The sequence below is a fragment of the Acinonyx jubatus genome, chromosome C1 (assembly GCF_027475565.1).
Source record: "Acinonyx jubatus isolate Ajub_Pintada_27869175 chromosome C1, VMU_Ajub_asm_v1.0, whole genome shotgun sequence".
NCBI classification, from domain to species: domain Eukaryota; kingdom Metazoa; phylum Chordata; class Mammalia; order Carnivora; family Felidae; genus Acinonyx; species Acinonyx jubatus.
Window position 1 is genome coordinate 20,052,481 of NC_069381.1, and position 70,904 is coordinate 20,123,384.

General features: G+C 50.2%; 2 protein-coding genes across 2 annotated transcripts; one reads left to right on the top strand and one right to left on the bottom strand.

The window, feature by feature from the left end:
* Positions 1-2,857: 2,857 nt before the first annotated feature.
* SLC9A1 (solute carrier family 9 member A1) lies at positions 2,858-50,686 on the bottom strand. The gene is made up of 12 exons (XM_015075071.3): positions 49,511-50,686; positions 15,765-16,225; positions 12,261-12,511; positions 11,149-11,366; positions 9,734-9,936; positions 8,127-8,216; positions 7,575-7,645; positions 7,282-7,455; positions 6,931-7,045; positions 6,694-6,795; positions 5,417-5,489; positions 2,858-4,755 (listed from the first exon to the last, which is right to left on the bottom strand). The coding sequence occupies exons 1-12, from the start codon at positions 49,863-49,865 to the stop codon at positions 4,418-4,420; spliced, it is 2,451 nt and encodes an 816-aa protein (XP_014930557.2). The 5' UTR covers positions 49,866-50,686; the 3' UTR covers positions 2,858-4,417.
* A 2,964-nt stretch (positions 50,687-53,650) lies between these two features.
* On the top strand, positions 53,651-54,309 carry LOC106977573 (60S ribosomal protein L12-like). Its single transcript, XM_053204190.1, has one exon. The coding sequence runs from the start codon at positions 53,703-53,705 to the stop codon at positions 54,192-54,194; it is 492 nt and encodes a 163-aa protein (XP_053060165.1). The 5' UTR covers positions 53,651-53,702; the 3' UTR covers positions 54,195-54,309.
* Positions 54,310-70,904: the final 16,595 nt, after the last annotated feature.

The window sequence follows — 70,904 nt, forward strand, 5'->3', positions numbered from 1 at the left end:
GTTTTGAAAAAGTTTTCATTCAAAATTTTATATTAACGTACTAGATTTATTCATTTTAAATGAGTATTTTAAAGCTTAATTTTTAATCCAGGAAAATAAATATACCCCCCCCACAAGAATCCCTTTTTAATTTTTAAGAGTATAATTTTTCAGTAATTTTTAAGAATGTAAAGGATTTCTGAGACCAAACCTTTGAGAACTACTGTTCTAGGGTTACCAGCTAGCTAGCTTCCCATTGGCAGGTTGATTACGCTAACTCCTTCTTTTGTGAAGGGAACAGTTATCAGCTCACGGTAATAAATATGTATTTGTGGTACCGACTTGCCTTCCCTGCCTGCAAGGATTCCGCCAGCACCATCATCTCTGGACTTTCAGAATGCCTTACTCATCACTAGGCCATGTCACACATTGCCTAACTTCATTTTATGGTGAGGGGCAAACAGCCGTGGTCTTAATGCACTGTACTTACAACGTACCCTGTCACTCATAAATAGCTGAATGGATAGAATAGTGTTAAAGCACCAGTTGGGAGGTACTCTGCAAGGTTAGGTTGACAAGTAGAAAGCAGTATGTGCTTTAAATCAGTGGCCAATATCCGGCTCCACCTCTCATAGCCAGAAGGCAGAAGGAGGTAGGTAGCAATGGGAGTGGCTCCTCTCAATATTATTCCAAATAACCCACTGGAGGAATTTTTGCTTTCCATCCCCTCAACTTTGTGTTCGGTGGGTCTACAGTCCTTAGTGCCCAAAGGAGGACTACTTCCTCCAGGGAACACATAAATGGTTCCTTTAGATTGGAAGTAGAGTTTTCCCTTGGCTCAATTGGAGCTCTGTATGTTATCTAATCAAAAGGCAGAGAGGGGATCAACTGTACCAGATAGTGTGATTGATCTAGGTTACCAGAAGGAAAATGGGGGATGGGCAGGAAGGCTATGTTTGGAATCCAGAGTACTGGGTGCCTCTTGGATCTCCCATGTCCAATAACAACCGTCAACGGGAAACTTGGCAACCCTTCAAACCTAAGACCAAGAAGAACCTGAACTGTACGGCTCTTACCCACCAGGTAAAGAACCAAACCAGCTAGAGAGCTAGCAGCTGGTAAGAGGGACAGAGAAGGGGGTGGAAGAGGGTTGCCATTGAGTGCAAAATTACGTCTTGTGACCAGCGAGCGGCAGAAGGGGCTGCTGTAGTGGGTTTCTGGGTTTCTGTTGTTGGTTTTCTGCACCCACCCCATCTTACTGGAAGAGCCCTGGTGATGGGTGACGTTTTAAGTTAAAGGGTATGACCAGAGGATGACAAGAGTATGGTTAAGTATGAGAAGGAGGTGGTGGTTGATGAGACTGTGTTTCTCCTATTGAAGATGAGCTTTCCTTCCATTTTTAGAAAATTGAGGTGAAGTTTACATGAAATGAGCCATTTTAAAGTAAATGATCAGTGGCACTTTGTACCTTCACAGTACATGCAAGGTAGCAACCAGCATCATAATCTATTTCCAAAACTTGCCATCACCCCAAACAGAAATTATGTAATCATTAAGCAACAGAGACATGAGTTTTTCATCTGAAGGATCAGTGGATGGTGGGGGCAAAAGGCATGGCTGTTTGGATGTCCTGTCCCCTAAATCCACTCTCTCCTTGCTCCCTTTACTGCAAGGCTGACCCTTGTGGACTGAACTCTGTGAAGTTACTCAGGTGCCTTCCCTTCTGGCTCCCTAATGGATTTGGCTAAGGGGAGGCACCAGCAGGATCAAAAGCAGAATATTTATCCCCTGCTTCCCCGTCTGGCAGGGGCTTTGCTCTGCTCCCTATGGCTGTGGCTCCAGCAGGGTGGCCCCCTCCTCTAGGAACAGCTCCTTCTTCTTGTCCTAGGGGGAGGGAGTCTAGGGGTTGTAATGGCTTTCTGAAGTGTGAGTCCCCTGGGCCCCATTCCTGGTAGGTTCCCTTAACCCTTCCCACACCTCTGTAAAGAATCCTTTAGTTGAAGGCTCTTCAGTATCCCTTTGGGTGTATCGTCTGTTTCTTGTTGAGACATCGATTGACACAGGAACGGATGGCATGGTCCTTCCCTACAGTCCCTTTGCACTGACCACTCCTGACTCCCAGTCGAAGCAAACAAGATGATTTCCTGGACAGCCCACCTTCCAAGGGTGCCTGGGGTGTGTGCCAAGGCCCCACTGCCCTCTGGTGGTCAGCTCCTGGAAATGCACCTCAGGGATCCAACCTCCACTGAACTGAGCCCATTGGGCACCCTGCACAGTGCTGAACCTTACACACCTGAGCACTTTCATCCACGTTACTGTCCCCACTTTACAGGTACCAGAACCTTCCCACTTCCCTTATGTATAAATCAAAATCTAGCCAAGGATTACAAGGTCCCATCTTTGCCTCCCTTCCTGTCACTCTCTGACCCAGCCAAACCGGTCGTTTCTCAGATCCTAAGGTCTTCGCATGTGCAGCTCCCAATTAGAATATTCAGGAACTCTCTGAAACTTTCATCACCTGATCAATCTCAGCTTATTCTCTAGTCCTTTCCTAAGATCACTCAGGATAGTCCTCCTTGCCACTCCCGACCCCCTTTCACTTGCTGTCATTCACAAACACACTGGGTTTTTCGTGGTCTGCATGAACGTCTGCTGGATAGTGCTCTCTCCTCAGGAGGCCGGAGGCTCCGGAGGGCAGGGAGCATCTTGCTTTGCCCACTGCTGTTATCTCCAGGGCCTGGCACACAGCAATACCACCACCAGCTGCTGACACGGATTAGGCATTTCTCTGCGCTAGCCATTGAGCTAAGTCCTTCAGGCGCCCAGGCCAGGCCACCCTCCTTCCCAAAGTCCTGGTCCCTAGGAAGCAGCCCTCAACTGTATAAAAACTCACACGTGTTTATTAGAATATGAAAAAGATTCGGTTTCTTCTGTACAGGCAGCAGAGCGGCAGCAGCTGTGGTGGCTTTGAACATGGTTGTCAATGTCACCCTTGCATGGGGACTCCTGCCCAAAACAGCACTTGCACGGTGAGGAGGGGGACAGATGAGCACCCACTGCCCAGTCCGCTGGGAAGAGGGGCACTCTGACTATTGCACAATCCTGGGGAAGGACAGACGCCAATAGGCCTGGGCCTGGCCATGGTGGCAGTGGGGGTGGGAGTGTGTGCCTGTGAGCAAAGGCCCCTAAGGGCCCAGGACTCTGCCCACCACCAGCCCTGGTGGGGTGGGAGATGCTGGGGGAAGGCCTTCTCCCCCAAGGGCTGGGCTCCACAGCAAGCTGGGTGCGGTGCACATAAGAGGGGGAGTCTGGGGGCACATAAGAGGTCCAGGGGCCTAGGGGGTGGGTGGGGGGAATGAGAGAAAGAACAGGTCAGCAGGGACTGAGGGTCAGGCCCAAGAGCAAAGGAGGTGCCAGGAGGCCCAGCATCAGTGAGTTAGAGAGAATCATGAATCGGGATGTGTGTGTGGTCACTTCTAAAATCACAGCCTTGGGGCCACAGTTAAGAGCCCAGGAGGCAGAGGACTGATCTGGGGGAGAGTGTTGGGCAGACAGGCACAAACGAGGAGGGGTAATGCTCTGGAGTAGGGGGGCCAGAGCTCTGTTCAATCAGGGGTGTTCAAAATGTTTTAAAAACAGGAATGCCCTCTGTGCAAACTGAATCATACATGGAGTGTGAACAGACAAAACAGATAAAAAGGCAGCACTTTCTGGATCCCCTGACAGTTCCTCCCCTGACAGTAGCCCCTGAAGGGTCTGGTGGTCCCTGGGGAAGCAGTCTGGAAAGCTAAGTCACATCACTGTCCAAAGTGCCCCAGCTCCAGTCAGGGAAGCTCAGATATGTCCTCAGCCTGCAGCTCTGAGTGAAGACAGGTCAGGGTGGCTGGCCAGGTGACAGAGCCAGCAGGAGGAGGGTGGGCCTGCCGTGTGTCACTGATTCGTACCCCAGTCAGATACCTGGTCCCCTAGTCTTCCCACTGTTAATGTAGGGCCCAGCCTAGGCCAAGAAAGGTCTCGGCTCCTTCCCTTTCCAGGTGGGACCAAGACTGAGCCAGAGGCTCTTTGGTTAGGAACTAAGATTGGTTTGAATGAGAAGGGCGATGGAGCAGGAGGCAGGCCTCTGAGGGCTGGGAATCCCAGAGGCCCTGGGCCAGGTTTGGGAGACAGCCTGGATCAGGAAGGGGCAGAATCTGCCTCCCAGCCCAACAGTTCTGCCAAATGGATTGGGAAGGCAGTTCTGGTGGGAGGGAGGGCGCTTCCCAGGAGGCAGGGGAAGCCGTGCTGCGGTTGGGGCTGTGGGCCCAGCTGCCATGCGGTCAAGGGAGGGGCAGGGCCAATCCAGGTCAGGAAGGACGAGGGGAGTCCCCAGCTCCCCCAGCAGCCCCTGTTCTGGTGGGAGAGTCTGTGGTGGGATGGGCACTGCCCACTGACTCCAGCGCTACTGCCCCTTGGGGATGAAAGGCTCTCCCTCCCCAGGCTCAGGGTGAGGACCTGGGTCACTAAGGCAGCGCTGTATCCTCTGGGAGCTGGGGCTGTCACTTGGTCCAGGGGTGAAGACATCATCGGTGCCTGGGGATGAGGGCTCCTTGGTCCGCATCACAATGCCCCCATCGTCCTCCTCGTCCTCCTCCACCACCCTCGCTGGATCCCGGTTCAGCCCCAAGACCTTGCCCTTCAGCTCCTCGTTCACCAGGTCCACAGACTCGGGAGACTGCGGGGAGGCTGGGTCGATGGTGATAACAGGCAAATCGGCCTTCGGCTCATAGGCCAGGGGGTCTGGGGACCAAGAGCAAGGCACACGTTGGCTTCTGCCCTGAGTCTGGCCTGGTGTGTGCTCCACCTTGATGTGGGTCAGCAACCCCCCCAGAACCTTCCTAGGAGCATGGCAATGCTGCCACGTTTCAGGATTACTCCACATGGCTCCATGTGAGCCCTTATCAGATGGTTTCTCTTCCCTTCAGGCTGGGGCTCCAAAGGTAAGACTGTGCCCCTCTCCTTAGACCAGGGACTCCCACAGGTGACCCTCCTCAGACCAAGGATTAGGGCCCCTTCCTGAGTCACCACCTGCCCCTGGGGCCCAGGCCTGGGAGAAGGTCCGCTGCCATTTCCCTCACATGTTGGGATATCCCAATGGTGCAGACCCTTCTTGCCTCACCGCCAGGCACCAAACCCCTCCACGGTCCTCACCGTGAGCCCCACATGAAGCACCTCTGTCCCTAGGGAGGACAGCAGGGCCATTCTTCTGCCCCCTTGGGGGATCCCCAACTCCATCTGATGTAGAAGGAGCTCATGGCTTGGGAGGAGGTCAGAGGGAGTAGCCTGTCCTCCCCAGCGGTTCTCTGAGCCCCATTCCTGTCAGAGCCTCATCTTCAGGAGACACTGGCAATGAGTGCCCCACCTCAAGGCCCCTCGTCAGGCACCCTGCACTCTGCCTTACCTGAGCCGATGCGGGCCCTCGACATGGTGGGTGAGTCCAGCTTGTGGGCCGGCACCGTCAGGTAGTTGTTGATCTGACAGAGAGAGGGCAGACTGGGGTGAGTGCGGGCAGCCCCTCTGGATGGCGCCTGAGGCCTATGGCCACACCCTCCTTTGGCGAGCTGGTGCCCGGGTGCTCGCTCCCTCTTTGGCAGTTCCTCACTAGGCTCTTCACTTGCCTCTGCCAGCGCTGAGGCCGTGCTGGCACTTTAGGGGTTCCTGAAGGCTTGGCCCAGCCTGTGGTCAGGCCACGCAATCTCCTGAGCAGCCTTAAACTGCCCTGCCTCTCACACAGTGACACTGCCCTGGTCTCTATCTACTCCAGTCCACACTCGCCCCTGAGGTCCATAAAGTCAGCTCAGGAGAACTGGACCCCAAATGGCCCTCAGGTATCTCAGTGCAATATGTCTAGACTGAACTCAGGTTCTTATCTTCCCTTAAGCCCTTGTTCTATCCTAGGGACACCTGGGTGGCTCAGTCGGCTCAGTCTTGATTTCAGCTCAAGTCCTGATCTCTCTCATATATTTTTTTAATGTCTATTTATTCATTTTTGAGAGAGAGGGAGAGCACAAGAGGGGGAGGGGCAGAGAGAGAGAGAGAGAGAGAGAGAGAGAGAGAAGGGTGGGGGTGGGAGACACAGAATCTGAAGCAGGATCCAGGCTCTGAGCTGTCAGCCCAGAGCCTAATGTGGGGCTTGAACCCATGAACCGCAAGATCATGACCTGAGCTGGAATCGGACGCTTAACCAACCGAGCCACCCAGCTGCCCGTCTCTCATACTTTCAAGCCCTGTGTTGGGCTCTGCTCTGACAGTGTGGAGCCTGCTTGGGATTCTGTCTCTCTCTCTCTCTCTCTCTCTCTCTCTCTCTCTCTCTCTGCCCCTTCCCTGCTCACATGTGTGCATGCAATCTCTCTCTCTCAAAATAAATAAATAAACGTTGAAAAAAAAAAAGAAAATGAGGGGTTAGAGCACATGGATAGACTCAGATGTCTGAGGATATGATGAGACAGCAATGGCCTCTTTGCTGCTCTGAGAGGGAAGGAAGTGGAAGAAGAGGCAGCTTTCTGGAACCTGCCCTGGGGCTCAGCCTTCAATACAAGTGGAGGAGGCCCCCCCCCAAAAAAAACCCCAAAAAACCCAGATTGCAGAGGCTCTCTCTTCAAAGGGGCTTGGTGGTGGGGGTGTGGGAAGAACCCGGACTCCCGGAAAGGCGGGAGCCAGCTCCAGTCCTAGACGCACCTTCTGCTCTAGTTGCCGGGCCTTCTGTCTGCGCAGCAGCATCTGGTTCCAGGCCTCCTCATAGGGATCTGCCACCAGTGTGTGTCTGTTGTAGGACCGCAGCTGTGGGAGGAACAGCCGTCAGGCACTAGAAGCTGGGCCTGGAGGAGCCAGGGGGCGTCTGGGCACGTGTGGGGCAGGGCTGGAGCAGAGAGACTCCTCTGCTGTAAGGGCACCAGGCAGGGAGCAGCCCCTCACCCGCTGCCTGGTCTTCTGCAAGTTGTTCCTCAGGATTTTGCGAATCTCCTCCTCCTTGTCCTTGGACAGAGCTGGCAGGATGCGCTCGGCAGGCAGGGACTTGGGGTGGATGTTCCTGGACAACAGGGCACAGGTTAGGTCCCCGGGAGAACTCCTGTGACCCTGGAGTGCAGGGTCCGGGCCAGGAGGTCACCCAGGGGATGGCCTGGGGGTGGGGGTGGTCCTCACTGTGGCCCTGCAGCCCTCTCACCCACCCTGCTTGGACAACAGAGGGGCCTGCCCCCCACCCCCCGGCGGCCTGCCAGGTTGGTGTGCGTGCAGAAGCTGCCAGCATCGGCCATGGGCACTCACTGCATGGAGACAGTGGAGACAGCAGAAGGGATCTTGCCCATGCCACCGCTCTCCACCAGCTCAATGGCCTGCTTCATCTCCATCTTGTGGTAGAAGGCGATGAGCTGTGGCTCCTTGGAGCGCTCCCCGGCTATCAGACACTTCTTCACATACTTCTTGTTAAACCGGTTGAGCCTGGCGGGAGGGGGGAGGAGGGAGGAGATGCGTGGAGCCAGTTCCTCAGGGTGGGATGACACCCAGGGCCCGGGGAGACCCTCACCTGCCCCTCCCCGCCCACCAGGCCTGCCACCTACTTGTCCTTCCAGTGGTGGTGGCCGTAGTGGCCACAGATGTCCTCGATGCCTGTCAGAAGGTGGTCCAGGAACTGAAATGGGCCCAGGGCCAGGTCAAGCCTCACTACTGGGCTCCTTCCCTAAGGAGACTTCTGAATGGCCCCCCCCCACCCCCACCTTCCACTCTAGTGTAGCTCTGCTCAGCCCAGCCCTGTAGTTCCAGGAGCAGCCAGGAGGTGGCACCAACACCTCACTCATCCTGAACCCATGGCACCTCAAACCCTCTGCCTCTGGGGCCTGGCTGAGCCCCCTTCCCTGAAACCACCTGTGCCCAATGCCTGCAATAGGTTCCCAGTAGAGGTAGAGATAGCATGACCCCCCCCCTCCTGGCACTCCTGGCTGCCCACACCACACCTGCCTATGGCACAATATGGTGACCTCAAGGGGCTGAAGGATGACCCAACACTGGGATGAGGGAGGAAGGAGCTGAGTGAGGCAACGGACATGAGGCCTGGCTGCTCCCCAGCTCCCTGAGCCTTTTGCAACCGAGCGCCAAGGCCCAGCTTCCAGTACCTGTGTGTGGATTTCCTCGTTGATAGAACGCTTTGTTTCTTGCTTTTTCTTCACAGCCAACAGGTCTACCAGGGGCCGAATGGTCATGCCCTGGGGGGTAGGTAGGTGTCAGGCACTCCAGTTCTGCTACCCTGGCAGGGAGGCCCAACCTCCCCTGCCCCCACCTGCAGAGCTCCTGAGGCTGGTATGCCCTCTGCTCTGAAGTCCCCAATCTCCCAACCTCCGTGCCAGCCATCGTATAAAGGCAGGTCCTTAAGGGCTGTTTCTTCCTGAAGACACGAGCCCATCCAGGGGAATGACTCCCTTAGCCTGGGCAAGGGGTTGGAGGGCCTGGGTTCAAATGTGGGCTCCGCCACAGACATACTTTGCAACCCCAGAGAAGTCAGGCCTGGCTGATAGGGAAAACTACTTCTGCTCTGCCTCCCTCACAGGACTGCCACTGATAACCTAGTAAGAGTGACAGCAAATTTAACTGCATGTTTGCCAGGTGCCAGAGCCAGCTGTGATTTACTAGTATTAGTTCGTGAATACCCACAATGACCCTAAGAGGTAGATCTTTCCATTGTCCCCATTTTACAGACGAGGAAACTGACATAGAGGGTAAGTAACTTTCTAAGGTCTCACAGGAGTAGTAAAGCTGGATTCAGACCCAAGCAGGAAGGCCCTCCCTCAATGCTGACTTCATTGAAAATGGGCTTGGTAAACCATTACCATATACAACTGCAAAGTTAAGGTCATAAAATATTTTTGAAGATGGAAACAGGGCAAGCGGGTGAAGGAGGCAGCCCCCTATCCTTATTAAGGACAGAAGGTAAGTCTAGCCCCAGGAGGATGCCGCCATATCTTTTTCTTTTGAGAAGGCAATGCTGTCTCCCAGCTAAGGCTTTGCCACGATTTATATCTAGGAAAGACAGAGGGGATAGAAATGGAGGCCTAGACAGACCATTTCTCACTTGCCCAAAGTCACAGGTCAGGTAAGGTGGAGCAAATTTCCGCCATCCAGGCTGGGTTTCCTTGGGGATTCTGAGGGGTTTGGGGGGACTCTCAGCTAAGCCAGGTTCATTTAAATGCACAGAAAATACTGACCAGCAAGGCTGGAAGGACTCTGGGATCATCTAAGCTGATGCCCTCACTTCACAGATGGGGAAGTGAACCCAGAAAAGGGAGGAGGGTCTTTCCCAGGGTCACACAGGGGCAGCACAGCTCGGGCTGACTCCAGACCTCCTGCTGCCCAACTCAACAACCTTTCTAGCTCCCCTCGTTGTGCTATGATTATCCCATTTTACAGGCGCAGAAACTGAGATCCTAGGACATTAAATCACTTCCCCAAAGCCCTGTAAAGAGCCTGTGGGCCTGCTGACTGCACCCACTTCTCTCAATGCTGTCTGGATCTCTAACTAAGTTAGGCAGCATTCTGGCTGCTCTACTTTCTGATCGGTTGCTCACTATCATAATTCCCCCTTCACAATTAAGGAAAATGAGGCCCAGAAAGGGGGAGTGGCTTGCCCAAGATTGCACAGCAAGTTATCAGTGAACTAGAACGTGTGGCCCCCTCTCACTGGCAGACCCAGGGTCCCCAGGCAGGGCTGCTCCACCCTGTCCAGCACCTGCACAAAGACGGTGAAGAAGATGACAGTGATGATGGCAGTGAGGAACAGGTCACACATGGGGAAGTGCTTCTTGTCCAGGAGGTAGCCCAAGGAGAAGGCGATGGCCCCTCGCAGGCCTCCGTAGGCAATGATGAACTGGTCCTTGGGGGTCAGCTTCACAATTCGGAACTTGTTGATGAACCAGGTCAGGCCCAGCACACCTGCCAGGGAAGGGCAGGAAGAGTGTCAAACTGTCCCCAGTCCCTCCTGGCTTCCCCGCAACCGCTCTGTCTGGAGGAAGCCTCCGCAAGTACACCCACCCAGTGCGCTCATTTCCTGGGTCCCTCAGCCAACAGCTGGGTGGATCCCTCAGAGGGTTTCCCAACCTGGATGTGCTTTAGAGATATCACAAGGCCTCCGGTGGCTGGATGTCAGAAGGGGGATGGGAGAAGAGCTGAAACAAGGGTGGCCACATGTTGGTATCTATTAATTATAATGGGTTCATGGGCTCAAATTTTCTGTGTGCTTCAAATTTTCCATAATAAAAAAGTTTTCTTAATTTCCTTTTTTTTTTATGCTTCTTTATTTTTTAGAGAGAGAGAGACGGAGTGCAAGTGGGGGAGGGGCAGAGAGAGGGAGACACAGAATCTGAAGCAGGCTCCAGCTGTACTGACAGCTCAGAGCCCAATGCCGGGCTCGAACTCAAGAACTGCAAGATCACGCATGACCTGAACCAAAGGTGGACACTCAACTGACTGAACCACCCAGGTGCCCCTAAAACGTTGTGGGTATTTTGGGTTTTTTTGTTTTTTAAATGCAGAGACTTGGATGCAACCTCAAGCACAGAACCAGAATCTCTGGAGGATGAGGCCCTGGAAGAAAGGGGATTTAGAACAGTGCACCGAGTGGATGTGATACCCAGTCAGGCTTGGGGACCAAAGACCTAGTCTCAGAGGAAAGGTGAGTGAGACCCAGAGGGGGAAGTGATACAGTCTCTGAGGTGAGGCGTGTCTGGAAAGTATAAGCAGGACCCAAGGACTGGAAGCCTGGTCCCTGGGTGTGGCCCTGGGCTGGCGGCGCGGCCAGGTTTGGAGGAGCCGTCCTCAGCTTTCCAAGGCTTGAGTCATCGGCGCCACAGGACCACGCAGAAAACATTCACAAACCCAAGCTCTGTGGCACAGGCTCCCCGAGGCCCCTCTGTGCACTCACACACAACCGTCTTCCCAGAGGTCACAGACTCACCGTGAGCATGGGCTCCTCTCGAGGACCCATCGTGGTCTCAGCATGGCAGAGAGGGGCAGGGGAGCACCTGCTGCACAGCCAAGCAGGGGCTCTCCACACAGGGCACCCTTCCTTCCCCCCCAGCCGACCCCCTGCCCCCACCGCGCACGCTCGCACACACACCTCCACCCGGCTCCAGCCCAGGACCTCACCCAGCACTCGGGCGATGAGGCAGAAGAGCAGGGTGCTGATGACAAAGGTCCAGTTCCAGTGGTGGGAGCCAGCCACCGTGGAGACGCCGAGGAAGATAAAGATGAGGGTCTCACTGACACTGCTCCACATCTTCAGGAAATATTTGATGGTCGTGTGGGACTTGTGGGAGATGTTGGCCTCCACGTAGGGGCGCATCACCACTCCCGAGGCAATGAGTCTGGGGTCAGAAAAGAGCAGAGTTCGGGGTTCAGGCGAGCTGCACCTTCCCAAAGCCCTTCCACTGCCAGGGAGGCTGAGCGATACCCATTTACTGAGCTCCTCTGACGGGTCAGGCACTCACGGTGGGCTTCACGTGACTTTTCCAGCTCAATCCTCTCACTCAACCCTCAGACACCGTCATGTTTTTGCATTTTTCAGCTGAGGGACCTGAGAGTTAAGAGACACTTCACCCTTCCACTGTTACCCAGCCAGTGAGTGGCAGAGCTAAGATGCAAACCGAGGTCTGCCCGACTCCCAGGCCTGTGCCTCCTCCCCAAGGCCGTGCTGCCTCTCTGCCTAACAGGAGTCAATTACACATGTCTGTGGCCTTGGTTTATTACCCTCACAGATGGGGGTCTCCACAGTAGCTGGCCAAGCTGTCCTGGCCTGGGGTCCATACCTGAGCTCTGCTCCTGCTGGCCTGGCCTCCTCAAGGTCACCCTGAATCCTGTGATCCAACCCGGCCTCTCCACTTCCAATGTCCTGCTCTACCGGGCACACCTCACTGCTTCTCCACCTTACCCTGACTTCAAGGCCCAGCTGAGGCCTCAGGACCTCTATGACTCCTCACAGCAATGGAGGCCCCAAGCCTTCTCGCTAGGGCTACAGAAGGGCACAGTGAATGCAGGAGCCTTTGTCTAGCTACAACCAAGGAACCCCCTTGGAGGCCAATGAAGGGAAGAAGTAGCAGGGCTGACGCTTTCCAAAACTTTAAACTCAGTGCTTCCCAGGGCAGTCCCAGGACCTGGAGCCTGGTGCATGAATCTTATCCCTGGAGCTGGAGGCTGGGCACTGGGGAGCTCCCTTGTGTTGGCAGGCCGCCCCCCCCCCCCCATGCCATGCCCAGACTCACGCCATGATACCCGACAGGTGGAAGAGCTCGGCTGATAGGTAGGCCATGTAGCTGTAGAGGAAGACGAAGAGCGGCTCGATGACACGGATGTGGGAGGTGAATCGGGACGTGAAGGCTGCAATGACCCCGTAGACCACACCCACAAACACCCCGCCCAGGGACACCACGAAGAAGCTCAGGAAGCCAAGGACGATGTCCACGATGCCCACTCGGTCGTAGTTTGCAAACTCCTCAAAGAGATGATACAGGACCTGGGGAGGACGTGCAGGGTGGTTGGCAGGAGGGCAGGGCCCTGGCCCTCCAGCTCTCTGGGGTCCACCCAAGGGTGATCATGTGCCTTCCACTGACCACGGCCACAAGAAGAGGCCATGTGATAGTGGAGACACGCTAGTGCCAAGCAGGTGGTCCAAACCACTGGGCCAGGGGCTCGAGGGCCTCGCTTCCGGCAGGCAGCATGCCGTGCTGATCAAGAGCACAAACTCTGAACCCAAACTGTCTGGGTTGAACAGTGGCTCTGCCGTGCCCTAGCTGTGTGCATGGGGCAGATTACTGTCTCCCTGTGCTGCAATCTTCCTAGCCATAAAATGGGATTACAGTACCAACCTTACAGGACTATTGTGAGGACTAAACTACTTAATAAAGGCAAAGTGCCCAGGACCATGCCTATCACAGTGTTAGCTATTCCTGGCACTAAGGGGCCTCTCTCACTGTCTGACCTTGGGCAGGTCATGTCCCTGTCTGGATTTCAGTCTCTTCTTCAGCATAAATCAGGGAGAATTCAGACCATGAACTAGAACAGGACTTCTTAACCTGTGAAAATTTCTGAAAATATACACAGGCAGGCCATACCCGCCTTGGATTCTCTGGAGGTGGGGCCCAGAAATCTCTACTCAACAAGCTCTTCAGGGGGTTACCGTGAACGGCCAAATTCAGATACTATGGAACTAGAGGCTTTCTAAGGCTTCCCCACCTCCTGGACTGGGAAAGAAACAGTCACTGTAATGCTATCGTCAGATGTTTAAATGGGACTTCATATATTGTAAAGCCCTTGGACAACGGTCACCCTGCTTGACACACAGCAGCCTCATGAGGTAAGCGAGCCAAGGATGCCCACTCCTTTGCTCAACTGAAGCCCACAGTGGTGGAGCGACTTGACACAGGGCCCCCAGACCCCATCAGCAAAGCCAGGCCCAGAACTTGCTCCCTGACAGCAGTGGGCAGGCCCTCCCCAGCAGGTACAGCTCTGAAGATCCACCCCCACTCAGGTGCCAGCTCCCTGGCTACCAGGCCTTCTCCTAGACAGCTGTGCCAGGAAACCAGCTGGAGTTTCCAGGCCTGGGGGTGCTGAGGGAGAGAGAAAAGGACCTGAGGGTTACTGAAAGGGGACTCTCCAAAGCCCCCAGTACCTAGAGACAAGGAGGCCTGGGTAGGAGTGGTGACCTGTTCCAGGGCAAAAGCCTGAGACCATGGGACTCAGGGGGAGCCTTCAGCTTTAATGTTGGGAACAGGGCACTCACGTTTGTGGCCAGAGCTCCAGAAAGGGTCTGACTTGGGGCAGACGGAAGGGGAGATGCCGAGCACTGTCCAGTCTGCAGTGCTGCCTGGACCATAGCTGTCTGGGAGACAGGCAGGGCTCCCGCAGTGGACAGCAGGTGCATTCTTAGCCCTCGGCTACCTAAACTCACTCCTGGCCTGAGGAGGTTCATGGGTCCTCACAGTGCACTACCTGGGCCAGTGGGGCAGGTGAAGGGCGAGGTCCTCCTCTCCCACCCGGCTATAGACTAGAGAGGCAGTGTAGCATAGTGGTAAGTGTGTGGGCTCAGGGCTCCGACTGTGTAGATCTGAACCCCAGCTACCTCATTTATCAGCTAACATGACCCTGGATGAGCTCCTTAACCTCTCAGTATCTCAGTTTCCTCACTTGGAAAAACGGGATAGTTACAGTGCCAACCTCCCGGAGTTTCTGTGTGGATCAGATGAGGCAAATACATATTCAGACAGGAAGTGCTCACATAGGAAGTGAGCTCACTACCAGCACTGCCACCACCTTGGGAGGCATGGCCAGATGCCCAAGTTGGCCAGACTGCGGTATCCACTTGACATAAGCAGGCCCCACTGCTCCCCGATAGTGCCAACCTGAACCCCAACACCCAGACCCAACTGGGGAGGGCTTTGACTTTGGTACTTGCTGGTAAGTGTGCCTCCTGTAAGAACCCTGGGAGGATGACAGGCTGGGTACTGCAATCCTTGTTACAGATGGAGAAACTGAGGCAAGAGCTGGTGCCAGAAGACCCAGCACTGAGGGCTGCCTGCTTAGACCAGACTGCTGCTCCCCCAGCCCCACAAGGACCCGATGAAGGCAGCAGGGGAGGAAGAGGAAGCTGAGGCTGCCGGCCCCCCCCTCCCCCCCCACTGCTGTCTGTCTCTTCTTTGAAGTGCGGCTTCCTGAGGGGCTGGGGTGGGTGAAGAGGGAGCGTGTGTGTGAGCATGCACTGGCGTGCAGGTGTCCTTGTGTTTTCCCGTGTGTGCAGTGCTCTCTGAGGGGGCCAGCTAGGAGAATGGGAGTGTTTTCACAATGTGTGAGTGTGCACATACACATACCTGTTTCCTGAGGAAACCAGCTGGGAGGAAGGGCATGTGTGAGCACATACAGCACAGCCATGTGCCAGACTCTGTGTTGGGGCTGTCTGTTCTTACTAGATCCTGGGAGGAAAGCAGTATCTGCTCTGCCACTTTGCAGCTATCAAAGGTGAGGCCCAGAGAGGTATGGTGATTTGCCTAAGGTCAGGTAATAAGCAAGTGGCCAACCCCAGACAATCTATTTTACTTATCACCTTCTGGAGGGTTCTTTTTTTTTTTTTTTTGATAAATTGTATTTTTTATGTTTTTAAAGTAGGCTCCATGCCCAATGTGGGACTTGAACTCGTGACCCTGAAATGAAGAGTTGCATGCTCCACTAACTGAGCCAGCCAGGTGCCCTTTCTGGAGGTTTTGAGGGCAGGGTCCCTTTCCACCACTGCTGCCCCCAAACTGCACACACCTAACTATAACTTAAGACCCAGCCAACATAAAGCTGAAATGGCCCTGATAGACTAAATGGCCTATAAAGGACAAACTGAAGTCTAAAGAGGATATGTAATTTAACCAAGATCACATCACGATCTGAGTCAGGGACAAAGAATATGCCCCGGGAAGGCCAAGAGCTCAGGTCCGGACGTCTGACAGACCTGACTTCTAACCTTGGTTCTATCATATGTTAGCCAGTTGTTTAACTTCAGCGAGCCTGATGCTTCTTCGTTTGTAAAGAAGCACCTCCGAAGATCATCATCAGGATTAAATGAGATAATCCACACTGAGTGCTCAGAGTGATGCCTGGCACAGAGTAAGCAGGAATGGACATTAGCTGTTTGGCTACTGTGATTAGCGGGTGGATGTGGGATTCACTCTGGACCTGGATTCAGGTCTGTGCCCAATGTGCACGTGTGTGTGGCCACTGCCCCTCACCACAGTGACGGCGTCATTGAGCAGGGACTCCCCAAAGACAAGGATATGCAGCAGCTCATTGATGTGAATTTCCTCAAAGACGGCCAGCACGGCCACAGGGTCCACGGCTGAGATGATGCTGCCAAAGAGCAGGTTGTCCAGAAGGCCAATGTTGTTGATCTGCTCGCCGCCCACCAGGCACACGGCGTACATGAGGCCGCCCAGGAAGAAGGCATTCCACAGTGTGCCCACCACGGCGAAGATCAGGATGGTGCCCAGGTTCTCTGTGAACTGCCGCAGCGGCAGGAAGTAGCCCGCGTCCAGGATGATGGGCGGCAGCAGGAAGAGGAAGAAGACGTCGGATTGCAGGAAGGGGGGCGTCTCGCCCACGCCCTTGATCAGGCCCCCCACCAGCAGCCCCACCACGATCAGCAGGCAGCTCTCCGGGACGATGCTCGAGATAGTGGGGATCACATGGAAACCTGCGGAGGGTGAGAGAACAGGAGGCCATGGTCTTGCGGCGAGCCAGGACGGAAGGTTGGGGACAGGGCTGGGGACAGAGGAGCAGCTGGTGAGAGGGGGACAGAGGAGCAGCTGGTGAGAGGGGCACAGGCTTGGTCTCGGAGGGCCGCTCTGTTAACTCTCTGAGCCTTGGCTTCATCATCCGTAAAATGGAAGCAGTAATACCAGCTTCACCGGGTTTGCCGTATAAACTAATTGACAATGTTTTTAAAGTGTTTTTTCCAACGGATATACAGATGCTATCTCTGCCTCTGTCATAAAATAGTGGAAAGAAGCAGCTCTGTATGCCTCCGGAAGACAGAAATCATACACTGATTACCGAGGCTCCAAGTATCTAAGGGCATTAGCTATACCTGAACCCAAGTCAGCTTTCTAGGTACAAGTTCAGGGTGGCAGATGTGAGCTCGAGACCAGGCACAACAATCTAATGATTCTGTCTGAGGGAAGGAAGTGAGTTCCCCATCACGAAGGTGTTTAAGCAGAAAGCAGACAACCAGTTGGTCAAGAAATAACACAGGAGATAGAAGGAAGCACAGAAGAATCAAAGAACATCAGCACAGAAAGGAACTTGGGGATCAAACCACCTGCCGTCTGCAAACCTACAGAATGTACACAGTGACCCCTAACTCCAGATTCGTGTGCTTTCCTGCTAAGCCCAGAGAGCTGCTCAAGAAGCCAATGGCGATCAGTCCATTTTGCATGTGAGACAAAACCTATATGCCATCCTGTTTTCTAGCCTAATCCCATCCACTTTAAAGATAGAGCAACCGAGGCCCAGAAAGGGGAAGGGCATGAGGGCACACTTGCATGAGGGCACACGGCAAATCAGTAGCAGAACCAGGACAGAACCCAGGTCTGACCCCCGTAGCTCCCATCAAACTCCTAAGTTCTAGAAGTCAATCCTCACTCTCCCTCCTCATCAAGGCATGAACATGCCCCTCTGCCTGACACCCTCTCCCCAAGCTAGCAGCAGTGGTCCACACTGAGGCTCCAAACCCAGAGCTAGGAAGTAGCAAAAATGCCCTTCTGAGAGGTGCTCCTTCAATGCCAGGTTTGGTCCCAAGCTCCCTAAGGGTTTTGGGTTTATTTTTGGGTGGGGAGGTGGGTGGAGAAGACCCAGGCATTTAACCCCATGTTGAGTGCCATAAAACCCACGGTAAGCTTGGTTAAGAGAGTATGACGGTTTGTTTAAGGTGAAAGTTCTTGCTCCCGTCCCCTCCCTAGCCTGTAATCTGTGCAGGCACATTCCCTACCCATTTACAATGAGATCCCCAGGGCTAGGGACATAGTAGGAACTCAACAAGTATCTACTGATTTGAAAATGCACAGGGCTAGGCCATTACTGACATAATTCCTGACAACCCATCTGGCCAAGCTTTGGCTCTCATTACCCCTGAGATCTGTGGGAAGGAGAAGAAACATCCCTCCTCATGCCCAAAGCCCCTTCTACTCTCCAATACCGATCTGGGTAGTGCCAGTACAGCTACAAGTCAAGACTCACCCTCAAAACACTAGCTAGGCCCAGAACGTTGGTACAGTGCCAAGCACCCAGGAGACACTCAAAACATGTTAGAAAAAAACACGTCTCCATTGTAGGCGAGGAGAGCACCCCAAAGCCACCAGTACAATTCTCTTGACTTCAAAACAGACCTGACCAAACTCCCCACTTGCTGAAAAATCCCCCAGTCTTTGTAGTGTCTAGGAGTAACCCCCGGTGTTCAGTTGGCTGGTGCAATGGAAGGGGCATTTCGCCCAAATGAACCACATCCTCTCTTGTCTATAGATCTTTGCCTGGTCTAGTCTGTCTCTCCAGAACACCATTCCTGTACCTCTATCCCCATGTGTGTGGCTGATGCCACATGCTTCTATCCTCCTGCTGCTCCAGGAAGCATTCCCTGACCATCCCTGTCTGTTCACATTAGGGCAGGAGTCCCTCTCCGGTGCCTCCCCTTCTCGAACCTTCAATCCACAGACCCTGCCCAGATTTCTCTCTCTCCCCCGGCACCCAGCAAGGTCAGACAACCTAGGCCGGAGCAGTGGAGACGGGACAATGGCACCACACCCAGAGACCTGCACTGCCCCGGAGGGGAGATAGGATGGCATGGGACTTTGGGGGAGCAGAGCTCCTGCTGGCCACCAGGAAGCTGATCCTCAAGGCCAGGAGTCCAGCTCCAAGTCTAGCCAGCTGACCTTGACATCCTGCCCTGGAACTGAGCACCAACAGCTAGCTGCCTTAGGAGAAGGCATAGTCTAAAGAGACAGCCCAGGCAAGCAGGCGACAGCCTCCACCTCCATCTAGCACATTAGGCTTTGAAAATTCCTCCCTGCCCCCCCCGCCCCCCCCAATGCTATCAGTCGATCCACAAAGCTTTCCTGGGACCGGGAAGTGCCACACCATGCATTGGAAACCCAGAGAGGAGTACCACATGGGAGGACGGGGTAGGGGGACATGCAAAACAAGCCAAGAGCAGTAACGTGAAGAATGTTCATTGTTCCTAAAGATGCACTGTGAGCCAGGCACTGTGCTGGGAGCCTGGCATATAGTGTCTCTTCAGTCCTCACAACAGCCCCGTGGGATAAGTATTGTCCCCATTTTGCAGAAGAGAAAGGTGGGGCCTGGCAAGCAAGATTCGGTAGCTTCCCCAGAGTCTAAGGGAAGAATTCTACTCTAGCTTAGAATATCTGTAGCAGAGAGAGCTAATTAATCTTGTACTGAAACATGGGTATTTTCTCTGAGCCCAGGCTGGTGCTGTGCACTGGGGACACTGAGGTTACTCAAAGTCAGAACCTTCATGAAGAGCTTGTGGGAATGGCCATGCTTTACTCACTCTTGGGACTTCTAGGCCATCAGGCCTCCCTTGCTAGGCTAGGAGACAACTGGCACTCCTATTTGATGGAAGAAAAGCTAGAGCTCAGAGGAGGCAGGACAGGTCTCAGCTACCCAGGATCACTAGGTCTCAGGCCTCCTGACTTGGGTGCAATGTACTTTCTTCCACATAAGCTTGCTCCCAGAGTACCTGGGACTGGAGCCATGTTCCCAGAGTGAGTCTCCCCGGGTCTTCCTGTGCTGGCCTTGCCTCTTGGTGAGAAGACCCTGATGGGCAAGGACAGGGAAGGGCCAAGCCCAGACTGAAGAGGAAGGTCTGGGATCCACACTTGGCTCCTTACCCCTGGTAGGCGGTACATTACTGGAAAGCAGTTTCCAGTGGGGAGGGCGCAGTAGTACGGTGTGAGGCGGGGCATGAAGGCCTGTTCTGGCTTGTCCCTCTCCCAAGGCCCTGACTCTACCAGCTGTCCCCACCCTGTAGCCCTAGAGATCTCCTCAAGGTGCGGGAAGTTTGCTGACACCACGTGTGGTAAAAGGGGAATAGTCAAGCCCCAATCCCCTGACAAAGGCCCAGCACTGAGGGGAGATCCCAAGATGCCAGGAAATGAGGCTGGACTTCCAGGACCCAAACTTTGTGGCAGCAGTGATATCACCAGGATGGAATCTGGGGTGGGGCAGAGGCGGCTGGAATCAGATCCAGAGCCAGGAGAGTGGAACAGACCCTGGAGACCATCCAAACCCTCTGCCACATGGTCAGGGAAACTGAGACTCAAAGACAGCCAGTGACCTGTCAGTGTCACGTGACCATTCCACGGTGAGAAGCCAGGAAGCTCCAGGCCCAGTGATCTCTCAAACCACGTGGCCTCCCATGAGGGTGTGGAAATTCCACATCCCTGGGCCACAGGGCAAACCCACGGACATAGTTCTGACCATGGGAGGGGAGAGATGTTTCCCACTCTGCCCAGTGTAGGTGGCAGATGGGCAACTGCGGGGACTGGGGGACACACACACTCACCCACACTCTTGCTCTCCTACACTCTTACAAACTCCCTCTTACACACTCACCTGCAGTCTCTCACACTCACCCACAAGCTCTTGCACTCTTACACACTCCCTTTTACACATACTCATCCTCACTCGAGCTCTTATACACACTCCTCACACTCACTCCTTCTTACACATACATACCCCCTTACTCTCACCCACGCTCTCTTACACACGTATCCACACTCCCTTACAGCTCTCACACACATTTACTCCCTCTTACACACTCACCCACACTCTAACTCTCTCTCATAACACACTCTTACACACATTCACACGCTCTAGTTCTCTCTCATACACACACACACACGCACACTGAGCAGACACTGACCGAACTCCAAAGTGGTGAGGGGCTCCCGGTGCCTCTGCAACCTCCCCGCTCTCCACCATGAGAACATTTGATTTACATCTCCTGGGACGGTCCCCATCTGCTGAGACCGGTGCAGTGGAGCAGCAGGCAACGCTGTTGTACGTCACCCTCGGTAGCCAGGGTGACCGGACACCCCTGATCCCGCTTCCCGCATCTCGCCCCTGGCCTGGCCAGTCAGAGGGGAGTGCCGGGAAGAGGGGCCTCATTGGGCCACCAGTGCTGGTCACCAGGGACCCAGGGGTGTGCAAGGGGCTCTGCCGCCCTAGTTCCGGGCCTGAGGCCTGCTCTGGGGCTGCAACTCGGCCAGGTCCCGAGGGATTCCTGGTTGCACACGACTCCGTTTCTCTAACTCCCTCTTCAACTGCCCCAGCAACCAGTCTCAACTCCCGTCCTGAAAGGTAATACCTCCCAACGAAAGCCTGGCACTCTACAGTTTACAGCAGTGTGCTCTCATACTTTCCATCTCGTTTGCACCTCACCACAGCTCCGGGAGGTCACAATGGCCATCCCCTCATTTTACAGATGAGGAGACCGAGGCACAGAAAGGTTAAGCAACTTGCTCAAAGTCAAGTAGCTGATAACTGACTCAAACCCAGGCAGCGTGGCTCCAGGGTTTGTGTTCTTAGCCACTCAACACATTATCTCTGGTTTTGTTCTTATTTTGTTTCTAAGGGGAGCATCAGCACCCAGGCCCAAAGAGGCCCGAAGTGGCCCTGAGAAGGCCAGAGACGGTATTCTCTCCACGAGCTCTCCTCCAGGGAAGTCTTTCCACTGCTCCCCTTCCACTCCAGTGGCCTCGTAAAGACCTTGGGAAATCCTTCCTATCGTTTAGGTCTGTTGCCTTCAGGAAGCCCTCCCCGTGTTAACTCAGCCAGAAGGGCTCAGTCTTACCCACTAAACTCCTAAGGTAGGAGGTGGGAATTTTCAGACTGCTCAGCCCCTGCCTGCCTGATCTGTATTCGGCTCCGGTCTCCACTGGGGCTGGAGGCTCCTTTGGGGTAGGAGGGGCTCTGATTCTTCTTTAATCTGATTCTTTCCACCTACAATGTCAGCTATGAGGACCAAGGAAAAAGGTAAACAGACCAGAACACACTCCCCACTGCCCCAGCCGCTTCACAGCCAGACCAGCAGAGACAAAGATATGTGGCACTAGTCTCTCCTCCCTGGGTTCCAATCAGGGCTCCCAGCTGGGCAGCCTTGGGCATTTATGTTTTATCTCCTATTCTCAGTTTCCCCATCTGTGTAAAAGCCTATTTCAGAGGGTTTATGGAGTACAAGAGGAAATAATCCAGGCAGAGAATGCCAAACAGTGCTTGGCACTCACCGTTAGCAAAAAGTGGTGACTGCTTTTACTATTATAATTTTCTTCAAAACCCAAGTATAATGTGAATCGCTCTACACTATCATGACGTGTCAGTGTAAACTTGTCCATCACTGGGCCTTAAGCTCCCCGAGGGCGGAAATTCTCTAGAGTCATCTGGGTCTCCAGCTTCCAGCATATAGTAGGCATTAACTACTTGTGAACTGAGATAAAACTGACTTTTAGATGTCAGGAAAGAGGAAAGAGGAAGAAGGTGGGGATGGCTACATTTGATTTAGGGTAGGTGTTGCTCCCAGGGCAGGGACCATTTGGATTGGGCTTTGAAGGATCAACACAAGTCTGCCAGAGAGTGAGAGAGAAGCAGAAGGAATGCCATTCTAGGGTCTGTATCCTCTAAAGAGCCCAGGACAAGTATCCTGCACATAGCAAATAAATATACAGGTAATGAATAAATGAAACATGAGGAAAGAGAAAGACAAAGGGGAAGGCAGGCTGACTTCAACGAGCCTCTGCCAGTATCCAAGTATGAGTGTCGTTGTGAAGGTTAAATGTTACACGGTACACGTTACATGTGTCTCTGAATCTTGGTCCTTCCTCTGTAACCGGGGTGATGATGCCACCCTCAGGGTAGCTGTAAGGGTCACTGAGATCATTTATTTATAGCTCCTGGCCTATAGGAGTCACCCAATGAATGACAACTTATAAACATGTCAATCAATAGTGCCCACTCAATAATACTGTATTTGATCATGATTCACTTTAAGATACAATCTCTACACAGAGAAGAAAAAAACACTCACTAGATAGACGCACTTAGAGTGTCTGATGCAAGGTGTGGGGCTGGAGCCTTTACGTATCTCCTCTCATTTCCCCTCTTTAAAAAAATTTTTTTTAAATGTTTATTTATTCTTAAGAGAGAGAGACACACACACACACAGAGCGTGAGCAGGAGAGGCGCATAGAGAGAGGGAGAATAGAATCCCAAACAGGCTTCAGGCTCTGAGCTGTCAGCACACAGCCTGATGCAGGGCCCGAACCCATGAGCTGTGAGATCATAACCTGAGCTGAAGTCGGACACTTAACCGACTGAGCCACCCAGGCACCTCTCATTTCCCTCTCTTGTATCCTGACCCTCATTTGATAGATGAAGAAATTGAGGCAAGGAGAGGTGAACTGACTTGTCCAAGGCCACCTAGAGCTGGCAAGTGACAGAGTAAAAATTAGAACCCAGCTCTCCTAATTGCCAGTTTTTTTGTGTCGTGGTGCATCAGTGAAAACAAAGCTTGTCAGGACCAATGGGAAGAAGATTCAAGTTTGCCATCTGCCTCCACTGTGGACGGAGCCGTAAGTCAGTCTGTTCCAAGGGTGATACTCAGGAAAAGGGGGTTCAGGGAATGATGGAAGTTTCCTAAAGGATGTGGGACTGAACCTGGGCCTCATGGGCAGGAGACTGGAGGGAGAAGAGTGTGATGGGCAGGAGACTGGAGGGGGAAGAGTGTGAACAGAGGAGAGAGGGGATCTCAAAAGTCTTTCCAAGGGCCCTGAAACCTCCAGCCGGCCTGGAGATGAGACTGTGCAGGGAAGGAGACAACACTGGCTCACAGCTGGAGTGGGCAGGTCACAAGGGAATAGAGTCAAGGGGCCCCAGGGGATGCCGCAGGCCTCAGAGGGTCCCCTGACCCTTTAGGTCTGGCCCCCAATGACCATGACCCAGCCTTGAGCCAGGTTATACTTCTACCCTGCTTTTCATTCCCACTAGCCTTTTCCCTGGTCTCAGGGACGCACATCAGCAGCCCCTACCCCACCTTACCCCACTAGGGCAGTACTTCTTGGTACCCAGCCCAGCCTCCCCAATCACCTAAGCGCCCCATAAACATTTGTTGGATGCATTTCACTCCAGCAGATTCTCCCCATCCCCCACAGGAAAGCTCGGGATTGAGAGTCCCTGTGCAGTGAGGTAGAGGATGAGTCACACGGCGCCGTGCCGGAGGTGGGGGGGAAGGGAATAGGGACAGGGACCAGGGACTGGCAATAAACAGTCGTGTGTGTTGACAAGATATAGAGCTCCAGCAGGCAGCAATAGGACCTGGCAAGCCGGAGGTTCCCAGGCAGCCAGTAAGGATAGCAGCTCAGGGGGGTGGGGTAAGACCTCAGGCTCCAAAGACCTGTGGCTGGTTTGGGTCCTTGGCAGGTATGTGTTACACATACTGTTTCTTTTGATTTTTTCCAAAATGGAAATCTATTGCTTTGGTGATTTTAAACAGAACGCTTGGTCAATGAAAACTTTTCTCCAACGGGATATAAGTGCATTAAACAGGAAGAGGATGATCTCCCAGTGATTCTCCTCCTTTCCCTTTCCCTGCTATACAAGACCCCTCCCCCTCAAACCCACACTGTTAACAGTTCAGTGTGCAAAATTCCAAACTTTTCGGTACCTATAGTTTTAGAATTTAGTATAAATGGTATTCTGTATACTGTGCTAGAACTGCTTTTATGGGGCAGGGACCGCACCAAGCACTTTACTGAAGCATCATCTCCCCCTAATGCAGTAGGCGCTACTATTATCCCCATTTTAAGATAAAGAAAGAGAACATCAGAAGGATGACTGCTTACAGGCCCCAAGGTCACAGAGCCAGGGCCATGGAGCAGTGTTTCAGACCCAAGATTACCTTACCTCCTCCCCAGCCTTCCCATGGAGCAGTCTCATCATATACATGGCCTTGCCTGTGCCACAGTATATTGAACAGTCCCTCCCTGATGGCATTGGGGTGGAGGCTGGCTTCCATACTGAGATCCTACCTAAGAGCCCCAGGCAGGCCTTGCCCCTGCGGCCGGCAGTGAAACCAGAGGGCGTCTGCTTCCATTTTCTCTGTACCTTCCCCTGATCCCATAGTATCACTGGCACCAGAAAAATCTAAATCGTGTCCCTTGCAGAGGGGGCCCTCTGGGCAACCTGAAATTTCAATCATGCGGGGTGGAGGAAGCAAAAGCACAGAATGCTTGAGCTGGAGAAGAATCTGGGCTTAGTCTGGATTCAAGCCACCCTCCCATTCCTTTCCGGGTGCCCAGGTGTGCGTCTTCCACTCCCCCACCCATCCGCATCCCTCCTCCTGCCGGACTGCTCTCAGGACCTGCAGGCCCTACTCGCAGAAGCTCCTAGCACCGGTCTGCCCACACCAGAGGCAGGCGAAGAAACAAGAAGCTCGATAAGAGAGGTTCCATTTCCAGAAACTTTAGACCTTGGGAAAACTGGATTTCTCTTTTCTTTTCCTTTAGTGAGGGTAGGGTAGGGTTTGCAAAATGCAAATTTAGGAGAAAAACTGAAATCGAGTATGGCAAATACCTGTTGTTCTTAGTGTCCCTTCCAGTTGAAAGTCACTTAGCTTAGAAGCTTAACAATTAGATCCGTTATATAGAACTTGAACTTGCTCACAAGATCATCAAAGCAACATAAAGAGAAATTCTGCCATTTCCAGGACAACAGCCCTGCGGAAAGCGAGGCCCAGCGTCCCATTTTCAGCTGCTCCAGGGGAGGGGGGGCAGCTGTGAAGGGAGAACAAGACAAGACTTCAGAGGCGCCGTGGGAGAGAACAGCACCCAGGGAGGCATCTGGGGCCCCTCTACCCCTCCCAGCTCAATCAGTGCTTCACAGCCTCTGGGGGTGGTGATGAAGAAGGGGTGTTGGGCACCCCTCAACTTGGGCTTTTTGGGGACCTTTCAGAAAGGCCAGAAAGACACTGATGAAAGAACATGACCCTCGGAAGACTGAGCTTGGAATAGGCCTGAGAGGATGAGGAGGTTTCCCAAAGGGGTGGGCATGGGTGACCCTTAGGCCGGTGTGTCCATGTGCACGTGGGGTGGACTCTGAGTGGCAGGGGCACAGGAGCTGAACTCTCTCATTCCTCCACCTCCAAACATGCTCCTACACTGTTTCCCACCGCTCCAGTATCATTCAGTTGCTTGGGCCCCAAACCCTAGAATCATCCTGACACATCTCACACCCCACATCCAACCCAAACTCTTGCCTGGCTCTGTGGCCTCCTTGCTTTTCCTTGAGCATGAGAACAATTCCACCCCAGGGCCTTTGCATTTGCTCTTCCTTCCTCCTGAACCACTCTGTGCCACATAGTTGAACAGCAGCTTCCTTCCCTCTTTCAGGTCCTTGCTCAATTGCCACCTCCTCAGGGAGGTCTTCCCCAGGCCTCTCTATCCACTCACCCTGCTTTATCTTTCTCTACAGCACCCGTCACTTCCCAACGTCTGCATGTGCTCACTGATGGGTCCCCCACCCAGAACACAAGGTCCGCTGTTGAATCTCTAGCACCTGGAGTTGTGCCCGTCACACACTAGGTTCACAATCAGTATTCATTCATTGAGATCATCTCCTGACTCAATGACCTAACAGGGTGTTGTGGGGACCACGTGAGACCACAGATATGAGAGCACTGAGCAAACCATAGGCTTTGTCAGGTGGATTACCGGAGAAATACTCCAGCTCCTCCAGCAGCTTTCCCTAAATACCCCCCCCAGGGAGGAAACTTGTCACTTTAGAGTCTGGAATCTTGTAGCCCTCCACATTGTGTGGTTGGTGGGGCGTCTACCCCTCCAGACTGCTCTCAAGGACAGGACCCTGTCCTAGTCATCTTTGACCCACCAGCACTTAGCACAGAGCCCGGCTCATGGCAAAGACCAAAACTTGTTTGTTGAGCCTGTGTGACTGTCCTAGGGCAGAATTCAGGTCTGATTGAACCTCACCTCCAGGGTGTGGCACTAAGCTCCAGTGCACCAAACACTGGCTGAACTGGCCTGAGCCTGAAGGCAGGGCTGGGGTTGGGAAGGCACTGGGAGAGCCTTCTGGGCAAAGCAGCAGCATATGGAAAGACAGAAGGTGTGGGGAACAAACATGGTGTAAGTAGTGGGTTTCTATCGGGCACACGGGACAGTGAAGACTGGAAAGGAAGTGATGACTTAGGTAGGCACAAAGCAGCCATTTGTCTGGGCAGTAGACAACAGGTGAGGAAACAGAAGGTCAGTGAGATCCAGACACTCTCAAGATCACATGGGTAGCAGCAGAGCCAGGTCACAAATGTGGGACTGCTGCCTCCTAATCCGGTGTTCAGCCAGGGTCACTGAAAGGCTCTGGTCTGGGACGGTGTGAAAGTCCCGCCTGCAAGCACCTCAGGGAAGAAGGAATGGGAGACGGGGCTGGCAGTCTAGGCTTAGCACCCCGGGGTGGGGAGAGCTGTCCAACTGCAGGGTTGTTAAGTCTAGGTTCCAGGAGCGGCTTCCACTGTCTCCTGCAGACGCCAGCAGGATGGGTGAGCTCACCCCCAGGTGCCTCAAGAGACCAGAAAGCTACATTTGGGGGAGGAAGAGCCCAAGCCGCAGGAGACCTGGGTTCCGGCCCAGACCCTGTCACCAACCCACTAAGTGCTTTGAACAAGCCTGTGCCTTACTCTGGCCTTAGTTTCCCCATTCTCAGAGGCATGTTGAGAGCCTTTCCAGCTCTGACATCTGACCGATGAGCTCTGCTACTGGACAAAGCAAAAGCACTTCACACTCACCATCTCTGTCCATGCCAACAAGCCCAGGTGTCTGGGTCCAGGACAGTCTTCATGCGGAGTAAGACAGCACGAAGCACGGGCTGGTGTAAAGGGCCCTGGTCTGCCAACACAGGAGCTGGCTTCTGTCCCAGTTCTAAACCCGAACTTCTCTGTGATGTCTGGCAAATCACAGTATTGCCCTGAGCCTCACTTCCTTCCTCTCCGGCATGAGGATAAGCAATGCTCATGGCACTGGGTGGCTGTGAGAAAGAGAAAGACTGGTCTTGGACGGAGGGGCAGGATGGCAAGGGGCCTCCCTGTTCCCGGGGAGCAGAGTATGTCTGCCCTCCAGGGCTCAGCCCGCTCTGCGGCCCAGCATGGTTGCCGCCTAGACGTGGGTTCCACGGGAGAGCACAGTAGAAATATCAAGACACCAGAGGGGCTGGGGGCCCTCCGCTGGAACAGAAGTCACTCACTGGCTCACACTGGAGCCAGGCCTTAGTAAGAGGAGGACCCAACAGTCAAGTGACAGCCATAGCTCTGGAGGACTGAGGCCGAGCAACTGGGCCCGGGCCAGGGGAAGCTGTCCCACACGTAGGCCAGAAGATCCTCAGTGAGATGGCTGGGAAGGGTGACATCTGGAAAAACAAGCAGGGGTACAGTCGCCTCAGGGATCTGTCCAAGGTTTCAACCCAAACTCAGCCAGCAGTGAGCCTGTGGTTAAGAGCGAACATGGTCAAGGGGCACCAGGGTGGCTCAGTCGGTTGAGCGTCTGACTTCAGCTCAGGTCACGATCTCGCCGGTCCCAAGTTCAAGCACCGTGTCGGGCTCTGTGCTGACAGCGCAGAGCCTAGAGCCTGCTTCAGATTCTGTGTCTCCCTCTCTCTCTGCCGCTTCCTCACTCGTGCTCTATTTCTCTCAAAAATAAATAAACATTAAAAAAAATAAACAAGAAAAAGAGGGAGCATGGTCTTGAGAACCGGCAGTCTGGTTTCCTGGCTCTGCCATCTCCTAGCCAGGTCTCCCTGGCAGGCACTCAACCTCTGAGTCTTAGGTGAAACTCAGTTTCTTCATCTGAAAAGCGGGCTCATAACCACTTGTCTCACGGGCTGTTCTGAGGATCCAATGAGATTATGTGTCTGGAGCAAACAACTGCCAAAGAAAGCGCTCAGTGGAAGGCACGGCTCCAATCTCCGAGCCCCTAGTCCCCAGGCCCAGAGAGGGCCTTCTGGCACCAGAGCACACTTGCCAGGGAGGGAGCTGGACTCAGGAGACGGGGCCACACTCTGAGAGAGCCCCTCTGAAACAGGGCTTCGTACCCTGTCCCTGTCATCATTGGTTCCAGGCTGAGCCAAGCTGGCAGAAGCCTGCAGAGGTGCTAAGGGGAAGTGGAGAAGAGGCGGGGTGGGAGGAGGGGGGGAGGCAGAGTGAGGCTGAGAGGAGACAGAAGCCCTCTGGATCCCCACTGAACCTGTTTCTTATCCCCTATAAAATCTATAAAACTGCCTTCTAGGGTACCTGGGTACAGGTCACAGGAGCTGTGGATGTGGCTGAGCCAGGCAGCAGCAGGTCCCAGAGGCAGGTTGGCAGGGTGGGAGGTCAGAGCTTCCCCTGAGCAGGTGCCCAGGGTATGCCCTGAAAGGCTCCCACACACTTCTGAAAACAGCCCAGCTGGCTGAGAGCATCATGAGGAGGGAGACACAGAGGGCACACTTGGAGGGCCTCTCCCTGCCCACTGGGACAGTTTGTCACCTCAGGCCTCTAAGAGCCAGGAGATATACTGAGTGGATGGGAGAGCTGAGCATGCTCAGAGGAGGCTGCCCTTTAGAGGACACTGCAGAGAAAAGATGAGGACATGGCTGGCTGCAGGCCTTGGTCCTGGTGCCAGGAAGGCCCAGGGCTCCAGGAACAGCAAAGGGAGGTCAGGCCTCTCCCGGGGCTCAAGAAGAACCTCAGTATGAAGCCACAGGAGGTTAGAGGAGACAGGGCCTTCTGAGACCATTCCAATCCAACCCCTTCATTTCCTAGATGCAAAGAATAATACCCAGAGAGGGCAGGAACTCGGCAAGGTCACATAGCAAGGTGTTGGCAGGGTCGGGATTTATTCACACCGAGGACTCATACTCCAAAGCCAGTCCTCACTTAGAACACAGTGCCGCCCCTCATCACTCCCACCTTTTCTTTACAACTACCTTTTACCGGGCACTTCAGTGTGATGTGTCTGCACACCTTAAACTACATGAGTCCCCGAAAATCTCTGGTATCACATCCTTATTCTGAAGCTGAGGAAACCGAGGCAGGGAGAGGTGAAGAGACTTAACCAAGGCCCTACCGTGGGGTCTTTCTGACTCCAGAGCCACGGCCCGGCATGCTTCCTCCAGCTCTGAGCCCTGGCTTTCTGTCCTGCCGTGCTCGGAACAGGAGGCACGGGTCGCTTCGGCTGTCACTTGCTTGCTACGTGACCTTGGGAGTGAGACACTCACCCACCCTAAACTCCTGGTTCCCTCTAAGACCCACCCCCAGCAGTACCAATATGCTCTGGTTCTGTGTGTGCTCTGCCAGAGGGAGGACCAGGACCTGTCTGTTACCCTGGGGAAGAGGAACAGAAATTTCCAGAGGCACCTCTCAGGCCTGGGGTGAGGCCTACGAGGCCCCTGCTTAACACCTGTGCGCACTGCCTTGGGGGACACAGTGCAGCCCACTAGTCACATGCCAGCATGGGAAGGGAGAATTGTCATCAAGCCCTGTGCTTTCTCATTTGGCCTCAGTGATGCCACAAAGTAGGCACTGTTTCTATTTTCCAGAGGAGAAACTGAGGCTCAGAGTTTAAAGAACTTGCCCAAGCAGCACACAGCCAGTAAGCAACAAGACTGGTACTTGATCCCAGGACTGCTTCATCCCAGAGGCTGAGCTCTGCCCTCACACCAGGCTGCTGGATAGGAAATGGCCCATAACTGCTTCCTGCTGCCACTCTCATCCGCAGGCACAGGTTCCGGAGTCCAGCCCCCACGTGGCTATGCGGTGAGGGCCTGGATGACGGCAGGCGCCCATCCGTGACGAGCCGAGCACAGAGAGGCAAGATACAGGCAGGCTGAGAGGCTGTCGGCCGCCTACTTGCCTGCCATCGGTGTGCTCCAAATAAGTCACTGTCCCGTGCCCAGGAAGAAGCAAAAAAGGCTTCCAACAGCACCTGCTTCCACCTAAGCTGGGCCCATCATATGACTCTGCACATGGCACAGAGGTGGGGATTCCTGTGGCAGCAGGAACCAGGAAACAGCACTGCAGGGCAGAACAAGAAAGGCCCAGAACTCAGGCTGGAGCCCTGGTTCTGATCAGCTCAGTCGCCGGCTGCTTCATGCGATGGGGACATTGATGATCATAGCACTCACTGAGGGCTCCTTAATCCTCAAACCATCCAGTGAGGGAGGCACTATCACACTCACATCATAGATGAGGAACCTGAGGCTCAGAGAGGCCGGGCTACTTGGCCAAGGCCGCCAAGCTGGTAAGTGGCAAGGCCGAGCAGGAGTCAAGTCCAGGAAGCTGACTCCAGAGCTGACAGGTACTTGTTCTCCAGGGCATTTCTCAACCAGGTTCCTCACCTGAGCCACAGGAAAAATAAGGTGGATAATCATCTTCTCGACTCTCCAAAGGATGGGCCTAACTGGACTGTCTCAGAATGTTCAAAGGAGCAGCCTGGGGGCCTTACTACGGTACTAACTGTGGTTGTTATCAATGGAATGGAAAGAATACTAGCCCTGAGTGCCAGTCCCCATGTGCCCTAACTCTGGGCCTTGGGTTTGCTCAACCATGAGGAGGGAGGGCCAGGTAACCTCAAATGACTCTCTCACCCTGGTTTCCTAGGATTCAAGGTTGCTCGGCTCCACCACTTTCTTGTGCATGTGACCCTGGGCGAGTTAGTTAACTCTCCAGACCTCAGGGTCCTCATTTATAAAATGAGGACACCTCCCCTCACCTCACAGGGTCAGATGAGGCCCACCCAAGATGCTGAAGGCAGAGGGCCCAGAACGGTGACATGCAAGGCAAGAGCTCTGGCACATGGTGGCGGTGCCTCCTATTCTCTGTGCAGGACGTCTGTGATATCACCATTCACTGCCATTTGAACATGTGTCCCTCTACAACCTCGCCCTGAAAGTGGATACAAGGGCTCACACCCCACCCTGGACCAACAGGGCACTCCCAGTGGCCCTGCCCAGCAACCTGATATCACTGCCATGGGTGCTTTCACAATGAGCTGTGGCTCCAAAAGAGGCGGGAGATAGAGCACGAGGAGCCACTTCCGCCTCTGTGTGCCTGGTACCGAGTGTGGTGGCCAAATACGGGGGAGAGTGGGGCCCACCTGGGCCGGTACAAATCTTATCATGCCAATTCTTCCATGGGAGGAGCAGGGTGAATGAGGCACAGGCCCCAGCCCATACTGGTCAGGGTTTTGTTTCCAGATTCCTGACCTCAGCCTGGGCCATCGGCTCATAGGCCTGGGGGAGCCCTCTCTATCCATTTATAAAAGCTGGGAGGGTGAAGGCTCAGGAGATCCAAACACCAAACTATAAGAAGTCTAAGAGACTACTCGCCTCCAGGCTGTCACCTGCAGGAAGGGACAGAGAGCAGGGGTGCTTCTTAGGGGGAGGCAGTGAGCTCTGTGGGAATGGACAGAGGTCCGGGTTTGGGGGCAAAGTTAGGATAGAAAAAGTGCTGTAGCTTGGACTGGGACAGCATCTCCTCTGCCCCACCTGCCTGTTTCCCCCCCCTCCTGGACCAGAGGATGGTGGACACCCCCTTCACTGGGAAGCTGCAGGGCTGATGTCCCCCTTGGCTTGGTTCTGGCTCTGCAGCCTTCCCTGGGCCACGGTTTCCTCACGTGTAAGGCAGCGGGCTGGGTTAGCCTCTCAGAGGCTCCTCTGGTTCTGATATCCCGTGATTTTACAGAATAAGCAGCATACACGCGTCACCTCCCACCTTGTACTTTCTACCTTACACTTTCCACTTTGTACTTTGCTATATGTTATCTCCTACCCTGATATTGATCTTTCCTATATGTTATCGCATTTAGAGTTCATGGCATCCTTTTATGAGGCAGGTGTGGGTTCTCCTGCGTTAAAGATGAGAAAACCAAAGCTCAGGACATTTAAGCCCAAGAACACACCCAGGCAGGGCACAACAGAGCCTGCACTTTATACCCAGGGTTCCAGAATCCAAACCCTGGGTTCCACACGGAGGAAAGCCTGAGGGCAGCCCTGCCAGGCCTGAGTGGAAGGCCCCGAGCGACTGATGCAGGAGCTCATTCCAGCCTGTCCCTCTCGATTGCTGCTCCTTTAACGCAGATAAGGGGATTCTTAAAAAGTCAGACTTAATAAAAAAAAAAAGGAAGTTGCAGAAGAGTATGAACAGTATGATTACCACTTTAAAATGATTTTTATTAAAAAGAACTTCACACAAAGCTAGGGAAAAGTCCAGGCAGACGCTCAGAACTGTGAAGTGATCAGCTCTAAGGAGCAGGTGAATAAAAGGGATAGGACTTGCACTTGGTTCTTTACATACTTAGGTCGCGTTTGAATTTTGTTTCCTTTTTATGAACAACAAGATCTGGGAAGAAATTTTTCTGAGCACCTGCCCTGAGTCCAAGCTCAGTATTAAACACTTTATTATAGGGGGCACCCGGGTGGCTCTGTCAGTTAAGTGTCTGACTCTAGGTTTCGGCTCAGGTCAGGATCTCGTGGTTTCGTGGGTTTGAGCTCTGCGTTGGGCTCTGCGCTGACAATGCAGGGCCTGCTTGGGACACTCTCTCCCCCCTCTCTCTCTGCTCTTCCCTCACTCAGGTGCACTTGGTCTCTCTCTCAAAATAAATAAATAAACTTAAAAAAAAGAAACACTTTACTGTAATAAATTATTTCATTTAATTTTCACAAAACCCCATGGAGTATAAGAATGTTCATAGCAGCTTTATTCATAACTGTCAAAAATGGGAACCAACCCAAATGACCATTAGCAGAAGAGTGAACCACCATGGTTTATTCATAGAAGGCAATGCTGTATGGCAACAGAGAGAACAAACTCTCATTCATGTGACGACAAAGAGGAACATCCTGAATAAGGTGTGCAAAAGAAGCCAGACACAAAAGAACACCTGTTGTCCGACTCCAGTTATATCAAGGTCAGGAACAGGTACAACAAACTGATGATGACGGGAGTCACAACAGCGGTTACCTCAGAGGAATGTGGGGGTACAGACTGGGAAGGGCAGGAGGGGGCCTTAGGAGGGTACACAGATATCCTCTATCTTGATTTGTTAACATGGTCACAAACATTTATAAATAATCACTGAGCCATTCACTTTAAGATTAGTGCACTCTACTGTATGTATATATGTATGTTATTCCTCAATTAAATGGAGGAAAAGGTTTAAAAAAAGACATGCAAGGGAGAATTATCTACAGAAAAATGATGTTCACAGGTCAGGTACTCAGCCTAACGTCCCACAGCTAGCAGTAGTGCAGCTGGGATTCAAAGCCAGGTCTGCTGGACTCTGAAAACCTTAAGCCACCAGACTCTACTGACCCTGACTGCACCAAAGGATGCCCTGAATCTCCACCATCCGGGCCCCTGCACAGGCAACCTTGTCTCTGCTTGCTCCTCACTGCTGATCAATGGTGGCTGTGGTTTAGTCACCTGCTCACACTGAGTGGAGCCTAGCTCCCTGGAAGCCTCAGCATACTGAGAGCTGCTGTTGAACCAGCGAGGCCGATGGGGAGCAGAGGCCAGGCCTACAACTAAAACTTCAGGCCTGCAGGGAGCTGAGATAGGAGGTGTGCTGTGTGCCTGGAGAGGGTGTCCGGTGCACCCACTCACCATAACAGGCCCTGGCCCACAATGATGGAATTTCAGATGTGGAAGGGCAGCTGAGCAGCAGAGCTGAGCCTGGACTTGGCTCTGACACTTGGACCAGTGCTGAGGCTGCTGGGCCACACTGCCTCACAAGGACTCAGAAAAGCCTATCCCGCCAGTCAACATCACCCCTCTTTCCCACCAGGGGAGCAGAAGAACTTTGAGGAACTTGGCTCCCCCGGAGACACCCACTCTGATTTAAATTCCTAGCCTGCTCAGGCTCCCCTCCCTCCTCCTTCCAAGGGAGCCACCTCCTGCTGCTAGGCATGGATCCCGCCTCCTGTTACATCCTTTTCATTCTCCCCCCAACTCCTACACAATCCTTGTCCCAAACCATTTCCTGCAGTTTCCCATCTGATCAGTTTCTTAGGAAGGATAATTATCTATGGAGGGAGGAGGCGGAAAATTCCCAGAGCCAAGAACACTGTGAGAAACTTCATCTAGTCCATTCTCCACCTGCTGGGAGAACCTTCATCCTAAACACAGGCTGGTCGTGGTCATGCCTCACCCCAAACTCTCTGCAATTCCCATCACCACGAGAAAAGTGTCCACACTCCTCTACGCTGAATCAGAGCCCTTCTCAATCTTTCCCAATTTCGACTCACGCCCTCGTCACCACTACATTCTAAGTGGCAGTGCCAGAACCGAGACCCGTCTGCCACCAGGGCCCACACTGCATTGTGCTGCCTGCCTGTGTCACTTCAGCCTGTCTTGTATTGTAGCTGTTTACACGTCTGTCTCCCACACACAACTGTCAGCGCCACAAGGGTGGGAGCCACTGCCCACACTGCTGACACACAGTAGGTGCTCAGAGGCGAGCTGAAGAGCAGGTGGGAGGCAGGGGCAGCCGCCTCACCTGCAGAGGGAACAGGGGGCCGTTCCGGAGGGAATGGTGGAGGAAAGAAGACCCACACTTATACCATCACAGAGGGGCTCCGGACTAGGGGTTGGGAGACCTGAACTAACCCCAGCTCTGTCACCTCCCACTGCGGCCTATGGGCAAGTCATTTCCTCTCCGGCTCTCTGCTTCCTCCTCTGTGAGATGAGGGGGTTGGGCCCGGCTCCGTTACTGCTGGGTGCTCTCCACAGCACTGTCAATGACCGTCCCCAGGTCTACGTGCCAGGCCCCACCCCCACTGCTGCAAGAGCTGGCATCCCAGTCTAAGCCTCTTGACCCCCAATCCCCTTCCTTATCTTTCACTGTCTCACCTCCTGGATCCCTCACTCTGTCCCTAGATCCCTCCCGACAATAAAGTCTACTTCTCTGATTCTAGGCCTGGTGTTTCCGGGCCCGGCAGTCCCCCAGGCCACGTGGGATCATAGGATTCGGCAGGGAACAGGCACGTCACAGCCCTGGTGCTCAGCCGTGCCAAGGCTCACACAGGACAGGTCCGGTGACGGCCTGCCTGTGGGCACCGGGGTGGGGCAGGGGAGGAGAGGGCAGGAGTCCAGCAGGGCCTCGAGTCCCCACAGCCCCTCCCTTCCTCAGGTGCCCTCATCCCCTCCTGCTCTGCCCTGCTCCCTATTCACCCCTCCCTGGCAATGACTCTCCCAGGCTGGAGCTTCCATCCCACCGCTGGCCTGGTGTTTCAAAGCTTCACACCTGTTGCTGTCACAGACCTGGGCCGAGTGGCTGTGGGCCAGGGACCTGCTTTGCTCGGTTTACTGTGGCCAGCCCGAAGCCGGAGCCAACCCTCTATCTCTGGCTCCCAGGCTGCTCTGCGCATCCCTCCCCAGGTCAGACCATGTCACCCTGATCAAAAGCCTTCAGTGGCTCCACATAGCACCTAGATTCTCACACCACACCTCCTTCCCTCCCTCTCTCTCTACTCCAGGTTCCTCAAATGTGCCCTCTCCAGGGACGCTGGTCTTTGAAAGGCAAGCTCCTTCTTGTCATTTGCTCAGCTCAGAAGCCACCTCCTCAGAGAGGCCTTAGCTAACCATCCAAAGTAGCATATCTCTCTCCTATCTATTTTCTCCAGGATACTTATCAATGCCTGACACTGTTGTGTCTACTGTCCAACACCCCACACTGCCCTGTGAACCCCCTGACACCAGAAGCCTCCTTGTCTTGCTCCTGGCTATGTCTTCAGTACCCAGAATAGTGTCTGGCATGAGAGGAGGGGGGGTTCTACACATTAGACTCGGTGGCCAGGGAGGCCTCTCTGAAGAGAGGACACCTGATCCAGGACCTGGGCAGGGAGCTGGCCTGCGGCAGCCTTCCAGGCTGGGGAGAGCAAGTGCGGAGGAACAGGCCTGGAGAGGCTCATGCACTTGAGAAACCCAGGAAGACTGGAGTGAGTGAGGTCAAGAGAAGAGCAGCAAGGAGTGAAGCTGAGAGAGCTGAACGCCACACCTCTCCTGGATTCGATTTCACCCCAAGTTCATCAGGAAGCAACTGAAAAGTTTGAAGCAGGGGAATGGCGAGTTCTGGTTTACATTTCTGAACGATGCCCCTGGCTGCTCTGTGGAGAGCTGATTACAGGCAGAGGGGAGTGCAGCCAGGAGACAATTCAGGGGGCCCCTGGAGTCACCCGGTTAGAGATGCTCGTGGCTTGGACGGGGAAAGCAGAGGTGGAAATGGAGTGAAGGGGGTGTGATCGATGTGTGTGATCGAGCTTTCCAGAGGGCTGACCATACCTCTGATTGGAGTTCTAAATGCTTGGGAATCTAGCCTAGCCCACCCACCCAATCTTATTTCTCACTGACCCCCAGCCCAGACGTCCCCCGCAGCTGGTGGGCCTTCCTCTCTAGCCCCTTCTTTCCCCTTCCTCAGCCGGGTGCCTGCTCACACCCACTGTTCAGGGCCTCGGCTGGTGCCACGACCCTTGCCTGACCCGCTGCTTCCCCTCCCCTTGTCAAGGTCTTGTGAATGCACCTGCACAAAGGCCTCTGCCCCCTCATTCCGGTCACATCTCTTCTCTCCCTGAAGTCCTCCTGGGCTTTGAGGCAGTGGCACAGCTTTACTGGGCACTTTTATTTGCTCTTTCACTCCCTGACGTGGCTGTAAGCTGGATAAAGGCAGACACCGGGACTCGTACCCTTCAAGGTTGCCGTGACACTCAGACAACCATGTACCATGTGGGGCCCTTAGCACAAGGCCAGGCATTTGGCGGGTCTCAAACAACCCAGCTGCTTACTCAACAACCTGCTTACTGCCTCCATACGGCAACATCCAACACTGGTGCTCATGGCCCCGCAGGGTGGCTCAGCTTCTCTGCCCAGCCGGCCAGGCAGGTGAAGTATGTGTGGGGCTGAGGTTAAGGGGGTGAAAAATGCCCCAATGGGTTTCACAAGCAAAGGTCAATGGCTCCGCATTATCTACGGCTCTGCATTATTCACGTCTCCGTGCCTTTCTCCAGCTCCACCCTCCATATGAGCAAACTCCTGCCCAACCTTCAAGGCTCAGCTCAAAGCTCTGGCATGTTCTCTGATCCACCACCCACCCAAAGCCTCCTGTGCACCCACGGCCCTGTGGGGCCCTGCTGTGGCACTTCTCAGCACATCCCAAGTGCTTGTTTAGACCTCAGCCTCTCCCGTGAGGCTGGGATTATATTTATTCCTCTTTCCATCTTCATTCAGCACAGCCTTTATGAGGCATGAATCAGTGTTTGCTGAATGTGTCTCCCCCTCCCAACTAAAGACCAAACCTCAGACATTTCAGCTCAAGATCTCATCTACGTGCCCACCCCAGTCCTGGTGACATTCAGCATTGCCCGGTGCCCTCTGGCTCTCATGACTGAAACCACCTTCCAACCACAGTGGCAACTCCCATTTCTGAGCGCTTCCGGTGTGCCTGGAGCTTTACATGCATTATCCGTTTCACTGGAGAAACTGAGGCTCGGCCAGGGCGGTGCAGTTACAAAAGTGGCAGCACCTTCTGCCCTGCACGCTGGCACAGTTCACCTGGTACCTCATCAGAGCTGGGCCTATTTTAAAAACCATCATCTGTTCTGCAAAATTTAGTGCTTTTATAGCTACACATCAAGTTGTCGTACAAAATCGTGCTTTGCTCATTAAATGCTTCAAGTGATAAGTCTTGCTACTACAGCTACATGGTGAAATGACTGTTATATAGGAGAAACTGCACAGGACTTGGAATGAGAAACCCTGGGTCTGGCTTCGGCTGTGCCACAGTCAGGCCATCTGCTTCTAGGCAAGGCACCTAACCTCTTGGGACCTCAGTGTCCTCATTCATAAAAAGGAGAAGAAGAGCATCTCCCCAAAAGGTTTCCTGCTGCATCTGGAAAGTGCTCTCGCCACCTTAGGAGTGTGCTCATTAAAAGGATAAACATTATTTATCCATAGCTGCCTCACCCCTGCACTTAGCACAGCATTGGACACACAGCAGGGCATCAGTAAGTCTTGCTGAGTGATTATTCAGTTGCTGGGCAATTCAGGAGTCAGAGAAAACAAGCCAGCATCTCTCTCCCTCCCGATCCTAGAGGGGATCCAAGTGCCATCATTTACTGCATGTTCGGGATGTGCCAAACTCTGTGACAACCATCTTACACGGGTACTCTCCCCAAATCCTTCCGACATCCTGCCAGGTGTTACACCATCACAGTTGCAGGTGATCAAACTGAGACTCAAAGAGGGGAAGTGACTTACCCAAAATCATGGTGCCATGAAGTGGGAGAGCCGAGATTTGAACTCAAGTCTGTGGCGCTTCAAAGCCTGTGTTCCTAACCACCATGTTTCCAAAGGGAACTGCTCTAGGATACTCCTCTGTAATCCCCAGGTAGAAGCTTCCAGATGTGCCCAGTAAAACCTGTTTTGTTCAAGCATCTCATCTAAATCCTACTTATCCTTCAAGGGTTAGTTCAACTGTTACCTCCACACAACCCCTTGCCCCCACCCCCACCGCCGTCCTCAGGAGGGAGGGTCTTTCTGCTTCCTCTAAACCCTCATAATTCCATCTGCACCTCAAATCACACCCACTTTCTATTGCCTGAGTGTGCTGTATCTATATGGCCTTTCTCAGACCAGCCCCTGATTCCTCAAAAGAAGTAGTTCTCGTGCATCCTTGCTTGGTCCACCAGTCAGGCTGGCCAGGGGAGGCTGGGCCACTCCTGCTGCCTGCTCCCCTCCTCCACTGAGCCGTAACGGGAGTCTCGGGCTGTGCTCAGCGAGGTGAGCTGGCTCTGCCTCAAGCAGGCGTCCTGCCTACCTGGTATAGCATCCGGATTCCTGTAGGCCCTGGCCCAGCACCCAAAAGATAAGATCTTGATGCCTGGCTTGATGGCAAAGATGCCCTAAAAGCACAGCACGCAGGCTCAACGCTGGCTTGGTTCTCCTGCAAGGGCCCGTGTGGCCAAGGCCAAGTAGCTTCCCTGCCAGGAACAGCTCTCGGACAGATCCTCCAGCAGGAAGTTGCCCTTCTTAGGCTTAAACGGCCCATCAGAGTTACCAGTGCTTAGGAACCAAGAACCAAGCCAAAGACCACGGCCCCTCCTCTTGGTCCAGCTCTTACTGCCCAGAGCCCCCCGGGTTATTAGTTAACAGAGCGGGGAAAGCCCTCCCTCAGCCATTAACTCATGTGTGGCTCTGGGCACAGCCTCTCTGGGCCTCAATTGGAAAATGAGAGGATGGGACCAAAACATCTCCATCTCCCCTCGGGGCCCGGGGGCCACAGGTCACTTTCTACCTCTAGTATTCTACAGGCAGAAAAATTTCTCTACTTTACTCCCAGAAACAGGGTGAGAGCAGGAGATAAGGGATCCTCAGTCCCGGCAAGAGCAGAGGCCAACAGGGGCCGCCTAGCACTGCGCCCTCAAAGCCTAGCACTGCGTCCCCTTCAGAGGGGATCCCTTGCTTCTGCTGCTTCCCCTAACAGAGGCTCAGAGGTATGTTTGGGCTGTAGCCACTTTAGGACAAAGGGCCAGAGGCCTGAATTACCTCCTGGGGTGTGAACTGGACTTACCACGGAAACCTAGTGGACTCCAGGGGCAGAAGGAGCCCAGCACCTTCCCCACCTACACAGGAGGGCAGCTACATCTGCTTTGATGCCCAACCCAGAAAAGCTTTCTTCAACTTTACAGGGTCAATTTCCTTTCTCTTCTCCCAGGACACAGCTTACTCCTTCTGACTGGGTTCATTCCCTTTGCCTAGAAGGAGTTCTGAGGTCCCCCAGGCAAACTCCACTCATCCCAGGGTTAAGTATGACACTTTGCCTAAGGAAAATCCTTTACCCTTCTTCAAATTTTCACAGCACAAAGGGCCAAAGCTCTTCAACTTTGTGGGGCCACACATCCCTCGGAAAAGCTGTGGCTACTACTACTACTCCTCTGATAAAAATACACATATACAATGTCTGCAGACTATTTGAGGGGTCCCCAAATGCCATCATAGACTCAGAAAGAATTTTAGGGGCTCCTTGCTGGCTCAGTCGGTGGAGCATGCGACTCTTGATCTCAGGGTTGTGAGTTCAAGCCCCATGTTGGGTGTAGAGATTACTTTAATAAAAATTTAAAAAAAGGAATCTTAGAAATCTAGATCCTAGAAGAGAAGCCAGTCATCCAGTCCATTCTCCCACCTAAGCCAGAATCCCTTCCAACAGCAGCCTTACCAAATGATGTTCCTCTTCTCTGCCTGGCTCATTCCTCAGAACTACCTCCTTCAGGAAACCTTCCCTCATGTTTCCTCCTCCCATCCAATGTCCCTAGCATCTCAGGCTGAGCCATGTACTTTCCCACTTGTGCTTTCTTCCTTTCTCCAACAACAGCTGGCTCTCTGCGAACCCATTCATTTAGTCCCATAACCCTGAGCTGGAGTTGCAGGAGACCATGACCCTGTACTTGAGAATTCTGTACTCTTGAAGCCAGGGCTAATAACAGCAGTGGCCCATCTCCCAAAGGATGGGCTGTGGAGATGCCCCTCCCAGGGCCTCACGGTCTGCCCAGGGCTCACCACATCAGGGACACCCCTGGGATGACTGCCTTTCCTGCTGAAAAGTCCTGAAGAGCCTCTTAACAACTGAAATCGACGGACAGGAAAACTAAGGCCCAGAAAGGCAAAATGACTTACCATAGGTCAACATGCATGAAAGAGGCAGAGCTAGATCTAGGACCCAGGTCCCAGCCTAGAACTCTTTTCTTTTACACATGTGGCTTTATGAAAACTAAATCTGCCCTCACACTCCCACACTCATACGTGTATAGAGAATTTATGAAAAGACACACAAGAAAGTTAACTCTAGAGAGTATGACAGTCCAGTGATCAGAGAAGTGAGGAGGGAAAATTTTACTTTTTACCTTAGTACCCTTCTGTACTGTTTTATTTTTGTTTGTTTTGTTTTGACCACAAACATGTTTTATTTATTCATATTTTAAAAATAAATCTGCCACAGAAAGGAGATTCTGGCCCCAGCCCACTCCCAACACACATAAAACAAAGAGAAGCCATAAGTCAACCTGTCTAGGCATAACCATAAATTAATGAGATTGCCTTCTTGCATGGTTTATGGCCACTGGTCTCATCCATTCACAGTCACAGAGCAGTTGATGGCTTGAAGAATCTTCCCAGGAAAAGCTTAATTCAATTAGGGCTCTTGACAACTCCCTGAGGAAGCTCTGGTATCTTGCTTTTACTTACACAAATCAAGATGAACAGACCCACACTCTCCTGGAGAGACCCCACCCAGCCCACAGAGGTTGCCCTTGCAAGACCCTACATTAGAGCCAAGCCCATGGAGGTGACAAGGGAGGGAGGGAGGTGGCCTTGAAAGCACCACTCGCACACAGGCTGATGCCTAAAAGCACTCTGAGTGTCACTTTCGGAGCTCAGTTAACTCCTGGCCTGGCATTTGGTCTGATAACTAGCCTCTCCAACCCTTGCTCTCCTTCCCCTCTGAGCAAACTGGTTTCCTGTCTGTCCCATGCTTCAGTCACATGGACCCCATCTCTGCATGGAAGTCAATCATGCACTCCTGCGTTCTCCAGATATTCAGGAGCCCTTAAGTCTGTGCCAGGTACAGATGAGAAAGCAAACAAAGGCCCTGTCCTCAAGGGGCTTACATTCTTGTGGGGATCATGCTGAGAATAACTCTCTTGGTCCCACATCTTTATCTCGTTCCTCTCCATCCTTCAAGACTGGCTCAAGTTCCACTTTCCCTGAGAAGCCTCCCCTACTCACTCCTGCCCCCAGAGACTGGTTGTTCCCTGAACTCTGCCTGCCCAGAGTCTGCCCATCCCTCAGCACGGACTGACCATTCTCTCCTAAGCACACTGGAAGCCCTAATGAGCAGGGCCCGGGGTTTCACTCTTCTTGGTTCCCTGATGGGCCACAAGCTAAACGCCTGGTGGCTGATTTTGGCCGACCTGCTTTTTCCATCCCGGCTTGAAGAGACAAATTAATTAGCTGCTCTCAGTCCTGGCTGACCAGTACAAAGACACAGCCTTTGTGAGCTTTGCTTGGCATACGGCAAGTGCTATGTAAGTGTTAGCTATTTATTATTTTGGTGAGCTCGTGGGCTCTGCCTGACACACAGCTGTGAGGTCACTGCTCTGCTTTCAGTGGCCTGGTCTCAAACAGGCTGAGTTCTCTGGAAGTGCCAGACTGGGCTTAGGGGCAAGTGTCCCCCCCCAAGGGACTGAGAAGGGGGCCTGGGAAGGAACAGAACCGCTTATCCTGGACCTCACTCCAAGCTGCTTAAGGACATATCTTTTCAGAAAAGAACTCGCTGGGGGTAATTTGGGGAACTCCAAATTCTCAGCAAGTCAGTATCAAAACTCAGGGGTCAGGTCTGGCCTAATAGACCCCCAAACTGGCCCTGCCTGTTAGATGAGCTTTAGGGGGGAAGAAAATGAAGTCAGCATGGAAGGGGGGAGAGCCCACTGATCCAGGCCCAACCCAAAACTTAGTTCAGTTAAAATTAGATTAGCCCATAAGATTAAAAATACCCACATATAATCACGGGCTGTCTAAAAGTATCAGTTGATGTTTATCGGCATCTAAAGAGATGGTTTGGCCCAGGGCGGTGCGTGCAGACAACCTTGGGGAGACATGTCTGACTCAGACGTTTGCAGGGGGTGTGAGTTCTGCAAAATGAGGCCCACACAGGTGACGGATGACTCAGGAATAACCCAGGTCCTGGGTTTGCTGAGTGAGCCTTCTCTCCCCACCACAGAAGGAAAGGGGGCAGGTGAGGGGATGATGGAAGGAGGCAGGCCAGCCAGCTCAGTACAGGCTGGCATTCCCAAGGGAGCCTGGGGCCTCTCCACCCCAGTTCCCTGCCTCTCCTGTGTTTCTGAATGCCAACACCCCAGAGAAGGGCTATTTAATTCATGGTGGGGCTTGGGGGAGAGGGGTGTCACAGTCTTTCCCTAAACCCAAGAAATGATCCACAGATTGCAGCCAAGACTCAAAACTTAAAACTCTTCCTTGTTCAAAATGATTATGAGAAAAATAAAACTTCGGAGTTGAAAGGGAGTCGGGGCATAATGAAGAACACGGGTTCTAGAGTCAGAAAGATCTGGGCTTAAACCCCAATATTTTCTAGCTGTGCAAGTACCTGACACAGCTTCTGAAACAGGAGCTTAATAAGTGGCAGCTAACATAATTAACAAATACTTGACAAAACTGTTACATGTATTTCCTAACAGGAGCTCAGAGAGGGTGTGTCTTGCCTAAGGTCACACAGCTCAGCAAAGAGCTAAGACCAGATCGCAGGTTTCTTAACTGCCTCATTCCTGCCTATTTATTCAGCATGTTTTCGGTTGTAATTCACTTCCCTGCCTCTCCTTTCTCCTCCAGAAGGGCCTACAACACTTCAAGGAAAAGGAAAAGCCCTCCATTTCAAAGGTTTGCTGTTCCACTGACCAGGGCTCTGAGAATGACAGGTCCCAGGTCCCAAGTTCAGCTCTTACACTCTCCATAAGAACTTGGAGCTGATCTGGCCTGAGCTCCAGACTACCCCAGACTTCCCTGCTCCTTCAGCTCTTCCCTCCTACTGAGGGAACTGGTGTCTCTCCTGGCAACCATTCAGATTACCAATATGGATATGCCTACGAAACCCCTTTGGATCTCTGGTCTCCCTTGATCTTTATAATGACCCAGTGTGTTGGCCAGGCAGAAAAGAGGATGGGCCTTGGGTTAGAAGTCCAGGGACTGTGTTCTTTGCCACTTACTTGCTAAGTGACCTCAGGGTCCTTAGATGTTCAATGGGCAACATCAATACCACCTGCTAACCCACTGAGACAATCAGAATTAAACACTATATATGCAGTGCTTTGGAAACAAGTTACAGTAGTGATGATAATTACTACCAAATACTGCCTGCCTTACAGGGCTAAAAAAATGTGTGCCACCTGCTCCCAATACAGAGGATGCCTCTCAGGGGATCCTGCCAGGCCCTGAGGGTAACTGAAAGCAGCCCAGAGGCAGAAGATCACAATCACAAGGTTAGCCTCCCCCCGCTGGCTAACCCCCCTTCCACTGGCACTCCCCTCCCCAAGCAGGGAAGAAGTAAGCTCTGGTCAGACCACGGAGAGGGCAACACCAAAGAGATGGCAGGTGGGGCCACTACCAAAGGACCAGGGAGAGGCCCAGCCTCACTGCAGGATTCAGTTGTATCTGTGCAACTCAGAGGGACAGGGGATAGGCCCGATGCCAGGCACAGAACCCCAACAGCAGAGAGGGCTCCCACCACTGACGCCTGCCCCAACCCTAGAGGGAGTCCTAAAATTCCTGAGTGCCTGCGCAGCAAGCTGGGCCCCCTACTCAGTGGAAGGCTGTGTGCCCCTGTGGATGTGACTGTGAGGGACAGGAGACAGAGTTGCTGTAATCCTCCAACTTCACAGCACCCCTCTAAGAGGCTATGCCAAGTCTCAAACAGAAAATAAATAGCAATTCAACATCACAGAAGATAACCTCTATGAGCTGTTTCCTCATCTGTAAAACAGATAGCCTTTATTTCATATGATTTTAGTAGGAATTAAATGAGACCACTTTTATAAAGTGCCTAACACTACTCTGTAGATACTCAATAAATGGTAATTCTGATTAAAACACAAACACACCCAACAGAAGAGATGTCACAGGGCAGGCTAGGCCTCATGCCAAAGTTGTGCATAAACAATAAGGGAAACGGGTTCAGGGGGAGAAGTCAGAGCTGCTGCCGTGGACTGGAGTGGGCTGGGAAGACCGCCCATAGGGGTGGAGTCTGAACAGGCCCTAGAAGCTGCCTCATCAGCAGGGCACTGGGCTGGGCATTCCCACGTTTGTCCTCTATACCCGTCTTAGAAGGCAGATACAGTATCTTCGCCTTACAAGTGAGGCAAGTCAGGTACAGAGAAATGAGGCACCTGGCCAAGGTCACTGGTACCAAGGGGCAGGGACAGGGCCCAGGATTTCTGACCCTGTCTTTGCTTTCCCAGAGCTGCAGGAGCAGGGGTGGGAGCTCAGCTGAACGAAGTCCAGCAGCATGACCAGTCGAGGCCCTCCAAGTGTCCTGACACTTCTGGAGACACATATTCAATACCTGAAGGCTTCCTCCCAGCCCCCAGCTGGCCCTCCCCTCCCACTGCCCTGCCGTCAGGCAGCTGTTTTCCCAAAGAGAAAAAGATCACCCCTTTCTTTTTAGAGAGTGCCATCTGGGCTTCTTGAGACAGTTTCAAGGTGACCTTTAAGGTTGTATCTCTCTCCTGAGAAGTGGGAGAGGGGAGTTCTCGTCTTATTTTTACAGGAAACCGGTTGTTGGGGCTGATATCCAGGTGTGTGAAGTGGGCAATAGTGACCCCTACCTCCTCTATGCACAACTTGTTTAAGGAGGAAATGGCAGGATACACCTTGCAAAGACCAAAACCAAAAAAAATGTTATAACATGTGAAGAGACAAAGGAAGGCTTTTCTTTTTTTTTTTTTTTTTTTTTTGTCTCTGGTCCAGAGACAAGATGAATACCTGCCTTATGGGCTCTCGGGCCTCTGCCAGGAGTTCCAGGTCAGGGATATGGGCAAACAAACGCAGGGGGTGCCAGTGGTGAGTTGTGTTACAGTGAGGCTTTCCCTTGGAAAAAGGCTAGACTGGGAGTCCGGTGAACCGGGGACAAAGTGGAATTCACACAGGGTCCAGATCACAAGGTGGGGAGGGGGCCAGCAGCAGACACAGCCTAAGGCTTCTTGGGGGTCATTCTCACAAGACTCCCAATTGTCTAAACTCCCCCCTGCCACACCACCAGCCCCTCCCTACCAAGGAAAAGTCAAGAATCCCTGACTGTTGGAAGGAGCAAAAAGGCCCAGAGACGGGCCAGATGTCACCCCCTGAGCCAGTTAGAAAAGAACCCAGAGGCATTACTCTAGAACTTCAGCGCTGGCCAATCCCACCCTCCCACAACCATCTCCAACGGGGTCTACTTGAGGCTCTGCTCAATGATCAGGGCAGGAAGGAGAGCTGCACACAGCACTTTCTAATCTTAAAGGAGGGGTACCTTGCAAGGGAAGCAGCTGCCAGAGATGACAGAATGAGGGCTCCAACACAGCTCCTACCCACACTGCGGTGCTGGGAGAACAGGCAAGACCCCAGAATGAACTCCTAGGTGCTTGGGGATCTGGGCGTGCAGAGGGAGTGTGGCCTCAGCCCCCACCCCCGTCCCCTAAGTCAGTAGGTGCTATCTCCCCTCCCCCCAGGACCAGCCCGGGAGGCAGCTGAAGTGAAAAGAAGAACAGTGGGTAGGACACACCCAAAACCCTGAAACCTTAAGGAAGGACACCCAGTGGCAGCCTAGGGTTGAGAGATTTGTAATCCTCCAACTTCACAGGAAGACGGCACGGCACGTGGGTGGCTGAGGTAGGGATGCACTTGCCTTCGGTGGTTAAAATACCAACAGGGGCAGCTGCCACTCACTGAGTGCTTCCTGTAGGTACCCAGTTGACTGTACATGCATGAATTTATGTCACTGTCACATCAGCAGCACTATAACTAGGTACTATTACTTCCCCCATTTTTATATATGAGGAAACTGAAGCTCAGACAGGCTAAGTGGCAGAGTGGTGGAGACTTTATCTAACCGGAACTCTACCCTGCAAAGGGAAGGGGAAAAAATGGGCGCTCACTTTTGCCACCTGAACAGGGACCCTTGAGATCCTTTGGTCATTAATTCTCTCGACTCTCTTCCCCAGAATGGCCAGGTGCTAGGGCCCCTCTGTTTTCAGAACGCCCTTCCAAGCCAGAGACACAGACTTTTGGAACTGCAAATGCCCTCGGAGATCATATCCAGCCTCCTCGTTTTACAATGGGAAAACTGAGGCCCAAGGCGGAATGACGTGCCAGGGTTACCCGAGTCAGTGGAATGGCAGAAATGTCGGTCCTGGAAGGGGCCAAAGATCAGCAGACAGATGGGGAGGCATGACTGGCCCAAGGTCACAGAGGGAGGTGGGATGAGAAGCCAAGTCCTAACTTTCTAGACTGATGCCCTTGCCATGGCATCATCTCTGTTCTCCAGCTGCTCAGGGTCCCTGGCACAGGTTCCGGTGGGGACAAAGCAGGCCAAGCCTGACCCCATTAAAAACAGATATTAGGCCTGCAGGGACAAACTCCTTACTGCCCTGAGTAGGATCTCTGTGGTCATACTGTCGTCCCAATAGAAGGCACTGAGACTGGCAGTGTGTGTACCAGCTCCTGGTGCCCTAACACAATGCCAGATGTCGTTGGGAGGTGAGGGAGATGGAGAGAGAAGGGCAATTTATAAACAGTGATTGTGATCAGGTCTCCTCCTGATCTTACACAGACAAATGACACATCATGGTCACCGGTTTCTTACAAAAAATGCAGACACTGGTTTCATGACTCAATTGATATGGTCACATTTAGAGATTCTTGCCAGTTTCACGGCTGGGCAAGACCTGCAGAAAAAGGCCCCAGCTTGTTCAAGGTCATGTTGTTGTCAGAATCAGTTCACATAGCTCCTCTTGCCTAGTCCTTGACTTTTACCAGGAAGCTGGCTGCCATCAGGGCATAGGTGCTGGTGGCCCAGCTCCATATACAGGCCCTGCTATCGTCACAGCACCAAAGCTACACGCCAGCAACCAGATCTGTCAAAACAGAGTGTCCTCCTGCAGCATGTCCCAGAGCCTGCCTCACACAAGCCTGGCATCACCACTCAGCTCCTACACGCCCTTGGAAAAGCTGCAAGGCTTCCTACCAAGAGTCACCAACTCCCCAAACCCAAATCTGCAGCATCCCAGATCCTCATGCCTTCCACAGCTAGCTGAGGCTAAAAACTCAAAGGCAGCTTCCAAAGCCCCCCGGACACACACTTCCAGGGACTTCTGGGCTATGTAGGCTCCGGTGAATTCCATCAATCACCCAGCAGAACAGAGTGTTCAGGCCTAGGAGGGAGGGAGCCCAGGGAGGGGAGGGAACAACTTTTCTAGTTCCTTCTCCCAAAAAGAACATTTCAGACCAGAGCATCCCAAGCCAATCCACTTGTCCCTCTCCCACTTGGTTGAGTGGGTGGCCAGCATGACTGGCCAGCCCATATGGCACCTTGAGACACAGCCGGGTGCCAACCTGGAGGTGAACAGGGGCCAGACCAGGCTTCAACCTCCTCCACTCCCCTTCCACCTCCAAAACAGACTTCAGAAATTTCCAGGGCCCCAGTCCCATAAACTGTATAAGGGATGGCATTCCTGGGCCGGAAACTGACTCAGGGGCTCCCAGCCAGCCTGGGCAGGCAGAGCTGACAGATAACATTCTGGGAAAAAGGGAAGGTGATACTATGGGGATCCCTCATGTTCCGCCACACTTCTAGGTCTCTAGCACACGGGTCCCCTGCTATACTTAAACTCCTCAGACAGGCCAAGTAGATATACACTCCATCCTGGAACGCCCTCCCATGAAGCATGTAATTGCACTGGTTGTTGTTGACAGAGCAGGCTGTGCCACTTGCTGGAAGACACTCGTCTGGCTCACACACAGCTAGGTGCCTGGCTCCCCTCGGGGTCTGGCCCAGCCAGAGGAGACCTGCAGGCCTGGAGCCCTTGCTCAAAGTACCCAGTACCAGAAGCATCCCATGCTCTAATCCTGCTTTCTCCCATGCACAAAGCTGGCTCCGATCTTGGGAAGGCTCAGACCACAGAGTTCAAGTTTGAGAAGAACAAAAATGGCTGGAGTGGTCCAGACCCTTATTGGATGGCTGGAGTGGTCCAGACCCTTATTCCCGGGCAGCCTCAAGTGGTAAGGATGGGACAAGAGGCTCACCAATTTGGTGTTATCAGAAGTGTCAGAGCAAACTGAACTTACCTATCTTCATGAGGCAGGCCAGCAGGATCCAGAGCGAGATCTCAAAGGGTGTGCGCACATGTGTGTAGTCGATGCCCAGGACTGGAAAGGCCTTTCGAGTCTTCATGCTGTGTTCAGTGATGGAATGATTAACAGGCCGGCTCTCGGGGGGAATCTCCGGTGGGGCGGTGGTGACATCCCCAATAGAGCGTTCCCGTGGTGGCTCTGAGCCTCGGATGGTGCTGGCAGTAGGACTGGGCTGGAGGCCATGGCTCCTGAGAACCGGTAGCAACCCCACCAAGGCTACCACCATGAGCAATGAAGGGAAGATTCGTGGGGGAGAGCGGCCACAGACGCCCGACCACAGAGGCATCATGCTGATCCCTTGGCTCAGCAGGCCTTGACTGTCAGCAAAGTGAGAGTAAGACCTGGGACATAGGTAGCAAGGGGTTAGCAGGTAGGAGACAGTCTGGGGCAGTTCCTAGGAAAAGTTCATGTTTTAGAGAGGTAATTGTGTGGAAGCAGATCTCTGGGAATGGAGGGAGGCTGGGTTTGCAATGGAGAACTCCAAACTGGGGAAAGGGGACAAGGACCCAAAAGGACCACAGGAAGAGACTAAAAGGTCTGGAACTCCAGGCCTGGAAAAAGGGGTGGGGGAAGAGACTGCACCCTAGAGACAGAGGAAGGGACAGGATAGGCTGGACCCCAGGCAAGGAAAAGGAGGAGGGAAGGCTGGGACCCTTGGCTGAGGAAAGTGACTGAGGATCTGGGACTCAGCTAAGGGAAGGGGCAGGGAGCCCGAGGTAAAGGAAGGGGAACGAAAGGGGTGGGAGCCAATCCAGGAAAAGAAGAGAGGGGGCTGGGAGCCCAGCCTGCGAGGAAGGAGTGAAGCCGGAAAGCGGCCCGGAGCTTCCCCACCCAGAGAAGGGCCGGGGTGCAGGCGCGCCGGGCTGAAATTCCGGGGAAATGGAGGGAGGCGGAAGGCGGAGGCAGGCGGCCTGGCAGGAGGGCACCTCGGCGCGGGCTGGGGGCGGCTCGCGGTGGGCCGGCAGCAACACACCCCTCCTTGCGGCCCCGGCGCAGCGCGGCGCTCCGCCCCGGCCCAGCTTCAGGTCCGCCGCGTCCAGTTCCAATGACAGCTCCGGCCCCGGCCCCAGCCCCGGCGGCGGTGCACTGATGCCTCGCTAAGCCCGGGGCTGCAATTTATAGGCACCAGCGAGCAGCCAGCGCAGCAGGCTAGAGAGACCTGTCAGCGCCCGCTCGTCGCAGCGACCCCTGTCGCCAAGGGAAGGAAGTACGCGTAAGAAGAGGAAGAGTCAGAAATGGCAAAAAAGGGACTGAAGAGAAAGTCTAAACTAACAGGGGTGAAATGCTTTACCATTTGCAAAATGCTTTCACATGACATCTGCAGTCTCATGAAGAGTTCCTAACAGTCTTGTGAAGGATATATTATTACCTTATGTATTTAGTTATTATATAACCTTGAGCAAGTTACTTAACTTCTCGGTTCCCTAGCTTTCTCATCTGTAAAGTGGAAATAGTAGCAATACCTATTTTGGAGGGATGCCATGATGACTAAATGAGATAATCTACATGAAGTATTTAGAATACAGCCCAGCATATAGAACCATTCTTATGATTCCAGCTTTGCAGATCAGAAAACTTAGTTAGTATATAGTTACATTCATTTGCTAGGGCTGCTGTAACAAAGTACCACAAACTGTGTGGCTTAAAGAACAGAAATTTGGGGTGCCTGAGTGGCTCAGTCGGTTAAGGGTCTGACTCTTGATTTTGGCTTAGGTCATGATCTCATAGTTTGTGAGATTGAGCCCCAAATTGGGCTCTGAGCTGAGTGTGGAGCCTACTTGGGATTTTTCTCTCTGCTCCCCACCCCCTCAAAATAAAATAAATAAAACATTCTTAAAAAATAAAGAGGGACGCCTGAGTGACTCAGTCAGTTAAGCATCCTTACTTCGGCTCAGGTCATGATCTCCTGGTTCATGGGTTCGAGCCCCACTTTGGGCTCTCTGCTGTCAGCACAGAGCCCGTTTGGGATTCTCTGTCCCCCTCTCTCTCTGCTCTTCCCCAGCTCTCTCTCTCTCTCAAGAATAAATAACATTGTTTAAAAAAAATAAAGAAAGAACAGAAATTTGTCTCATACTCTGGAGACTAGAGGTCTAAAATCAAGGTGTCAGCTGAGTTGTTTTTCTCTGGGGCTGTGAGGGAGAATCAGTTCCTTGCCCCTTTCCTAGCTTGTTTGTTGACAGTCTTTGGTGTTCGTTGATTGTGGCACCACAAATCCAGTCTTCACATGGTGATCTCCTTGGGTCTCTGTCTTTGGATCTAAATTTCCTTTTTTATTTTTTTATTTATTTTGAGAGAAAGGCAGAGAGAGAGGGAAACAAAATCCCAAGCAGGCTCTGCTCTGTCAGTGTAGAGCCTGATGCGGGGCTTGAATCCACGAACCACGAGATCATGACCTGAGCAGAAATCAAGAGTCAGCTGCTCAACCGACTGAGCCACCTAAGGGGAATCAGCCCCCAAATTTCCCCTTTTTACAAGGCCCACCAGTCAGATGGATGGGAGCCCACCTTAATGACTTCATCTTAACTTGATCATCTTCAATAATCCTATTTCCAAATACATTCACAGGTACTGAGGGTTAGAATTTCAACATCTTTTGTGAGAGTACAATTCAACCCACAGCAGTAGTGGAACTGAGATTTGAATGTATGGCGTCCATTGGAACTGGTAAGATTCAAGAGGTCATGGCTGTACACAGGAATCGTTGGAAAGCTTAGAGCAGCACCTAGCAACACCACATATATTTATCATTATCTTTCTTTGTGTGTCCTGAGGGCCTCAGATGTAGACTTTTGGTGTTAAGACTACATGAAGTTACACATTCAGTCACAAAGAATCATTGGTAGTCTAGAAGGAAGGCCTTCACATCTACGAAATTGGTTCCATCATGAGACCACCCCACCTATATACTGTGTTATGAATTTAAGACTTTCAGATGAATCATATCACTGTGTATTATGCATGTTAAAAGCATGATCTTATTAGAGCTAAATATTAAATATACCGTAATATTCATAACCCTGTTTTAGCAAGTCCTCAGTTTTTAACCATTCAAGGCCCATACTTCTCTTGACTCAGAGAGTCACATTTGGGCAGACCCTTCCCCCTGCAGATCTAGGGCAGTCTCAGGATGCTTGGACCCTGGGTGGCATCTCCCCCTGCCTAGGCCATGTCTGCTCCTCTGTCCCCTCATTGAATCTTTTCACTAAAAGTGATGGGAATTTTACAGAATTGCTGTAGCTACGACATCAACAGATATGTGGCAAATAATGTGTGGTATTAGGAAAGAATATGCTGGGTCACTTAATAGTTGTACATCATGACCAGGTCACATTTTGTTTCTGTCACTCAGTTTGTTCATGTGTATAAGAGGTGGGTGGGGTGAGGGGGCACCCTGGCTGGCTCATTCAGTAGAACATGTGACTCTAGGTCTCAGGGTCATGAGTTCAAGCCCCACATTGGACGTAGAGTTCACATTTTTAAAAAGTGGTGGGGGGTGCCTGGATGGCTCTATAAGTTAAGCATCTGACTCATGGTTTTGGCTCAGGTCATAATCTCACAGTTGTGAGATTGAGCCCCTCATCAGGCTCTGAGCTGGGCATAGAGCAATTAAGATTCTCTCGCTCCCTCTCCCTCTGCCCTTCCTCTATGCACATGCTCTCTCTCTCTCTCTCTCAAAAAAAAAAAAGAGGTGGGTACAACCATAATACAGACATGCCTCAGAGATGTTGCAAGTTCATTTCCAGACCACTGCAATAAAGTGAATATTACAGTAAAGCAAGTCAGATAGATTTTTTTGTTTCCCAGTACATACCAAAGTTATATTTATAGTATAGTGCAGTCTAGTAACTGTGCAATAGCATTATATCTAAAAAAAAAAACAAAACATTGTGCCTACCTTTTTTTTTTTTTTAAAGTAAGTTAGTTCTACACCTAATGTGGGGCTTGAACTCACAACCTGACATCAAAAGTCACATGTTCTACTGACTGAGCCAGCCAGGCCCCCCTGTGCATAACTTTATTAAAAAATACTTTATGGTTTTTTTGGCTTTCACCTTGCAGGAGGTGAAGGTGCAACTATCTTTGGTCATCTCGAGTCCGGATTAATCCGACACCAGGTGCCTCCGCCATGCAACCTCAGTTCAACCCCAACAAGATCAAAGTCATACACCTGAGGTGCACCATTGGGGAAGTTGTCTGCCCTGGACCTGTCGGCCCCCTAGGTCTATCTCCAGAAAAGGTTGGTGATGACATTGCCAAGGCAACCAGTGATCGGAAGGGTGTGAGGATTACAGTGAAACTGACCATTCAGAACAGACAGGCCCAGATTGAAGAGCTACCTTCTGCCTCGGCCCTAATTATCAAAGCCCTCAGGGAACCACCAAGAGACAGAAAGAAGCAGAAAAACATTAAACACAGTGGAAATATCACTTTTGATGAGATTGTCAACACTGGCCGTCATATGCAGCACAGATCTTTAGCCAGAGAACTCTCTGGAACCATTAAAGAGATCCTGGGACTGCCCAATCTGTGGGCTGCAATGTTGATGGCTGCCACCCTGATGACGTCAATAGTGGTGCAGTGGAATGCCCAGCTCGTTAAGAACTACGAACAAAAGTAGTTCAATAAAGGATTATTTGGGACTTGTGGCTGGCTCAGTCGGTAGAACAATATGACTCTTGATCTCAGGGTCATGAGTTTGAGCCCCACGTGGGGTGTAGAGATTACTTAAAAAAAAAAAAAGTAAGTTAAATAACATTTTTTTTAAAAAGGAGTATTTGAAAACCCAAAAAAGGAAACTTTATAGCTAAAAAATGCTAGCCATCATCTGAGTTTTCAGCAAGTCATAATCTTTTTGCTGGTAGAGGGTCTGACCTTGATGTTAATGGCTGCTGACTGATGTTAGTAGGTGCTGAAGGCTGGAGTGGCTGGGGCAATTTCTTAAAATAAGACAACAATGAAGTTTGCTGCATCAGTTGACTCTTCCCTTCACAAATGATTTCTCTGCTATGCTGTTTGATAGCATGTTACTCACAGTAGAACTTCTTTCAAAGTTGGACACAATCCTCTCAAACCCTGCCATTGTTTCATCAGCTCAGTTTATGTAATGTTCCAAAGCCTTTGTTGTCATTTCAACAATCTTCACAGCATCTTCACCAGAAGGAGATTCCATTTCAAGAAACTACTTTTTTACTCATCTATAAGAAAACAATCTTTCATCCATTCAAGCTTTATCATGAGATCGCAGCCATTCAGTCCCATCTCGAGCCTCCACTTCTCATTCTAGTTCTCTTGCTGTTTCCACCCCATCTGCAGTTACTTCCTCCAGTGAAGTCTTGAACCTCACAAGTCATCCATGAGGGTGGGAATCAACTTTCTCCAAACTCCTGTTTTAATGTTGATATTTGGACCCCTTCCCATGAATCACAAATGTTCTTAATGGCATCTAGCATGGTGAATCCTTTCCAGAAGGTTTTCAATTTACTTTGCCCAGACCCATCAGTGGAATCACTATCTAAAGCAGCTGTAGCCATTTGAAATGTATTTTTTAAGTGTCTTTCTGTTTTTTAATTTTTTTAATGTTTATTTATTTTTGAGAGAGAGAAAGAGAGAGAGAGAGCATGAGCAGGGGAGGGGCAGAGAGAGGGGGAGACATAAAATCTGAAGCAGGCTCCAGGCTCTGGGCCATCAGCACAGAGCCCACTGCAGGGCTCAAACTCCCGTGCTGTGAGATCATGACCTGAGCCGAAGTTGGACGCTTAACCAACTGAGCCACCCAGGTGCCCTCAAATGTCTTTCTTAAATAATAAGACTCAAAAGTCAAAATGGCTCCCGGATTCATGGGCTGTGAAATGGACATTGTATCAGCAGACATGAAAACAACATTCATCTCAATGTACATCTCCATCAGAGCTCATGAGTGACCAGGTGCATTGTCAATGAGCCATAATGTTTTGAAACGAATCCTTTTTTCTGAGCAGCAGGTCTCAGTAGTGGACTTAAAGCATTCAGTAAACCATGTTGTAAACAGATGTGCTGACATCCAGGCTTTGTTGTTCCACTGATTGACCACGGGCAGAGTAGATTTAGTATAATTCTTACGGACCCTAAGATTTTCAGAACAGTAAATAAGCATTGGCTTCAACTTAAAGTCACCAGCTGCATTAGCCCCTAAGAAGACAGTTGGCCTGTCCTCTGAAGCTTTGAAGCCAGGCATCAAGTTCTCCCCAGCTATAAAAGTCCTGGATGCCATCTTCTTCCAGCAGAGGGCTGTTTCTTCTCCATTGAGAATGTGTTGCTTAGTGGAGCCACCTTCATGGGTTATCATAGCTAGATCTCCTGGAGAACTTGCTGCAGCTTCTACATCAGCACTTGCTGCTTCACCTTGCACATCTATGTTCCGAAGATGGCTTCTTTCCCTAAACCTCATGAACCAACCTCTGCCAGCGTCAGACTTTTCTTCTGCAGCTTCCTCCCCTCTTTCAGCCTTCACCGAATTGAAGAGAGTCAGGGCCTTGTTCTGGATTAGGCTTTGGCTTCAGGGAATGTTGTGGCAGGTTTGATCTTCTAGCCAGACCACTCAGACTTTCTCCATATCAGCATTAATGCTATTTCACTTTCTTATCATTTTGTGTGTTCACTGGAATAGCACTTTTAATTTCTTTCAAGAACTTTACCTTTGCATTCACAACTTGGCTAACTGGCACAAGAGGCCGAGCTCATGGCCTATCCTGGCTTTCGATGTGCCTTCCTCACTAAGTTGAATCATTTCAAGCTTTTGATTTAAAGTGAATGAGGTGTGGGTGCAGGTGGCTCAGTCAGTTACGTGTCCGACTTCGATTCAGGTCATGATCTCAAGGTGCATGAGTTCGAGCCCCGCATGGGGCTTTGTGCTGACAGCTCAGAGCCTGGAATCTGCTTCGGATTCTGTGTCTCCCTCTCTCTCTGCCCCTCACCCGATCATGCTCTGTCTCTGTCTCAAAAATAAACATTAAAAAAATTTTTTAAATATATATAAAATATATAAAAATAAAGTGAATGAGGTGTGTCTCCCTTTCATTTTAGCACATAGAGGCCACTGTAGGGTTATTAATCGACCTAATTTCAATATTGCTGTATCTCAGGGCAAAAGGGGGCCCAAGGAAAGGGAGAGAGATGGAGTGGGCCAGTCAAAACACACACATTTATCACTTAAATTTGCCATCCTATACAGGTGCCGTGCATACCTCCCCAAAACAATTATAATAGTAATATCAAAGATCACTGATCATAGATCACTATAACGAAGCTAATAATGAAGAAGTCTGAAATATTGTGAGAATTACCAAAATGTGACACAGGGACATAGAGTGAGCAAATGCTGTTAGAAAAAATGGCACCAATGAACTTGCTCAATGCAGAGTTGCCACAAACCTTCAATTTGTAAAAAATGCAACATCCACAAAGCGCAATAAAATGAGGCATGCCCGCACCTGCCTTGCAAGGTTATAGTGAGGATTAAATGACTGAAATATCTCAATCTCCGTTCCTGGCAAATAGTTAGCACTCAGTACCTGTTTATGTCTTTCCTTTGTTATGTAATCTCACACCCCTGCAGGGTTCTTTTTTCCACTCTCCCTCCCCTTGCACCACTCCAACTACACTCCCTCCTGGTTATTTCTCAGACACTGTCAGTCACACTTCTGCCTCAGGGCCTTAAGCGTTTGCTGTGTCTTCCGCCTGGAACACACTTCCCCAGATATCCACTTGGCTCACTCCCTCACATCCCTCAAGCCTTCCCATAAATCTCCCTTCTGCACATGGCCTACTGCCTGATCACTCTATTTAGTAGCGATGCTTTCCCTGCCCAACCACCCAGTCTCAGCCCTTACTCTGCTCCTTTTTTCCCCCATAGCACATTCTCCCATACGGTCTAATTTACCTATCTGCTATATGTATTGTTTATTGCCATTCCACCCCCCCCCCCCCACAGGATGTCAGCTCCAGGCAGGAGAACCCTAATGAGTGAGTGAATGAATGAAAGAATGAATGCATGACAGGATATATTATTTGCACAAGGCTCTGGGGCACCTGAGTGGCTCAGTTGGTTAAGTGGCCGACTTCGGCTCAGGTCATGACCTCACTGTTTGTGAGTTCAAGTCCTGCGGCGGGGCTCTGTGCGGACAGCTCGGAGCCTGGAGCCTGCTTCCGGTTCTCTGTCTGCCTCTCTCTCTGCTCCTCCCCCACTAACGCTCTGTCTCTGTCTCTCAAAAATAAATAAACATTAAAAAAATTTTTTTAATAAAAAAAAAAAAAAAGAAAATCAAGGCTCCAAGAGGAGAGCTGTTTGTGCCCAGCAAGCTGGGGGGAAAAGGGGCCAGGTGTGGATCCAAGTCTGTCTAACACTGAATCATAAGCGTATCTCTAGGCTGATAGCCAGTGTGAAAGCACACACATACCCTGGGCAATTAGAAGAGAGTTGGAAGGGAGGTCAGGAATTAGAATTTGGAATTCAGCGAGGGAGCTTTTAAGCTAATTCATCGTAATTCACTCAATAAACATTTAGTACCTACTATGTGCAAGTCCCTGTGTTTCCTGCAATGGGAGCTTGATGATGAAGCTGATAAACACCTGTCGGTGAACTTGATACTCACATCCACTCCCCCCCCCGGACATCCCATGGGCACTTCCATCTCCAGGTACAAAACACAGCCCCCCATCGTCCCCTGAACTTGCTGCTGCTCCGTGTTCCACATACAGATTGCTTGGCCCTGCCGGACAGGTTAGAATTTAGCAGGCTGGAAGGGAAGGGTCCAGGGCTGGAAATTTTATTAAGTGTTTCGGGAGGTTTTGAAGCCGATGGTCCCATCCTCACTCTGGAAAACTCCGGCCTGATCCACTAAAGTAGACTTTGTATCACTCCCACCTCCAATCTGCTGTACACAAGCTGGCCACACACACAGCTTTCAGGGAGAACTTTCTGAGCCATGGTCATCCTCTGTTTAGACAGCTGGATACCCCCATTCTCGGCATGGCACACAAGGTACTTCATACGTTCGGGCCCATAAACTTTTTTCCCCCTAGTGATTTATAAGACAATTTGAAAGTATAAAGATAATATAACAAACACCAAAATTTTCACCTCTGAATTATCAGCTGTTAGTTTCTTTTAAAAAAAAATTTTTTTTAATGTTTATTTATTTTTGACAGAGAGAGAGAGAGACAGACAGACAGACAGAGCACAAGGGAGGGAGGGGCAAGAGAGAGAGGGAGACACAGAATCCAAAGCAGGCTCTAGGCCCTGAGCTGTCAGCACAGAGCTGACATGGTGTTCATGGTGATGGGGGTGTTCGAACCCACGAACCATGAGATCATGACCTGAGCCAAAGTCAGATGCTTAACTGACTGAGCCACCCAGGTGTCCCTTACAGTTTCTTATATTTGCTTTCAACATGTATATATGTATATATACATATATGTATATATACGTGTATATATATATATATATATACGTGTATATATATGTATATATATGTGTATATATATATATATACACACATATACATGTATATGTGTGTGTGTGTGTGTATATATATATATATATATATATATATATATATATATAACAGATATCTGTACTATTTTATCAAATCTTAAAAAGTCTCTGAGTTTTTATTGACATCAACCTCTCTCATGAATGTTATGTACATCAACTTCTATCAATGACAGGCAACTTCTACTGTGGGGTAATGTATTATTTTGACACTTGAACACACACATCTCTGTAGCCCACACACCCTCCAGCTACTGCCATGAGCGAGAGAGCTGTCTATACTGTCTGCATCATCTCACCTCCCATTCTCCCCAATCCAGTCCAGTTAGGTTTTCACCCCCATACGCCATACCCAAACCCTCTTGTCAATGTAACTAATGGCCTCTGTTGGAGAGGAAAAAAATCTCTCCCTCCACCCCTCTTAGGTTCTCCAGCTGGGGCCCTGTAAATGAGACTGGCCAAAGACAGGTTAACAAAGGAAAAGCGAACAGTAGTTCCCGAACACATGGATCACGTACCCAGCAATGAGAGACTCAAAGGTTTAGTTAGAGCTTGGGCTTATATATCATCTTAGCAAAGGACAATACATTTTTAGGGAAGTGACAAGACAATGGAAAAGAACCTGTCTCCAGGGGCAGCAAATTGTGGGAAGGCAAACGTATGGGAAACTAACGATAGAGAAAGGTTCATTAGTGATGTTTGTTATACAGACTCGACTGGTGCTATCTCCAGGCTAAGGGTCTAAGGCTGTCTCGGGGATTAACTCTTGTCCTTCCTGGTAGAGAAGGAGCAGGGACACGTTTGGAAATCTGTGTCCTCCTTTCATCCAAAGAGGGGGAGGGCAGAGAGCCTTCCTTGCATCTGCTTCTTCTCAGTTACCTTCAGATCAAAATAATCCTTTGGGGGCACCTGGGTGTCCCAGTCAGTTCAGTGTCCCACTTCGGCTCAGGTCATGATCTCATGGCTGTGAGCTCAAGCCCCGCGTTGTGCTCTGTGCTGACAGCCCAGAGCCCGGAGCCGGCTTTGCATTCTGTCTCTGACTCTCTCTGCCCCTCCCCCACTTGCACTGTGTCTCTCTTTCTCTCTTTCTCTCTCTCAAAAAAATGAATACATATTTAAAAAAAAAAACAAACCTTTTACCGAAGTGATATCTTTTGGGGAGGCCTACTCTTCCCCTCCACACTTCCACGTTGCTCAAACAGCCACTCCTCAATTCTCTTCTTGGTTTACCTATAAGAGCCTTCAATGCTTGTGATCACTTGTTCCTTCTTGAATTCTTTTCTTCAATTAGCTGATGAAACTCTGCTCTCTCCTGGTCGTCCCCCCCCCCCCCCCACCTCTGCCCTTCCTCCTCTGCCCCACTGGCCTTTTGGTCTTGTTGCTGAATCCTCACCTTCTCCACTCTCTCCTCCTCAGCCTCCTGCACAGAGTCTGCACATCCTGGGGCCCCAAGGGCTTGGTTCCCACCTTTGCACTGCTCTGCATTGATACTCATTTCTCTGGTGATCTCACCCAATAACATCTAAGTACATATCATACACAGATTTTTATCTCGTCTGATCTAAACTCCAGGCTACGGTGTCCAACTGAATACTCCACATGTCCACCTGGTTGTTGGATGGAAACCTCAAACTCAGCACGTCCAAAAGGGAATTTCAGGCCTTCTCCCCACCACTTTGACCCCAAGCCTGCTTTTCGCACTGTCTTCCCCATCCAGGGAACAGTCCCTCCATCTTTCCACTTAGGCCAAAAACCTGAGTCATCCGTTCTTTCTTTCATGTCAATCCTCAGTCAAACTTCACTAGTGAACCTTTTTCATGTCAATACTGCCAATTAGATCTGCAAAATATGTTCAGGACCCAAGCACTCCTTAGCACCTCCACCGCCATCACTCTGGACCAAACCACGACCATTTCCTGCCCAAGTTATTACAAAAGCCCCTGAGCAGTCTCGTCTCAACATAGCAACCAGAGGGAGCCCTCTAAAGCCCAAGTCATATGCTGCCTCCCTCTGCTCAGGACCTTCCAAAGTCCTCATTATGATTTCTAAGACCCCCCATCCAATGTAGCCCCCACATCTCTCTGGCCTCATCTCTGACCATTTCCCCTTCTTCTCTCTGCTCTAGCCCTCCTGGCTTCCTTGCTATTTATTTTTCAAACACTCCATCCAGGTTTAATGGACATTGAAGTTGCTCTAATTTTATGGTATTGTGAACAATGCCATGCCATATCAATTGCCCTGACACATGCATCTTGGTGCACATGCTTAAGAATTCCTCTCCCTAAGGGCTCCTGAATGGTTCAGTCATGAAGTGTCTGACTTTGGCTCAGGTCATGATCTCTCAGTTTGTGAGTTCAAGTCCCACATCGGGGGAGCTCGAGCCCCGCTTCAGGTGAGCACAAGCCCTGCTTCGGGTGACCCCCACTTCTCTCTCTCTTTCTCTGACCTTTGCTCACTTGTGCCCTCTCTCTCTCTCTCAAAAAAAAAAAAAAAAAAAAAGAATTCCTCTCCTATATACTTGAAAATGATTTCTGGATTGTAGGGTTTGTATATTCTCTGCTTTACTAGACAAAAGTGTTTTCCTAACGTATCTTTTTTTCTTTAATCTCTACACCCAATGTGGGGTTCAAACTCACAACCCTGAGATCAAGAGTCACATGCTCTACTGACTGAGCCAGCCAGGCACCCCTTCCTAAGGCATCTTTTGCCCTCCCACCTGTAAGTATAAGAGACCCACCTTTCCCATATCTTCCTCAATACTTGTTTGAGTCAGACTTTCTATCCTTCGTTAATTTGACGGGTATAAAATAGTGTCTCAGCATTTTTTAAAATAAACTTTTCACATTGGAATATTTTTAAATCAAAAGAGAAGTTGCAAACAAGTCAAGAGAATTCCCACATACCCCTCACTCAATTTCCCCTAATATTAACATTTTATATTACCATGACAGATTTGTCAAAACTAAGAAACCAACATTGGCTTATTACTTGTTTTTTTTTTTTTTTTTCAAAGCAATCTCTATATCCAATGTGAGGCTCAAACTCACAACCCTGTGATCAAGAGTCACATGCTCTACTGACTGAGCCAGCCAGGTGCTTCAGATTATTACTATTAATTAAACTCCAGATTAATTCAGATTTCATAACATCCTTTTTCTAGTCCAAGATCCCATCTAGGAGACTGCATTGTATTTATTCCTCATGTCTCCTTAGTCTCTTCAGGTCTGTGACAGCTTCTCAGCCTTTCCTGGCCCTATGACCTGGATAGTCTTCAGAAACACTGATCAGATATTTTACAGAATGTCCTTCATTTGGGTTTATCTATGTTTTCCTCATGATCATGGGTGTAGAGGAAGGATAGCATGGAGGTGAAGTGCCCTTCTCATCACATCCTATCAGGGGGCACGTGCTACCCACGTGACTTACTACTGGTGACATGATTACCCTCAAACACATGGTTAATGTGGTGCTTCCAGGTTTCTCCACTGCAAAGTTATTATTTTTCCCTTTTCTACATTTGTTCTTTGGAAGTGCTATCTAATCGTGTTGATCTGCATTTCTCCGCCTTCGGGAGTTCCTCTTACAGAAATGTCTGTTCCTGTCCTTTGCTTATGTTTCAACTTGCTTGCTTATCTTTAGTTCTTACCGATTTCTAGGTGTTCTTTATACATGAATTGCAATTATCTTCTTCCTGGGAGCCATTTAGTATTTTAATTTTGTTTATAATGCCTTTTGCCATGTAGAAGTTCTTTATTTTAACCTAATCATACTTACATATTATTTCCTTTATTCTTTGTGCGTTTTGAACCACCTTTGGAAACACAGCCATGACTCAGCAATCCTTTGATAACCATTGGTTCTCTATTCACATTGCCCCTTTGCCTTGAATGCCCTTTCTCCCTTTTCCATCCAGCAAGCTCTTACTTAACTTTGCGGCCATAAAACAAATGAAACCTCCCCATGAAGTTATCCTCAGGTCCCCCAGGTAGAATTAGGGCTCCCACAACTTATTGTCCATACTTTTATTTATTTTATTTTTAAGTAGGCTTCACACTCAGTGTGGGGCCCAACACGGAGCTTGAACTCACGACCCTGAGATCAAGACCTGAGCTGAGATCAAGAGTCGGATGCTTAACCCACTGAGCCACCCAGGCACCCCTTGCCCATATCTTTATTAAAGCACATATCAGGGCACCTGGGTGGCTCAGTGGGTTAAGCATCCGACTCTTGATCTCAGCTCAGGTCTTGATCTCAGGGTCGTGAGTTCAAGCTCTGTGTTGGGCTCTGCGTTGGGCTGCGGGGTGGGTATGAAGCTTACTTAAAAAAATAAAAAATAAATTAAGAAATAAAGCACATATCATTCTCCATTATGTTGCCTTTTGCTTAATTATGTGTGTGTCTTCTGTCCCACTCAATTATTATTACCTGAGGAGAGGGACCCCATGTAATTCATCTCTGTAGTGGAGCACTAGGTATGATGCAGTTAATGTTTATTGAATGACTGGATGAGGCTATAGGGTGAATCAGTGGTCTTCAGAATTTTTGCTTTTTTAGCTCCCTTAAGAGGTTTTTAATTTTTTTTTAAGTTTATTTATTTTAATTTTGAGAAAGAGAGCACGTGTGCGTGAGACAGGGCGCACAATCAGTGGAGGGACAGAGAGAAAGAGCGAGAGAGAGAATCCCAAGCAGGCTCTGCACTGAGTCTGACATGGGGCTCAATCTCACAAACAGTGAAATCATGACCTGAGCCAAAAATCAAAAGTTGGATGCTTAAGCAACTCAGCCACCCAGGCGCCCCGGGGGATTTTTTTCAAATTCTGCATCCCTTCTGCATTTGTGAGAATTCTAACAGAAAATGAATGGCACACTCAAATTAAGACAATTCAAGACAGTTATACCATATACAAAGGGGTAATTTAGAAGGTGTGGTCGAGGTAGAGAAAAATCACAAGGGATCCTGCAGGAAGCTGGGATAGGCAGCAGCCAGGCTGTTACCACCTGAGGCCTAGAAGGACAAGTCTTTTGCTTGAGAGAAGCACTAACTTTCTGTCCAGGGGCAGGGTCAGATAAACTAGACCTCCAGAGAGTAGGAACTAGAGCCATAGAGTCACTGACCTCACTTTGTTTTCCCCCTCTGTCTCTTGCTAAGGCTCCGCATTGGCCCAACCCAAACCAAGACTGGAAGACACAGAGCCATTGATGTCCTCCATCAAAATCAGACAACTAGGGGAGTAGAGGTGGGGGGGAGGGCAAGAATGGGTCTGCAGGAGCACAGGCAGGATATCTGGCTTTTTTTTTTTTTAAGAGAGAGAGAGGAAACAGCGTAAGCAAGGGAGGGGGCAGAGGGAGAGAGAGAGAGAGAGAGAGAGAGAGAGAGAGAGAGAGAGAGAGTCTTAAGCAGGCTCCATGCTCAGTGTGGATCCCAGCCCATGACCCTGGGATCATGACCTGAGCCAAATCAAGTGTCCGATGCTCAACTGACCGAGCCACCCAGGTGCCCCTGGCATAGTTTTTAATTGACAACTAAAATGTTCATCTTAAATGTAAATCATTGTAAAGAATATACTTCCGAAAATACTGTAAATATCAATATTTTAAATAAAACTGTCCCATCATCAATATACTATCATTCATTTTGAGAACATACTGGAACAAGCTCTACTTTAACAGACAGAAATGCTATATCATTATTTTTTTCTTCTTGAATGTATAGTTACATTTTGCTTCCTCTCACACATTGTTATCCTAGGATGATGTATTTTATGCTTGAAAGTCTGTTATTGATTACCTAATTCATACTTCAAGAGAAATTTACATATAAATTACAATTTGAAAATTTTTGAAATTTAAATAATACACAGATTACCGGTATTATTATTATGTGTATTATTACACAACTGATCAAAGCAATGTAATATATATCTTTTGATACATGTTAAAAAGAAAACCACAGGGGCACCTGGGTGGCTCAGTTGGTTAAGCGTCCGACTTCGTCTCAGGTCATGATCTTGCGGTCCGTGAGTTCCAGCCCCACGTCGGGCTCTGTGCTGACAGCTCAGAGCCTGGAGCCTGTTACGGATTCTGTGTCTCCCTCTCTCTCTGACCCTCCCCTGTTCATGCTCTGTCTCTCTCTGTCTCAAAAATAAATAAATGTTTAAAAAAAAAAAAAAAAAGGAAAGAAAACCACAGGGGCGCCTGGGTGGCTCAGTCAGTTGAGCATCTGACTCTTAATTTTGGCTCAGGTCATGATCTCATGGTTTGTGGGATCAAGCCCAGCCCTGGGCTCTGCACTGACAGTGAGGAGCCTGCTTAGGGTTCTCTCTCTCCCTCCCTCCCTCTCTCTCTCTCTTTCTGCCCCTTCCCTGTGCGTGTGTGCAAGCTTTCTCTCTCTCTCTCTCTCTCTCTCTCCCCCTCAAAATAAATAAATAAACATTAAAGAAGAAGAAGGAGAAGGAGAAGAAGGAGAAGAAGGAGAAGAAGGAGAAGAAGAAGAAGAAGAAGAAGAAGAAGAAGAAGAAGAAGAAGAAGAAAAGAAAACCACAGGGCCCACAAGGCATTACTTGAGCCAGGCCAAGTCACCAAACCAGGGCTTAATATCTAATCGAGATGCTCTTTCAACCTCCCTAAGAAATGTAAAATCCTAATCAGTCAGTCAGGAATTTTCTGATAAGCACCCATGGGGTAATCCATGCATAGGCCTTTTCCATCCTATAAAGGAAGAGGAAGTAGTCTGCATATCAAGACCCTCTGCCTTTTCCCCAAAAGTAAAAAGATCTTGCCTGCAACAAGGAAGGTGGTCTTGCCTTTCTTTTTTGTTTGTCTTTTTATAAGTTTTCATGGCCTGTGCTCCTTCCTATAAAAACCTTCCATTTCATACAACTCCTCCAAGCACCTCTCTACTTGCAAGATGGGATCCTACCTGATTCATGATCATCAAATTTACTCAGTTGAATTTTGTTTTTTAACCTAAGTAATTATTAAGCCAACAGGAAAATAATATTGGAAATGCATCTTTTACTGAAATAGACTTTTTGTAATTAGTACATGTATTTCTGTGTTTTTTTAAATTTTTATTTATTTAAAAAAATTTTTTTTGAAAGAGAGTACATGTGCATGTGCAAGTGGGGGAGGGGCAAAGAGAGAGGGAAAGAGCATCTTAAGTAGATTCCACGCCTGCCTGTGGGGCTTGATCTCATGACTGGGAGATCATGACCTGAGCTGAAATGGAGAGTGGGGCGCTTAACTGACTGAGCCACCCAGACTCCCCAGTTCATATATTTCTGGATAAATATTATTATTGTTGGAATAAAGCTGGGTTCAGCTACAATTTTATGTCTATTTATTATGTTTATAAATAGAATCACTGAGAAACCATATTCACATAAATAAGCAGAGGAGAATGGAGAGAGCTTCGTTACAATAATATAATCATGTCACCTAATTACTTGAATTCCTTCTGGGTTACAAGACAAAAATCACATAGTGGTCTGTTATCACAAGTTATTTTTAATGACAACAAAATTAGAACCTCTTTCAACTTTATTGAAAGCAAAGAACTAGCAACTGCCCGATTTGCAAAATGCCTATTATTCAGTCATTAGAGTCCTTCATCTTTAGTTGGTGCCCTGAAGTGCGACATCTCCACCCCCCAATGCTGTGGGTAAAAACTTGGGTGAGTGGCTTTTGTAAAGTGTAAGCAGGGGAGATGGGAAAGAAAATGGCCCTGGACCTCAGCGTGTGTTCTCCCAAAGGTGGGTCTTCAGAAAGAGCATAAGTAAAGTTTGAGGATCTGGACATTGGTTCTTACAAGTATCTGTGCCATCTACCCCTGCCCTCAACGTGCTTCCAATCTAGTAGGGGGATGGAAGTCAGCAAATTGCCAAAGTACGGAATGTATGGAGGGGGTGGTGGATAGTGGAGCTGGAGATGTTTAGAATTTACTTCTGGCTGTGAGGGGCCATGAAAGGCTTCACGGATGAGGGGGCATGTAAGTTGCTTTTCAGGTTTGGTAGGATTCTGACGGAAGAGATAGTAGAGAAGACATTCTAGATGGAGCATACCGGGTAAACAAAGGCTCAGAAACAACCAAAGGGAATGTTTGGGGAATAAGAACAATTTGGTTCTCTCTCTCTTTCTCTCTCTGCCCCTCCCCCACTTGCTCTCACTCTCTCAAAAATAAATAAATAGACATTTAAAAAAAAAAGAACAATTTGGCACAAGCAGAGTATAGGTATAGTCAAAAGTGGGAGAATGACTAGAGGAATAGAATCATAAGCTCTCAAGGATAAAATCTACTTTAAAGATCAAGTAACCCTAGGGGTGCCCAGGTGGCTCAGTCGGTTAAGCATCTGACTTCAGCTCAGGTCATGATCTCACAGTTCGTGAATTCGAGTCCCTGGTCGAACTCTGTGCTGACAGCTCAGAGCCTGGGGCCTACTTGGGATTCTGTGTCTCTCTATCTCTCTCCTTCTCCCCTGCTCGTGCTCTGTCTCTCAAAAATAAATAAACATTAAAAAAAGGGTTTTTTAATACATAAAATAAATAAGATCAGATAATGCCAAAAATATATAAATAAATAAAAATAAAGATCACATAATCATGGAGTCCCTGACTGGCTCAGTCGAAAGAGTGTGCACTCTTGATCTCAGGGTTGTGAGTTCAATCTCTGGGTGTGGAGATTACATAAAAATAAACAAATAAATAAAACCTATTAAAAAAAGATCATGTAATCCTGACGAAATAAATGGAAGATGACACAAAGAAATGGAAAGATATTCCATGCGCATGGATTGGAAGAACCAATATTGTCAAACTGTCCATACTGCCTAGACAATCTACAGATTTAAATGCAATCCCTATTAAAATACCAACCACATTTTTCACAGAACTAGAACAAATAACACTAAAAATCATGTGGAACCACAAAAGACCCCAAGTAGCCAAAGCAATCTTAAGAAAGAAGAGCCAAGCTAGAGGTGTCATAATCCCAACACATACTACAAAGCTGTAGTAATCAAAAACAGTATGGTACCGGCACAAAGACAGACACATAGATCGGTAGAACAGAGTAGCGGCCCAGTAGTAGCTTATATGGTCAATTAACCTATGACAAAGGAGGCAAGGATACACAATGTGGAAAAGCAAGTCTTTTCAATAAATGATATGGGAAAAACTGGACAGCTATATGCAAAAGAATGAAACTGGACCACTGTCTTAAACCAATCACAAAAATAAATTCAAAATGGATTGAAGACATAAATGTGAGACCTGAAACCATAAAACTCCTAGAAGAAAATGTAGACAGTAACTGCTTTGACATCAGCCATAGAAACATTTTTCTAGATGTGTAGGTCACCTGAGGCAAGGGAAACAAAAGCAAATTAAGCTATTGGGACTACACCAAAATAAAAAGCTTTTGCAGAGCTAAGAAAACCATCAACAAAACAAAATGGCAACCTGCCATTTTGCAAATGGCATTTGCAAATGATATTTGCAAATGATATATCTGACAAGGAGCTAATATTCAAAATATATAAAGAACTTAGACAACACCAAAAACAAAAACAAAAATAAAAACAATCTGATTAAAAGTGGGCAGAGGACTGAATGGACATTTTTCCAAAGAAGACATACAGATGGTCAACAGATACATGAAAAGATGCTCATCACCACTGATCACCAGTGACATGCAAATCATAAGTCACAAATCAGTTAGCACATTATACCTGTCAGAATGGCTAAAATGAAAGACAAGAAATAACAGGTGTTGATGAGGATGTGGAGAAAAAGGAACTCTTGTGCACTGTTTGTGGGAAAGTAAATTGGTGTAGCCACTATGGAAAACAGCATGAAAGTTCCTCAAAAAATTAAAAACCAAATTGCCATATGATCCAGTAGTTCTATTACTGGGTATTTACCGGAGGAAAACAAAAACATGAATTTTAAAAGACATTTGCACTCCTATGGTCATGCAGCATTATTTACAATTGCCAAGGTATGCAAGTAAACCCCAACTGTCCATCTATAGATGAATGGATAAAGAAAAAAAAAAAATATATATATATATACATGCAACAAAATGGATGAACCTAGAGGGTATCATGCCAAGTGAAATAAATCAGAGAAAGACAAATACCCTATAATCTCTTTCATATGTGGAATCTAAGAAACAAAACAAAGAAAAAAAGAAACAAACAAAAAAACACTCTTTTTTTTTAATATATGAAATTTGTCAAATTGGTTTCCATACAACACCCAGTGCTCATCCCAAAAGGTGCCCTCCTCAATACCCATCACCCACCCTCCCCTCCCCTCCCTCCCACCCCCCATCAACCCTCAGTTTGTTCTCAGTAAAAAAACAGACTCTTAAGTACAGAGAACAATTAATAGTTGCCAGAGGAGAGGTGGGGAGGGGGAAGGGAGAAATAGGAAAAGGGATCAAGGGCACTATCTTAATGAGCACTGAGTAATGCATAGAGCTGTTGACTTATTATATACCTGAAACTAGTAGGACATTATATATTAATGATACTTCAAGACAAAAATAATAAACAAACAAATAAATAAATATCACCTAATCCAACCTCCACTGCTGCCATCACCACTCTACCAAAATCCACTCAGTGCTCAAATACATCTGGTCATGGGGCACCCCTGTCTGACAGAAATATAATGCAGGCCACACATATAATTTAAATTTTTCTGTTAAATACCAGATAATAAAAGAAGAAGGAGGAGGAGGAGGAGGAGGAAGAAGAGGAGGAGAAGGAAGAGGTCAACAGAAACAGGTGAAATTAATTTTAATAGTGTTTTCTTTATCTTTTTTAATTTTTTAATTTATTTTTGAGATAGAGAGAGACAGAGTGTGAGCAGGGGAGGGGCAGAGAGAGAGGGAGACACAGAATCCGAAGCAGGCTCCAGGCTCTGAGCTGCCAGCACAGAGCCTGACTCAGGGCTCGAACTCACGGACTGTGAGATCATGACCTGAGCTGAAGTCAGATGCTTAACCGGCTGAGCCACCCAAGTGCCCCAATAATGTTTTCCTTAATTCAACATACTCAAGACATTATCCTTTTAGCATATAATCAATATAAAAAGCTGTTAATGAGGTATTTTACATTCTTTTTTGGTACTAAATCATCCCAACTCAGATCCAGCCACAGTTCATGTGCTCACTGGCCCCATGTGGATAGTTAATGAAGCACAAATCTGAAAGAGAACCCATTATATTCTCATACCACTGTGGTCATTAGACAGTTTTCCCCTGGACCGTGGAAATGCTAGCTTGATTTCTTCCTTAAACATCTGCATCTTCTAACTTGTTTTCCATGGACATGCATTAATATAGAATCAGGACAGGAATAAGTACTAGGTGCTACAAATGCTCATATGAGGGGCACCCAATCCCAGCCTTGCAGGTCAGGGGAAGGTTTCAGGAGGAAGATACAAAGGAATGAATATAATTAATGGCTTTATCCTGTGGCAGTGGGGTACAGCTCAAAAAACAAAACGATGAACGTGTGGCAAAGGACGTTTACATGGACGTCATCCTGACAGAGCTCCCAGTGGCTAAAGCTGGGACAATTTGAGCAACAAAATAAATAACATAGTATTGAGGGAGGGGTGCCTGGCTGGCTCAGTTGGAGGAGCATGTGATTCTTGATCTTGGGGATGTAAATTCGAGCCCCACTGTGGTGTAGAGATTACTTAAAAAAATAAAATCTTTAAAAAAAAACACAACAGCATAGTATTGGATTATAATCCAAAATATAATATAAATATATATGAGCTGAGTTCATT

Bases quoted from the DNA above. Each gene is read 5' to 3' on its own strand.
- LOC106977573 (XM_053204190.1), top strand. From the start codon at position 53,703: ATGCAACCTCAGTTCAACCCCAACAAGATCAAAGTCATACACCTGAGG.
- SLC9A1 (XM_015075071.3), bottom strand. From the start codon at position 49,865: ATGATGCCTCTGTGGTCGGGCGTCTGTGGCCGCTCTCCCCCACGAATC. The intron at 16,226-49,510 runs GTAAGTTCAGTT...CACCCTCCGCAG, and splicing joins GGCCTGCCTCATGAAGATAG to GTTTCCATGTGATCCCCACT. The intron at 8,217-9,733 runs GTGCTGGACAGG...CCTACCCCCCAG, and splicing joins TCTTCACCGTCTTTGTGCAG to GGCATGACCATTCGGCCCCT.